Genomic DNA, 72089 nt, shown 5'->3' on the forward strand with positions numbered 1-72089 from the left:
TTGCTTCTCAGCCCACTGTATTATTATCTGAATAATTATGATGCTGTCCAAAGTATACAACTCTCTATTGAATAACAAAGTGTTTTGTGATGAAAAGATTTCAGAAGGAACATTTTAGTACGACAGCTTTCCAATTTGTCCAAGACATATTTCATATTCACTTCATTTACCACCTGATGTGTTTGATGCTGCTAAAACTTAATCAAAATGTACATAATGGACTTTCAATTGTGTGCGAAGCTGTCTTATAACAAGAAAAGGACAAAGTGTGAGCAAATAAGAGTAGATTCTTAGCATAACATCTGAAAATCCATGGTGTTAAAATGAGGATTTACTCATTTTAACACGATATGTTCACGTTATGACACACAAACTACATTAACTCAATGTATGTACACTTTACTTGGGTATTTTTCCCTTTTGCTACTTTAGACTTTTGACCTACTGGCAGATGTTTCATTTTAGCTCCACTGATAGCGTTAGTGATTTATACGATATCGTGATAAATTATCATAGGTCAAGCTACCCAGCAGTATGTAGAGTTTTTCAAATAAGCCCCACCTTTCATTTCGCAGTACTTTAAGTATATTTTGACGCTTTTAAGAGTATTTTTGTTGCACTGTAGTATTGCAACTTTTACTTAAAGTGGACCTATCATGCTATATTTGAATAATATAGTGTAGGACCATACCTATATAAGGCATATTTATATATATTTTTTTTCAAAATACCAAACAGATCATGCATTTTAGCCATGCCTCATTTCGCTCAATTTGAACAAAATGTGCTCTGTTTTTGCAAGGGCAGATTCTGTGAGAACAGCACCATCTAGAGGCCTGGCATACGTACTACAGCGTCTCCAGCGCTTTCGAACGGCAATGGCCGTGGCTGTCTCCTCCTGATTGGTGGAGTTGGCCCAATAGCCGTAGCGCCACCGTCCTGACGTCAGGACAGTGTTCAAATCTGGATCAGTTTTTATCAGATCCGTTGCAGCCCCTTTTTTAGAGATTTGGGTATGGAGGAAAATAGAGAGGGTTGTGTTTTCTGACACTTGGTGAGTTCCCTGGAACACCGGGGACACATATTCATGTAGAAAAGACGTACAAAAGTGCATTTTGCATGATAGGTCCCCGTTAAGTAGAATACCCGAGTATTTCTTCCACCAATGGTTTTATGCGTAATTCTTGTTTTGGGTTGATAATATTTGTAATAACAAGAAACCTTTCACACAGTAACCGATCCTCCTTCTGGGCTACATTTAAAAAAGTTCCCTGCACTTTATCTGTCAGGCTTTACAGTTAATCTCTATCTGCCATACACACCACTGACAGTACAGCCCTATATTACATTGAAATGAAAACAATTACAGATAGCTTTAATTTGGATTATGGAGATTACTAGTTTAAGCTCTTCATTACTGCTACAGAGAAACCTCCACTGTGGAAGCAGGAACTCAATGAAGTTCAAAAGCTGACAGAAATACTCTGCTGCCCTCTTTGTTAAATCATTACCTCATTTGTCTCTCTGACTCCTCCTCACCCCAACTTTTTTCTGCTTCACACCACTACTCCCAATTTGTATTTCTCCCTCCTTATCTTCTGCCAACTCTCCCCCTCTTTTCTCCATCTCTCTCTCTGTGTGTCCCTCCCCCTCCTTTAACACCTTCTTCTTGGCTCTGATACAGCGATGGCCGCCCTGCTTCCCGCCGGGTTCATCGCTCCTCTCCCTGATAATTCCCCCGTATTAACTGGCTGGAGTTATTACCCGTTATATGAGACGTCTATGTTGAGAGCGCTTTATGAGATCCTGGTCCCCGTGGATAAGATGATGGAGTTGGTGAGCGCTGTCATCCCCCAGCCCCATAATGGAATCAGCTGGGAAATACACAATGCCATGGATTATTGATAGAGCCATATCTGCACTTCTGCTGACAAATTCCTGGCCGGGGTTGAAGGGGCACATAATCCTGAAGAATATCTCTGCTAATATGGCCGCCTCCGTGCCGAAACACCTCTGCTCTCTTCGGGGTGCTTTGGTTTCCCTCCTCCCATGTGACAAATGACCAGGCCAGTGCTTCCAAGGAGAGGGCGGAGATTTATTCCAACAATAGGCTCTCCCACACCCGTCTCACATAGAAATAATACAAGTATCCTCCGATTTAAATGGACTGTCGTGGCGCTGAAGAGACTCTCCCAACACCAGAGATTGTGTTTTACAAGATGAAGAAAGGGAGGGGGACATGTGGAGTTTACAGATGTGTCGTGGAAACAGCTTAACAGGACTTTACACAAGGGGCGAATAAACTGAAACACTGGCCTGCAACTAATCCACATCAAAACTATTCCTACCCACAGCAATGCAAACTTCGGAAAGTTGCAGCACCTGTTCGAATGAAAGGGTGGATTGGATTTGCAGTCTTAAATAGACGGAGAAAAGCGTCCGGCAGTCTGTCTGAAGCTACGGCATGAACTACTGCTATTATCAAAATGGTTTCAGAACATTTGAGTACCCTCTGGTAAATAGTCACAATATGTCTATTTTGAAAGGTAAGAATGGTACGAGTGGATCTGGTGAGTCAGGTAAAGCATTTGCAAACGGTTCAAAGGAGTTGTCGAGCATATTTGTCAAATAAAAAGGTTTTCTTTTGAGATGACCCCTAAAGAACACTGATGCACCTTCTTACTCAAGGTATAATCAAGCAATTAAGAAGTCAATTAGACTAAATAAGACTGGATGAGTCATTGTAAGCATTACATCTGAAAGCCATTTCACACTTTATTTAATATTATCCATGCAAGATTAACGTTTTAGGTCGATTTCATTTCCCTTTAACCCTCCTATTGTCTTAGTTTCCCCCCTTACTTTGGTGTTCGCGGTTACATTTGACCGGTCCTGTTTTAACTGCTATTACATTAATTCAAAAACCATTAATCATCACCAAATGTCATTTAACACCCTTTCAAACTGTAAATATTGTATCAGACTACTGGTATACATGAAAAACTGCAGTAAATATACAAAGAATAGACACTGAACATGTATTGCGTGTGCCAGGTGTGATTCACATGGGGGGATTGGGCACATAAGGGGGGGACACATCTAGAGTATGTGTGTGTGTGTGTGTGGGTGGGTGTTTGTGTGGGGTGTGTGTGTGTGTGTGTGTGTGTGTGTGTGTGTGTGTGTGTGTGTGTGTGTGTATGTGTGTGTGTGTGTGTGTGTGTGATCTGACCCGGATGGTTACTAATTCCTTTTCTTTTCTTTCTTTTTGACCAGGAACACCATGGGTATTACAAAGTTGACTGATCATCCAAAATGCAATGAAAGTGGTGATCAGCATTTGTATATGTTCAAATGTCTACTGTGAAGGATATCATAAAGCCTTTATGCAATCGAATGTAAAACAAAAAGGTTGTAAAACAAATCGGTCAGATTTGACCCGAAGACAACAGGAGGGCTAAAGAGCAAACCTATGTGAGATTATCATGCTAAAAACATTATGAATACTCCTGGTGCGTCACCTGACATTAACACACCTACTGCCTTCACCAATAAGTGCTTGGACTGCTGCCAAGTGAACCTAGTCTCTTAGAAAATACCCAGAAAAAACAATAACCAAACCAATAGCTTCCACAGCAGTAATGCAGTTTCCAGACTACTCAGACTCCATGCTGTTGTTTTATAATCCTCCACTAAAATGAAGCTTTTATTGGCGTTGCAAAAGCTCAGCAAGCTGCAAAAGCTCGTCCTCTTTCCCCGTGTAATATATAGCATGCACTTGTGAATTATTGGCAGAAAAACCCCCGCCCCCGGTGCATAAAGGCCTATCATCTCTCACAAGGCATTTGCAACATACGGCGAGTGCCAGGAGGTGATACAACAATACAGCAATGCAAAGATAGCTCCTCTCATTAGCAGTTCGCCACCCGTCACATCAAGTAGCTAAGAAAGTAAACAATCCTGCACTCCCTATAAATAGAGAGTAGTAATTCTCCTGGCTCTCATTACATGCCTCCTCCCTCTCTATACTCCTCAATCTGTCTGATGCGCTGCGCTGGGACTCGGGCTCAACAGCGTTTAGTCGGCGTGAAGACCACAGGCTGCATTCTCAGTTATGGCCTTGATTTTTGATCCCAGATGCAAGCAGACGTGTGTGGTAAGCAAGACACAAAAACTGATCAAATGCGAGCGGATAACAAAACCACCGAGGGAGAGAGAGAGCTGTGAAGTATTTACTTTATACACTTCCAATACCTCCAGTACTTACAAGATATTAGAGCATTTGTTTGAGAAATTGCATGCAAACGAGCAGACGAGCATCTTGTCGGGAGTCGCTCATCTCGATACGCAAGCCTCAGTAGCCATGTTGCTTTTCTGAGGAATATGAAATTACTATCACATTGAGGGAAATCAAAGTCTTGTTCTGCTGCAGTCCTCTGGGCAGCATTGTGCAGTATTGCTTTGGAAACCGGCCTAATTGGTATGTGTGGGCCAAACTCACCCCACTGCCTGAAACTAGCTGGCTTCATGTTCACAACAATTGGATTTGGAATAGCTGCCCTAGATTGTTTGTGTTTCGCAGTTAGGCTGTTTGTGTGTGTGAGTGTGTGTGTGTGTGTGTGTGTGTCCACAACATCAAGAGTGCATGGCTAATCCCAGTCTCTCCTCTGTCTATCATATTAGAATGCATGACTCTTGTGATTGCTTGATGCCCATTGTAGCCAATAGCGTCAACCATGTATTTTTAAAAAAGTGGTGGGTGGCTGTGGTCTCCCAAAGAAGAAGAAAATGGAGGGGATTTGAGCTGAACAATTAGTGGCAGCTTCAATCTAACGGAGCGGTTTTTCTCCCTTTTAGCTCAGTGTAGGTTTGGCAGCGCACCAGAAAGCAGAGAAAAAACACGAAGTCACCTATAATTTGCTTTCCCACAGTCACAATGTCAACATGACAGCTTCGTGACTCATCTCCACGTCTGCCTCAACGATGATTGGCTCTGGCATCGGGTTTGCATCCATCACGCAAGCGCCTCTTTAAACCTGTGTTCTTTAAAGTATTAACCTAATATCTCATTTTGAAATATGGAGGCGGGGAGTGTCTTGCATGTGTCCGCAGTCTGTGTTATCAATTCTGTTGAGTGAAAGCTCCCCTGCCTGCCTCTCGCCTCTCATCGGAGGCTATAAATGCACAATGTGTTAATAATTCGGGGAGCATATTAACTCTCATTCTGTTGTTCAGCAAAACCCAAAGCACTGCCGGTAATGTGCACTGTGCTCACCTCCAACATGGAGCTTTGCCGAATTAGCTTGCGCCAGTAAGTTTCCTCCTCCCAAACGCACCATGGTGCAATATATGGAGAGAGAGAATGTGATTACAAACAGTAAGTTATTGCCCCGGGCACAATTAAAACTTTGCAGACGAGCATTCCTGATCGCAAACTGAATCAGGTATGGTGTTGGTGGGGCATGTTGCTTGTTAATTGGTTAATTACGGAGCAGGAAGGCTTGCTGTACAAGTATTAAGAGGGAAATCTGCTCTACATTTCCTGTCAGTCCCACATGTAAACCAGACACTGGGGCAGCCCCTCGACTAAAAATAAGCTCATCAGCAATTTGGAGCTGTGTGGGCTGTCTCATCATGATGGAAGAGCTTTCATCAAATCGCTGCTCAAACTCCACAATGCTCCCCTGCAGTCTCACTACATGTATTTGTTGCCATAGAAGCAGCGTGTTCAGAGTAAAAAGAAAATGCATAATTACGCAAAAATTGGTAATAATAGCTCCACACACAAGTCTCGTTTGGTTGTTCGAGCAGTCATTTTGAATGAGAGGTTTGGAAATGTATCTAGGAAATGATTGGAGGTTATTTTGTGTTGTGAAGCTGTTCTCTGCAAGATAAGGAATAAATCTGGTTAACCACGGACTGACCCGAGGACTGTGAAGTGCGCAGCAGCAATGACTTAACACCATGACTTGCAGGTGGATTGCTTCACGCCACATGTTTCTGACAAAGTCGGGAAAAAACAGCCCTGGGCACGGACTCGCCACAAGGACACAAATATATATATATGTATGCACCTCATACCTCTGGAGGAAATGCTGGGATGTCTTAGTCAATGCCCTGAACGCCACACATCCTACAGGTCTTACTCAGAGCTGTTCACTGTTGCTTGAGTTAATCAGAAGTGTTTTTTGACTGCAACTGCGTTTGGCTTTGATTAAAGCAAAGCCACGGGCTAAAAGCTGTCCACATCCCTTTATGAGCATGCTTTTCTGACCTTTCTGTTCAGCGAGTCTTCATAAGACTGAGGACTTGACACAACATGACATGTTGCCAGGTCAGTAAACATGGAGAGGATGAAACAGCAGCGAGCAGAACACAGACTTGTAGTACGCTTTGATTTCCTTTCATCTATTATGTACGACCAATGTTTGTGATTGAGACGCAGTAAATAATGAGGGACATTTATTATTACTAATTGAACTGAATAATGTAGTTTCTGTTGTTAGAAGTGCAATAAGTAAGAATGAAGGTAATAAAACGTACTCATGTATTTTCCCTTTTTTTAATTATTCTGTTTCTCTGGGAAAAGGCTTGAATGTATGACTCATAGCTTTTTATTCATGCATCCGTTCACAAATTAAGTGAACAAAATCAGAGTAGTTAATCTGTTTTTAACCCCATGGAAGCACGCCAGACATATCAACACCCTTCAGATTTGTGGAATATTTTAAAATGACTGATTGCAATTATGCTGTTTTAGTTTGCAGTTGTCATTATATTGTGAGTGCTTCTTGTTTTAGCTAAATTAGAGTTGTGCATTGCGTTATTCCTGCCTGAAGTGGGTTAACCCTTATGTTGTGTTCGGGTCTCCCGTGACCCGTTTCAAGTTACAATTATATAATAACTACGCTCTAGTTTTTTTTATCGGAACAAAGCTTCATGATATCCTCCACAACAGCTATAGAAACACCACACAACTGATTTTGACAATTTTAGCCAAGTCTGAAGGTCTCTAAAAAGAAAAGTGTATCATTTGGTGTTCGGGTCTGGGGAGAGCCAGCAGAATGTTGTGGGTGACTCGAGGTCAAATTTGGCCCAATCAAGATTCATCTTTGACTTTAGACACCCCTCCCCCACCCCCTTCATCCACTGTAACAAGAATTTTTCGCAACATGCACCTGGTCTCCCCTCCCTCTGGCCCCCCTCCCCCCACGGGAACTCGACCTTTCTCAAAGAATATGTGCACTAACACTTGAACCTGAACACACACATGCACGTGTGCAATATGTGGTGTAATGTGTTTCGGGCCACAACAGGATTGTACGGTTATGAATGCATTATAAGTTAGTTATGATGTAGTTAAAACAATATTGGATGATAGTCATTTTTCTTTTGTGTTTTGGACTGAGATAAATCATGGGTCGAAATTGACCCGCGAACGCCATGAACGGTAACAGCTTTCGAACACAACACAAGGGTTAAAAGTGCGAGCACATTTTCCTTTAAAAAAGCAATATATGCACCTTAGACATATTTATTTAGACCTGGATAATGAAATCATATAAAAATTGCTTTAAAGCTCTGGAAAAGCATGATTTTTTGCTGAATTAATAAAGATTATTGTACCAAATTAAATATATTCTACAGTTACAACCCCAATAGGTTTTACAAGACACCATTTTATTGCAATTTGTCATTTAATTATGATTACTGACCTAGAAGCAGCTCCTGTCATTTAATAAAACAACACCAAAAATGTACTTTGTATTTTTCCAACATTCACATCTGCATGTCTTCCACTTATCACTGCCTGACCGTCTCATTTAAGTTACATTACAAGTAAACACATCAGTAATTGCTAGTAAATGATCAAGTTATTTGGTGTAACATCTGTTAACGCAGCTTTATCTCACATTAATCTGCCTGTAATGTGAGATCAGTGATAAATGTGGGTTAATGAGGCATGGCAGCAGAGCGTCAGTAGCCAGTGAACGGAGAGGTTGGTTTTATTGTTAAATGTTGTGCGTTGCAGATTTATGTGCAGGGACAGAGATGGATGTACCGTCTGTGTTCACGTCACTTTGGCAAACGCTTGCCTCTGGATGTTGGCAGGCAAACATCAGTGAGCCACCAGATTAATACTGTAACCCTCCAACACTGTCTCACTCCTCTGACTCTGAGCAATATTTCTGCAGATAACAACACAAAAGCCTCTGTTTTGTAGAATTGCCAAACATCCTTCTATGTTTAAATGAATAATGCACTAATTGGTCGCCTTAACAGACACTTGTTCAGTTACAGTGTGCCTTAAACATGCATCCAGCAGGGGGCGACTCCACTGGTTGCAAAAAAAGTCAAATTATATAGAGGTCTATGAGAAAATGACGACGTAATTATGGGAGTTTTCCAGGTTGATTAGCACAAGAAGTTAAATTCACAAAGACTGAAATATTTCTAAATAAAATTAGGCCAACATGCAAGTCAACAAGTGACAAATGACACTATGCAACCCAATTCAAAAATAAAAGCATGGTATAAAAATCAAACCAAATAGTATGAAAACACATAAAAACATGCAATATAAATTCACCTGGTTTTATAACCCAAGTAAACATTTTCCTAATAAGTCTATGGTCTCAATATTTAGTTTGAAGTCTTATTGAATACAACATGAGCATACATTATGGGCCCATTAAGACAAAGCAGACAATAAAGCTTACCCTGCAGCGTAACCTTGAATAAAGTTAATTTGAACATGTTTGGTTGCCTAAAAATGTCCTTTTTACTTGTCACTAAAAACAAATACAAGCCTTACACTCCTTTCTATCTCACTCTTCTGTTACATATAAGCGTCATGTATGCAATTAACAAAATACAAGGTTATGTGTTGTTTTTTTTACCTAACTGCTCAAGACTCTCCCTCCACTTCGCCCCCTTCCCTCAGCTAATCCTGAGCGTGTTTTTGCCAACATGTCTGCAGTGGGCAATGTGACCCACTGTGTCCAACCCGGGGTCTCTCAGGTGAGCCAAGGTGCCGCACCACCCACACATCCCTCTCATCCAGCGCCAACTCAGCTTGGACCAAGAGTAGCTGCTGCTGATACTTCTCTGCAAGCCTGGAGGTGTTGGTGTAGACATAAAAATATGCTTTCTAGTTTTCCCGGGGAAGTATAGACACTACTTGAATTCATAGTGGAAGTCACGGTAAATAATTGCACGGTAAAGTTTTGTGTAGAAGTCTGAATAAATAGTTACTTAACCTTTACGATCAGATTAATATAAGCCCTTTTCACATAGGGCTCGTATAACCTGGGGTAATCCAGTTATATATAATAATTGCAGAGGACATCTGTTAACTTAATCCTGTGCAAATCTTCCAAAAGAGCCGTTACATCAAATCTGAATGATATTGTCAATCAATTTAAACTAAATAGAAGTGCAAACGCTCCAATACAAACCATGTTTGCTTTTGATAACCATTCTTTTACATCCTTGTCCTTTAAAGACATTCTCCAATGAACGAAAAGGCCTCTCTATGCTAATAAACAACACATTCTCCCCCTAGTAAAAAGGCTTAACACAGCCAATTGAGTTTTAAAAAGGGTGTACCAAGAATAAGCGCATTATTTGTAGAATAAAAAATGACTGCAGAGGGGGGAGTGCTGGCTGGAGTCTGAAGGTTTTTCAAACATTATCCTTTGCATAAACCCTGCACAATTACAGCCTTGTACACAGTTTTGTTTTCAGATTGCCTCTCCCCCTCACACACTCTTAATCACCGCAGCGCCACAACAACAAAATCTTAAGCTTGAAATCACACAGCCCACACAAAGTGCTATCATCAGATAAAACAGCATTGGCTGATGTGAAGTAATTTATCGTGGCACTTGCTCATACTGGCACACAGGGTTACATCATTGGCAGCATGAACGGTGCCTCGCAGCTAATATCCTGTAGATTGATAGGACATTTTCTCCATGTCTGTCCATTCTTTGCTGCTCCCCCTTAACAATGCCAAGAGGGTATAGACTGTGGAGATCTGTGCACAAATCACGCTGTTGTTCTAGTTTGACAAACATCCAAGAAGTTGGGGTGGATTGACTCAACTTTCATATCATTCTGTGGGTTTGCAGACTAAATGGAAAGTGCCAGGGGTGAATTGGGGAATTGATTTAACAAGCTCAGGACGGACAGATGGCGTAGGCAAACAGAAAAAGACAAAAAAGGTAATGGGAGCAAGGAGGCACACATCAGAGGGAAATAATGGCAGAGAATCCCCCTGGTGAAAAGTTGTTGTGCACCTCAGATCTCTCGTCCAGAAACATCTTCAAAAACAACAGGAATAGCAACACACGACTCTCTGAACGTGGGAAACATTTATCCTGTCGCAGTCGCTGCGAATCAAAGTCAACAACCCTGACTGGGGTTAAAAAAAGTTGTGATTCAATAACAGGAAAGAGACAAAATAGTCCTCTTGATACACATTTTTAAGAATCCATGATAACAGGATGTCGAGGAAAACACAGGGGACGCAAGAGGCTTCACAATTAAAAAGTGAGAGTTAGGAAATCAACTAATGAGTGGCTCTAATGAAGAATTCAGAAGACTTTCACTACTGAGGACATTTGCAACCGTGTTGAAATGTCTTGTTGAAATACCCCAACATTGCTAAAAGATTATATAGAAGTCTATGAGAAAATGACCGTACTTCTCACTTGATTTATTACCTTTGTAAAAAAAATTCCAATGAGTTAATTGTCTCAATCTCTAGTTTCAAGTATTCTCCAATACTGCATGAACATATTCTGCTATAGTTTGAGACTGACTCTTGATTGACAGGTTGCTTCCCCAGTGTTTCTGTTTTACGTTATCTCTTTCCGAGTGTGTTTTCAGTTCTTAGAAACCAATTCAAACCTTTCTCTCATCTCAAAAACATTCATTCAGCAGCTTTATATATCAATGCTGGTTGCAAAAAACAAGATGGCGACGGCCAAAATCAAGGCTTCAAAACGGCTTACAACAAACCAACAGGTGACATCACAGTGACAGCAACAACTTAAATACAGCCTATGTTCGGACCTTGAAAAGCAGACAGCGAAACATTTCTTACTTTGGAGTCAAAATCAGTCTCTAGAAATCTTTAGCAGACGGGCAGAGATCCAGTGTTTCAGCAGAATTTGAGGAAGTCTGTCCAGAGGGGTTAGGTAGCAGACTCAAAGTTGTGTTCACAGACTTACAAAGTAAATTATTTAGTACACTTGTAACTAAAAACAACAAACTAGCTTACTTGGCTGAGCAGCTTCATGGCCCTCGTGAGTGAAAAACAACTTCCTTCTTATATAGCCCCTCCAATTTGCAAACAATCACTTCAGACTGAACCATATCTCCCGTATGCCTCAAACCTAAAACAGGGAAATTATAAGTAACATTGAACATCATCATAAAACAAGGCTTTAACATTATTTAATATTATACTATTTTAGAAAATAAACCTTACAAAACAACTTTTTCAAAGATCAACTGAACATAATAATTCTAATGACACACCCCTCACACTTGGTATCATCCGCGACATCACATGACATGTTACTTGTTAGACGCTTTTATCCAAAGCGACTAACATACAGGACAATCCCCACAGGGGCAATTTGGGGTGAAGTGTCTCAGGGACACAACGACATGCTGACTGCAGTGGGGTTTGAACCTGTGCCCCCCCCTGATCCGAACACCAACGCACAACCCACTGCGCCACACGCCTCCGACATCATCCATTAACTTCAGGACGAGTTTAAAACCAGGAAGTGTTTGGTTGACGCCCCTTTTTCAGCTTCTGGAAAACATGGTGAGTAAAAACTAATAAAGCTTGTACTGAAGGAATCAGTCGTGATTTGAATCAGAACATGTTTATATATAATGCTTAAAGTGGACCTATCATGCTATATTTGAATAATATAGTGTAGGACCATACCTATATAAGGCATATTTATACTTTTTTTTTTCAAAATACCAAACAGATCATGCATTTTAGCCATGCCTCATTTCGCTCAATTTGAAAAATGTTAGCTCTGTTTTTGCAAGGGCAGATTCAGTGAGAACAGCACCATCTACTGGCCTGGCATATGTACTACAGCGTCTCCAGCGCTTTCGAACGGCAATGTCCGTGGCTGTCTCCTCCTGATTGGTGGAGTTGGCCCAATAGCCGTAGCGCCACCGTCCTGACGTCAGGACAGTGTTCAAATCTGGATCAGTTTTTATCAGATCCGTTGCAGCCCCGTTTTTAGAGATTTGGGTATGGAGGAAAATAGAGAGGGTTGTGTTTTCTGACACTTGGTGAGTTCCCTGGAACACCGGGGACACATATTCATGTAGAAAAGACGTACAAAAGTGCATTTTGCATGATAGGTCCCCTTTAAGCACAGAAGCTTTGGGGCTTTCTTTTATGTTGTGTTTCCTGTTTGTGTTTTTGTTTAGACTGTCTTGGTATGTTGCTAATGCTAGCAATGCTGCAGGTAAACATGTTAAAATAAACAACAGTCATGTTTTTAAAGGGAATACTTGTCACACCTGGCTTCTTCTTAGAGTGGGAATCTTTCAAATTATTCACCAGTCCCATATGCATGTTTTTTCTGCTTCAACTTATATGCATATATTTATTTTCTTTGATACATTTGGGCATTGTGTTTACCTTTAAAAACAGCTGGAACATGCAACACACGATTCGCACCGCTGAACTAAAGATGCTTTTTTGATTTCCTGTAGTGCAAATAATAACTCATCACATTTACTTTGTTCTTGTGTATTGAACAGTATCTCAATCTTACTTTTGTTTAAGTTCTTATTCTTGCAGTGTTTATTTTTTTGTGGCATCTGGCTAATTCTCAGTATTTGCACAAAAACAAAACAGCAGCCCGTATGCAGTGTTTAGGATGCGTTACCAATGCTTATAACTGTGGATTAAGTGGATTAATCATTTAGCACACCTGGGCAAATGCAGATTTGATTATCTAGAATTTGTGGAGCATCTGGAGTCAAATTTGTCTTTGTCTAGAAGATATATTTGCTGCATGAGGCCAAACGTTGCATCACCTCCTCCAGCCTGATTGGAGGTTTATCCCACTATGGCTCACTTATATTGGATGTGTTATTATTTCTGCATGCAAAATAGGAGAACCAAATTAATAACGGTGTGTAGTGAAGTAATAGCCAAGGTCTCTGCCATAGATCGACCTGCTAATAGTTGTGTTTGTATTCAGATCCAACACTTACCACACCAGAGGCATGTGTGTTCAGATGTAGGTCCACTGAGGACTATTAGGCTAATTTAGCTCCTGCGTGTGTGTTCAGATGCACAAGCGCGCTAATTTGGATATGAAACAATGTGCTGGTACGACACTCCAGAAGGATTACATATTTCCGTAGCCTATATGGCCTGTTTGCGGCCACACAGTATCGATATTTGCATACTTGAAATATGAAATTGCTCTCAGCATAATTGCACCCGTGGAGAAGTGGCGTCTATGGAAGCGAGTGAAGAGGAAAGTAAATGGCATCACACCAACTCAATAAGACTTTCTCCGTGTTTGGTTCATTCATTATAATATTTTGACGCATGAAATTGATTATTTTTACATATTCATCATTTGCACACATGGCTGGGTTTGGCGTTTTCAGGTCTACGGAGCGAGCAGCGACCTTAGGCCTTTTCCTATAGAAGTAAAAAGGCAGCCATGACAGATCTTGTCACAAACACACACACGGGCACACACACAGGCACACACACACACCCACACATACACACACACCTCAATGCTGACTGTGGAGATAAATAAATGAACATCCGCGGTCCCTCTCCACCCATAAAATATAACCCACAACCCTTCCCCAGGTTGTTGTGATTTGGAAGCATCTGTTGTTGTGGTGGATTCTTCCCTGTCTTCCAGATCACGTTTCCCCTCAGCTGCTCCCCGGGGAGAAGCTGGTAATATTTTTTCGGGTGGGAGGAGGGGGAGAGAAACCTCGTTCTCTGTCAGAGCTTTAAAGCCCTAGGAGATACTTTAAATAATGGAGCACCTGTACACACTGTCAGCACACACACACACACCATGCATTCATGTATGTTAGTGTGTTCTGTAATGCAACATAAACCCAGGACAAAGAACTTTATCAAATAACAATGCCAGCTCAATAAACGCTGTGTAAAATAAGATGTGTATCGAATGCTTCTCACTGTGTTTGAAATGCATATTATATTTTGGAACCAAAAACACTCATTACTTTGCTATTAAACTCTCATCTAGCACAGTTTGCAGATGTATGCACTCTGCAATCTCTGGAGATGTCACACATTTATGAATTATCCATCCGTAACAATGTGGATTTCTCTTTCCACGCAGCAGCTCCTGCATTTTGCAAAATAGTTGCTAATCACCTGCTTTATCTCCTAAGACACATATATATATTTGATATAGGAGGCCATTATTCATCTGTCTTTGCTGAACTGTTTTCAACATGACGTTCTCAGACTGATAGCTTCATATCTATGCAGCAAGTATTCTTTCAAAGTCTTGCAAATTGAATGTCAAGGATTAGTTATCATGGGAAATACTCAAATTAACTTTACATTACATTACATGTCACTTGTTAGACACTTTTATCCAAAGCGACTTACATACATTCAGTACTGTGGACAATCCCCACAGGAGCAATTTGGGGTGAAGTGTCTTGCCCAGGGACACAACGGCATGCTGACTGAAGTGGGACTTGAACTTGCTACCCCCTGATTCGAAGTCCATCACACTATCCACTGAGCCACAGCCTCCTGTGCGAGTTAGCTATGAAGACAGTCAACATTTAAGTGTGGTAAAAAGATAAGCTCTGTCTAAAGACAATCTGCCTTGTCTAAAGCAACACTCATTAGTAATACTTATTTAATTGTAGCCCCCATTTGATTGTAAATGCTTAATGCTTCAAAGGAAATGATTTTTTGGCTTTTTCTTTTATATTTAAATAGATTAATAACATGTTAACTAATTGAAAACTCTTGGATTTTTAAAGCTCTCATATCCTATGACCTTATGACCTTATTACTACACTGGACAAGTAGGAGACAGTTATTTTTTACTATTTGTTTTAATACAATAATCTCATAAATGTCCTGTATCCATCGCCAAATAATGTAACCTAAATGTGAAGCATTTGCAAGCAGCACACAGTTATTGACATGTTTTCCACCACCTAGCATCTAATTCTCCTTTTAGGTCCATACTTGTATTTTAAGTTTCAACAACAACATGTTCACGTGCTTTAATGTTAAGAAACACATTATTTTTCTCATACTGTCTGTTTGAATACACCGGTGTTCACCTTCTGTCTGAAACAAGAAGGGCCTGTCTCTTTAAGAGAAATAGTCTGCTGTGATTGGCTCGTTAGAGAATGAATTCACACACTGATGCATATTTTGGATTGATAACGTCATGTGGTTTGGAAAAAGTGGAAATACTCGAGGAAAGTATCCATAAATAAACTTCAGAACATTACTTGAGCACATGTACTTTGGTACTTTCCACCGCTGCATAATTATCACATTATGGTCTTGCTGGTTGTAAAATATTAGATGTGTAACCTCTTCATAGAAGGGTGCAAAGGCTCAGTGTGTTTGTGTAGTAAGGGTTTTAAATATGCACACAGTATCCACCATTAATCAAAGCTTTATGGTTCTGGTTGGTGCAAAAAAAAAGAAGCATTTTCTTTCCCTAAACAAGTCATTTTGAATTCAGCACCCTGAATATGTTTATTGCCATTGTCTGTGGAATACGCTGCAGCTTTTTTTAATAGCCTGCCCGGTGTTTGCTCATCAATCACGGAGCAGGAGCAGCCCTCGCTCGCTCCACTCTCACGCTAACCGAGTTACAGCGCCACAAAACTAACTCCAAGTTTTGAAATGTGATAAAAGTAATCACATTTCTCCCAGTCAGTAGCCTTACAGATGTGAATCGATGACATTAATTACTGCATCTTATTATGCACCACAAATGTGTTTTTTGTTCATTCTTATTTATGAAAGAGGGTCTGATAAGTCACCATGGGGGTGTCGGGGAAAGTCATATCCAAAAAAAAAGCCCCCTACTCGGTATGCAAAATGAAACATAGAGGGACGGAAGCCCTGAACGGCCATGCTTCAAATGTTTTAGTTCCTCTGTTTGTGTGTGATAACAATTCAATATCATGTTTTTTGGGATCACAATATATTCATGGCCTTGTCTCCAAAATAACAAATGTTGCCTCTTCGAGATAATTAGCTCGAGATGGTGAGATAAAGAACATTTCTCAAGATAATGATATTATAAATTCAAGATCACAAGAAAACAATGTGACATCAATTTCAACGTACTATAATAAGCCTTGGACTTTCTCGTGAACAAAATCTGTGTTTATGACGTAAATAACGGGTGATCTTGGAGAAAAGAAAATACTTGTTTTCAAAGGGGGGTTTTGTGTGTTCTGTGCAGTAGCAATACTCAAACTTGTGAAATACTTGCGATAATGAAATAATACGTTCAAGATCCCACCTTGGACGTTATTTCGGTATCTCAGGGGAAACATTTTTAGAAGACAGAGGTGATTAATGTAAGAACCGTGGCCATTTAGGGCGTCTGCACACGTGGAATCAACTCTAAAATGTGTGAAATACTTCAAGTAATGACATGATGAATTGAAGAGAACTATTCATCATACATTCAGTGTTGTAAATGAGGTACTTTACCTTGTTAGTCTGGGGGAAAAAGATCTGAAAATAATGGGAAAACGGGTAAAAAAAGGTTTGAACCATGGACTTTTAGGGCTTCAACTTTCAATACAAAATTAGAGCAATACTTCAAATGGGAAATAATGAGGATAATTCAACATCACAAGGAAACACTATGTCATAAATTCCACCTTATAAGGATAGGATTATACTTATACAGTATCTCGATATCTCAGTGGAAAAATATGAAAAAAACGTACTTTTTTTCATGGGAAAACGGGTTAAAAAAAGGTTTGAATCATTGACTTTTAGGGCTTCCATACAAAGGAAAATAACAGCCATACTTACATTTGTGAAGTAATCAGGACATTTCAACATCATAAGGAAACACTATGTCATAAATTCAACCTAATAAGCATAGGATTATACAGTATCTCAATGGAAAAGTCTCAACAAAACGATGAAATGTACTTGTTGTCATGGGGGGTAAAAAAGGTGAATCATGGACTTTAGGGCTTCCATACAAAGGAAAATGACAGCCATACTTAAGTGTGTGAAATACTGCTTTGTCATTATCCATGTTTATCAGTTTATAATGTGGAGAAGAGCCTTCAGGTGGTTCTCAGTCAGTTTTTCTTGACAGATGTGCTCACCAGAGACCATGTTTCCTCCTGGGAAATGGAGTCTCACGCACGCACGTACGTACGCACGCACACACACACACACATTCAAGTGACAGCATCTGCAGGAAAGAAGACGTAGAAAACCTCCAGGGTCATATGGTGAAATGCAAAGACCCGAGGTGACGGCACTAACTAAGACAGAACACTTCCTCTCACAGACGAGTGACATTACCGCGGCCAGCCAAGCGAAACTAAAGCCTCATAATTGTTTGGGTTTCCTTTATTATTCACTCTGAGCGGCTCATATGGAAAACACTTACCCTCACTCAAAGACATGTTATGAAATATGAAAGATAGAGAATTACAGCCCAGCATCGCGACAGAAGACATCCTCGTAGTGTCGCTGCTATTTATCCTGGTTAACATTTCAATAAGGCTCTTGCTCATGACACTTTTCAATACCCTCATCATCACAAATGGGATGCATTTTGAGTTTAAGATGATTTTTCCATCAGGGGATTATCACTACATCTTATAATTGTTCATTCCTTAAGAAGTTTCTGTTCGTTTAGTGTCTCTAAATAATTGATTTTCCCGCTTTGCTGTGACATAAAGGGAGGATTGGATTACCCTCATGACATAACAGGTTAATTGAGTACATTGTATTCTCAGAATAACAATACAAATGTGTTTTTTTACCAATGATTTATCTTTATAGACTCATTACAGAGATGACACTATCTCCTCCTCATCTCTTTCATTATTTTATTCTCATAAAACAATTAATACATCTTTACTTAACCCTGAAAACACATCAAATGCTTATTCTTTATTCTGAAAATAACCACAATAATGGGTTTACTTCCAGAGGTGGAAAGTAACTCAGTACATTTACTTGTACTTAAGTAACATTTTGAGGTACTTGTATACTGTACTTGAGTATTAAATAACTCTTTAAATCACAAACAAGTCAAATTATTTAAATATTTGACAAAAAGTCCATCAAAACTTTGTTTGTCCACAACAGTCAAATGTGACTTGATGCAACAATATTATCTAGAAATGTCACATATATGAATATAATTATATACACACATTGAGGCCATTTTTCTGCAAAATTAGTTACTACTTTTGCACTTAAAGGTAGGGTAGGTAAGTTTGAGAAACCGGCTCGAGATACACTTTTTGTTATATTCCATGGAATGCTCTTAACATCCCGATAGCAATGAATATCTGAAGTGCTTTGACAAAAAATCCATTAAAAAATATCATCTGTGGAAGCCGTGGTACTGTAAAAAGCACGACCAATCATCTGAGCCGGCCCGGCTAAAATAACTGGATGGCCTACCTGCCTGTCAGCCTTCCATCTGTGCACAAATTTATCTCGTGCCCTCATTGGTCATGTGCGCGTTCGTGTGTGTTGGAGGAGGGGCTCTGTAAGGAAGTGGCACATTTTTTCCGGTTGTGTATTTTCAAATTCTAGCACACTCGAGCTGGTTTCTCCAAAATGACCTACCCCACCTTTAAGTACAGTATGCAGGACTTTTACTTGTAAATTAAGTATTTGGACAATAATGTATTGGTACTTTTACTGAACCTGAATACTTCTTCCACCACTGTTTACTTCCAAAGTCGTGCATTTTATTAATCAGAAATCTCCGCCTAGAGTGAAAGTGGATTTGTTTGGCAGGCGCTGTTGGAGAGTAAATGCTGTTGATTCATTTTAAGCAGAGGCTCGGGGGGGGGGGGGGTTGAGGAGTGGACAGGTGAAGAGGTTTCACTCCGCTGAAGGGGCGTCACAGCGGGGGGTATTAATAACACGGGGCTAAGATGAGCTGTGGGACGCAGCTGACTCAACATGTGCAAATGCAATTAATGGGTAAGGGAAATCAAGTGAGTGAGCCCGAAATCAAATTACCAATCCGGCCCTCCAACAAATTAGTCGGGTGCCAAAGTTGTAATTGATAGCAAGCCACAAGCATGCTATTGGATCAGACAATATGATCCAGCATGCATCGCCTCTGATGTGATTTGCTGCTGTATTATTGTCATTAAATATTAAACACGTGTGGGTGACAGTGGGCCCCTTGGCATGAGGCCTCATAGGACAATATTAGGGCTGAATTCTGATTGGCTCGACAGCAAACACAACTCTTTCTCATCTGGTTTCTTTGAACGGCCTGAAAAGTGGAATAAAGGTTTTTGTATTTGTTGTTTACTCAATTTAAATAACAACTTTTCTACAGAAAGTCAGAACGGATGGGAATATGATATCTTACAATACAATACAGCTTTATTTATAAAGCACTTTAAAAAGTCCAGACCAAAGTGCTGTACAGTCAAATAAACAAACTAAACTTAGCGTCACTAAAGCCCAGCATGTGTCTTGTAATACACAGGATTCAAATAAAGTGCATGCATGGTGTTCGAAATAAAGGTGTCGTTCAAAATGAATAAACTCAGTGTCCCATCTTCAGCCGTTTAATCTGCCGCTGAACACAGAGTGTACTATCCAGAGAGAAAGAGCAAACTGACGGGTAATACCACCACATTAATACATTTAGTCTGACAGCAGCTCGTGACGTAGCGTTTATTTGTTTGGTTCGTAAATGTGTATACCTACAGTATTAAAGGCTCCCTCAGTGAGGCTTTTTGATACGACGCTTTCTTCTCCTCTAACGTCGCAGCGGGCTTTTTACATAATGAACGGAGATGCTTTTAATAAAAAATAATGATCAGCTAAAAATTGGTTTCGAAATCAAACACTCCACCGTGGCTCAGCAAAACGCGTGTCTCAAGGCATCCACTGCATGCATATGAAATGAGTTTTTTTTCAGATTTGCAAAGCTTCAAACCCCCTTAAACATCAAACCTCCACCAAATTCCTCTGCTTTGTCCTCACGACGGCTGTGCATATATGAGCAGATTCTTTATGATGTGGACAATATTTCACCAGCAGCTATCAGCTTCATAATTCATAACACACTGCATACAATTGGAATACCAATTGGCCCATAGCATATGGAGACAACACAGAATTAAAATTTGATTAATAATTTAACCACTGTTGCAATGCCATGTAATATTGTCTTATTTGCTCTTTTACCTACTTAGAAAGGGCGCTTCAGAGTGTAAACACTAATAAAAGAATCTGAGCACTCTGAGTTATTGTGAGGCAGCAGGAAAAGTAATAAAACTTGATCATGTCTTTCTTTTCCCTTTATGATCCTCTCCTGCTAATAATGGCTTATTTGAAAAGTTCATCCTAATTAAATAGTGCATGCGGCACAATATGCAGCCGCTACAATCCATTCGGGTGAGAAACAAATAATGTAAACGGCACAGTCTTTGCCTTTCTCACTTGAACATCACAGTTCACAAACAGCCAGAGGGGAGCACACATCAAATCCACCCTGACATGTTCATACTGTACTGCGGCCCAGCGTGACATTTACAGGGGCTTTTTGCTCAGGTTTGAGCAGCTTCTACACTGCATTCATGCTAACCAACATGCTAACTAACATGCTAACACGGGGCTTGTTGTTGGACCAACACAGTCTCACGGCATTTCGTGTTATAGTCACGAAATTAATCTATTGATTCGTGTTCACCAACACGATTTCGCCATTTTTTTCGTGTCACACAGAACGATTTTAAAAGCAATGTAAATAATAACAAATTAGAAGGAAAAAGACATTTAAAAAAATACAGATTTAAGTATTCTGACACAGAACGATTTTAGAAGCAATGTATTTATATTGGTAGTATGTTTCGTGCCTGCACCAAATAATAACAAATTAGAAGGAAAAAAAGGTGACATAAAATACAGATGTCAGTATTCTGAGGCTCTGAGCCATTTCTTTTCCTCACTGACGGCAAAAAAACTCAGACATTATACAATTTAAAATAAAAGGGATAGGGTTAGGCTTAGGGTAAGATATTGAGTAAGAACATGTTTTTATGAACCACACAGCTTCTGGTCTTCCAAGACCCGACCGGACAAAAAGACGTGTTGCAGGCACGAAACATACTACCAATAGAAATACATTGCATTTAAAATCGTTCTGTGTGACATGAAAAAAATGTGAAAATCGTGTTGGTGAACACGAATCAATAGATTAAATTAATTTCGTGACTAATAACACGAAATGCCGTGAGACTGGGTTGTGTTGGACACAATGCTCACCAAATGACTTGAGTCACTAAATTGCTTTTTAACTATTCAAAAAAGGACTTAAACTCAACTTGAAGCAAAAACACATTTGTGACTTCCCTTAGATTTGAACACTAATGACTCACACACATTTTGAAGCCTTTTGACTGACTTTTCCCAAAAGAATAGACACTATGTTATTTAATAGGTGCTTCGGTTGTTGAAAGTGGAGCAGGGTGGACACAAAAGCACTTAACAGAAAATACCTAAATACCTTTAAGTTTAAGTTTGATCCAGGTAAGGCGAGGCGAAACCGACTGAACCTTCCTACATAAGACAAAGAAAGATTCAACGAAGACAGAACAATAAAACAAGGACTTAAATACAAGCTGAGCTAATCAGACGCAGCTGGAGAAGTGATGACAGACAGGTGGATAAAAACAGGGCGGGGCAAACAATCAAGGAAAAATAAATCACAAAGAGTGTCATGTATTATTATTATTATTATTATTATTATTTAGTTTAGGATCTGGGACTCTGCTTGTCTTGTGTCTTTCAAATCAAAGACTTATTCCGGCCCAGAGCGATACAACATGTGTGTATTGTGTGTGTGTGTGTGTGTGTGTGTGTGTGTGTGTGTGTGTGTGTGTGTGTGTGTGTGTGTGTGTGTGTGTGTGTGTGTGTGTGTGTGTGTGTGTGTGTGTGTGTGTGTGTGTGTGTGTGCGTGCGTGCGTGCGTGCGTGTGTGTGTGTGTGTGTGTGTGTACCTGTCCCTGTCCCTGTCCCTGTTTCCGCTCCGAGCGTCTCCTTTGAAGTGTGTTTACTCTGCCGAAGCCTTGCTGAGAACACTGGGAAGGCAATCTGTGACACCATTGACACCTGGCATGTAAACATTGACAATAAGTTGCAGATAAAGCCTCCTGCAGCTCTGCCCTTTCTTCACAGATCTGGCTGCAGACTCACTCTGTTCACCCACACCTCCTTTGTCTCTAAGGTTTTTCGCCTGCCGTCTGTCTGCAGACTTGACAAAGCATTAATTCATGGTTTTTACTAACCGGTATCAGTATGTTGTTACTTCGGCATCATTTTGAAACGTGTATTACAATTAAATCACGGTCAAATATGTCCATCTTGTTGTAGTTCTAGCCCTCTTGCCAGCGCTCCTCTCTCTAGTTTAGCATACTCAGCCCGACTCAGCCCTGTTTGTTGGCCCCGGCATAACATGGGACAGCAAAGTGGGAGGTGCTGCTACCTGCTGTCTGAAGGACTGCCGATGTCCGCACCGCTGTGCAGGAGACGTGGAGGGAGGGAGGGAGAGCTACGGAACTTCACAGTCTAATCTCCCGACCTGATATTTTGTATTCAATCAATATATTTTTGGAAAGGGAAACTGCAGTAGATATATATTAATTTATAAAAAAATCCAAAAGGGGGGGAAAAGGGCACTTTCTCTGGAGGAAGAAAAAGGGAAGGGGCTCAAGCCCACTTTGATGTAAAAAACTTAGTGTACAAATACCTCAACATTGTAGTAATGTTTAGTTACCTCTTCCCTGCAGACTATAATACAGAAACAGTCATCCTCTCTGTGCAGATTTAACACCATTCTTCAGGTATTTATTAATGTAATTTTTATTGAAACACTTCCTTTTTGTTGGAGCATCCTCCTCCTCTTAAAAAAGGCTGAATGTATGCTTTCCCATTTCACTGCAGTGAGCCTCACTAAGCACTCGTGTGGTGTCACTTCCTGGACCATAATCTGCCGTTCTTGCTCACAGCTGAGGGCCTCCTTACGAGAAACTATGTACTTTTTGAGCATAATTTGTCAGCGGAGCATCGTGCTTCATTATCATATCATCCTGCTTGCCTTTGTTTTGACAGAGAGCTTTCATAAGTCACTGGTAAAAACCTTCAGCGGACGTTTGGGGTTTTACTGTCACATCGGCTCCATCTGCTCGCTTTGCTGCGATTTTTATGCTGCGCCATCATTCACCTCCCACAAGCAATAAACTCTTTCCCCCTCTCCCCCTCTCCTGCAGTGTCTTTTTTATCATTCTCTTTCATGGGAAGAAACAACAGAGCAAGAAAACAGTCGGCAGTGTATTGCTAACAGAGATCTATCGTCTGCGTTAAAGCTCATGCCCTTATTCTCCTCCGCTTTGCATAAAACATATACAGTGAGTGACAATCTTTAGAGGAACTTCAAAGATCTTCTGAGGGATTTATCCTGATTAGAAAGCTTTATTCTGCAAAGGAAACCTCAACTTTTGACACCTGCTTTAGAGGAAATATCAAAAAGAGGTGATGGAGGCTCGCTGATGACATAATGTGTGTTAATTCATCTATTTGGATGCGTTTACAGCAGCTATCATGCATCTCTGCGCACAGTGAGGTGATTTATGACCGCGGCCCACGACAGACATTAGGGATGAGATACAATTGTTTTCCCAAATCAAAATAAATGGGTCACACAAGGTTCTCATATCGTCAGATATTTCGCAGTAAGCCAGCCCCTGCAATATAGACTGTATAATTGAATCGTGTGAAAGCACAGTCGATTTGAAACAATACATTTGAGCGATGAGGAAACTGTCAAGTCGTGCATCATAGTCGGCGTTTCACCTCAGGTTGAAGGCGAGATTACTGGATCTCAATCTCTCTTTGGCTAAATACATCCACGACTAGAAACAATCTTATGTGGATATTTCTATATGGATTATGTGAAAGATATGAAATCATGATAAAACATTGAATAACATACTTTCGTGTCAAAGAACTCGTTCCACACTTATTAAAAGCTCTTTTTCATTCCCTCTCACCGCCATCAATCTCCCTGTTTTTCTAATTTCAGTTTTGTCATGTTCACTTTGTTCGATTGCACTCCACACACACAGCGACTACATCAATGTCCTCCACCTGAACCAATGAAATGACTTCCTGCTACAAGTTGCTCTGCAGGATTTTATTGGAGAACCGTAACAATTTGTGCCGTGAAAATAAGAGAAACACGCAGCTGTACGAACAATTCAGCTGTTATCAATCACAGGAGTTACCTGCAGTCATAAAAGAAAAAGTTCCCATCAGAAATAAATAAAATATTGGAGCTGGGTCACTGCTTTTTATTCGGGGTTTAAGGCCAAACCAGCACATTTTCAGAGACTCTAGGCCTAGGGGATACGTTTGGTTGCAAAGGTGGTCAAAGAAAACCCCAAATGTGTATTTTGGATGTTTTCTTCCACTATTCTCAAAAAAAGACATGTTATGGAAGCAAAATGGCCCAAAAATCATAGAATTGACCAATTTCTTTGCTTCTATTCACCCTCAAACATATCTTAAAAACCAAGCTTGGTCTCCTTATATTTTCCTTTCAATACAATGTTACTGCAGTGAAAATACATTCAATTAGTCATCTTGTGATAGATGGATAGATAGATGGATAGATAGATAGATAGATAGATAGATGGATAGATGGATAGATGGATAGATAGATAGATGGATGGATAGATAGATGGATAGATAGATAGATGGATGGATGGATTGATGGATGGATGGATAGATAGATAGATAGATGGATAGATGGATAGATGGATGGATAGATAGATAGATGGATAGATGGATAGATGGATGGATGGATAGATAGATAGATAGAGATAGATAGTACTTTATTGATCCCAATTTGGGAAATGTTTGGGTTGCAGCAGCATAAAAAACAAGGCAATAAGAGAAATTAAGACACAGAAATAAACAGTCCAAAATATTTAATTCAGAATATTAAGTGTCCCTATTCTCCTAACTTTCAGGTGTGTTTCCGTATGTAGTGTCTCTACTTTTAGCCTTTGCAGACCATTTACATGCACTAAAACTAATGAACTATCACACTAAAGACTCTAAAGGAAAGGGAAATCCCCCAAAAACGCAGAATAGGCCTCAATCTCAAGATTTCTTTGGCTTCACAGATACATTGAGAGAAGAGTGGTTAATATGTCATTGTTTTGTTATATAGGCACAGTTCAGTGGTCACAGGATATTCTAAACACTTCTAGATAAAGACAGAGTGGATAAACTGTGGTATAGATCGTCTGTTGTTTTGTACTCAAACCCAAATTTGACATTTCCTTTCCTTGTTGATATTACTCAAAACAAACGGCCCAGAGATATGGCCTGGCTGTTAAACACTTCTGTTAAACCGTTACTCTCTATATCCTCCGTCTCTCCTCTTTCACTCTCTCTCATAAAAAATACAAGAACATTTATTCCCACGACGTAGCAGGGATTGTATTTTGAAGCATAACATTTTAAGATGTCTAGACAAAGCATTGCGTTTCTCATGCACAGCGAGGGCGAGCTGTCTTTCAAGGGCTCGTTATATGCTAAGGAGCGGTAATATTTGTGGTCTGAGTGAAAACTTTTCATTAAATCCAAGGCTGTGTGTGCGTGCGTGTGTGCGTGTGTGCGTGCGTGCGTGCGTGCGTGCGTGCGTGCGTGCGTGCGTGCGTGCGTGCGTGCGTGCGTGCGTGCGTGCGTGCGTGTGTGTGTGCGTGTGTGTGTGTGTGTCTCTGCCGCCTGTGGCTGATCTCCAGGATAATTTCTCGGGTTCCCTCCGCGGGATTATTGATCCCTCTGTGATGAAAGGGAGTTCTGTACTGTAGTGGTCCAATTATAGTTCCTCCACCTGCACACTGCACAATCATCTGTTTCTGATCATTGTGTCAAGAGCGTTATTAGCCACCAGCCATCCATCATCAGACGTGAGTGAAAGCAAAATAAGATTTAATTGAGACGCTCCTGCACCGATTTGTTATGTGGAATAAATCTTTATATAAAAGAGATTTTGTAAACATCATCGCAAACCCACACAATAACTTCTATGTTGTAAAATCTGACTTTTTAAAAATGTTGTTATGTCAGGATTAGAAGTTATTGCCACAAAAATATCATGGATGATTTGCTTGCATAATTAATGATGACTACTTTTGATTAATTATACGTTTTTTAATTACATTAATAGCATCTGGTGTCATTACATGCTGCCATTCAAAATTCAAAATCTTTATTCAAATAGAATCATGACTAAGCGTTGACATATACCAGTCTGTGATTATCAATCCAGATATTTCCCTTGGATTCAGTCAAAATAATTCAAATTTGTTGCCTTTTTTAACTCAAAAATGAGGATACATTTCGTGTAAATGAGATCTAATCATCATTAATGCCAGAAACTAAAATAACACTTGTATTCATGAGTTGTAATTCACTTATTTAAAATGTGCAGCACAGATTTGGTGGTGCTGTAAACTACATGTTTGCACAGTTTGACTGTATAACATCAGAATAATGTGTGACAGCACGTGCAAACAGAAAGCCATCATTAGTACATAGCGCCAGATGGCAATAAATGCAAATTTGCCAATTAAAGTGGATTCATTAGCGGCTAATTGATGGTGTCCCGGGGTTAATGTGTGCAGCGCGCTGGTCGTGTGTCCGAGCCTCTGAGAGGACACGGTGTGTAAAGAGACAGCTCTGATAAATACTCGTATTCCCTTTGGCTGTGTCTGCACTCGACATGGAGAACATTAGATGTGTTGATTCAGTGACAGCAGACACACAGAGAGGAAGAGGAGGTGAGAGGTGAGACGAGCTTTAAACAAGATGTGTGTGTCTGCAGTCCATCAATCTCTGCTGCTTGGTGTCAGTGGCAGCTTTATGAAAAGACTCTCAGAATAACATGAGGGCAGGAGTCCCCGTAAAACATGTGGGGGAGGAAGATAGGAGTAAATACTGTGAATACTTATACCACCTGTTATCTGATGGTGTGCAGGGTTGAGTGCATCTCTTCTGGACATTTCAATTACTTAGCGACACTTTTTCCGAACAGTGCTCAAGTCAAGGTTTTGCAAGCATGGGACTTTTCTTAAAATTGTATTTATATGTATCACTATCTTATATTATATATTTTGTATCATTGCTGTGGTTCAACTTCTTCCAGTTTGAGGTAATTGGTAGCTTGGAGATGGAGATGGAGAAAAATGTGGTGTCACGATAAAAGCAATTGAGACAAAGTATTGCATTTTTACATGACATGTTACTTGGTAGACACTTTTATCCAAAGCGACTTACATACTCAATACTGTGGACAATCACAATCCATGCTGACTGCAGTGGGGTTTGACCCTGTGACCCTCTGAGCCGAACACCTACGCACAACCCACTGCGCCACACGCCTCCGTACTACAACGTTATTTCTTATGCCCTCTTTAGTGAAGTGTCCCTCGATGATCAACTATCAGTAATCATTTGCTTTTTCTATTGCTTATTTGCTCAAAATGTTAAAATGCACAAAACATTTAGATTGATACCATGCTTATGAGCCCAGATTTGTGTGAGCTTTTGCACCAAAAATGTCCCGTATACTTTCTAAAAGGAAGCACCTATGTCTTGCAGGTGTTTTGCTCATGTGTGAAGGAACAGTTTTGAACGCCGCATTAGTGTGCACACATCATAGCATCCCTTGAGATTTCTTACCTTAACTACACGGCACTAAATGCAAAATTCCACCTTTTTATTCGTGTGACTAAAGATACTTGTTGGCGGTGTTACGGTAGATTTCACCTGGCTGTCGCTTCACCACCTGCATTGTTGTGTTATGACACTTCAAACAGCTGGAGTGCACTTTACGTCGTGAAGCCTCGGGAAGAAATTACCAATCAACAGGCAGGGCAGCTGAGGCCTGAAGGCTGCTGAGGAGGCTGTGTGACGGCAGGGTTGCCAGTTTGACTCCAAACACCATCTGGGATTAACATGGAGGGGAGGGGGATGAATCAGAGGTTTTCTCCCCCCCTTCAATAACTGCTGGAGTGCCCTTATGAGAGGCAGTGAGCATGCATAAGATCCAGTGTGTGTGGCGACTTCCACTCAATGAGACTGTGTGAAACCCTCTGATAGATGATAGGGAACATGCTTTTTCTTAGTTTTCTTGGTATGAAGTCTAAGAAATATGGTGGTAGAAGGGACATGTCTACGTATAAAGCACAATATGGGACCCTATGATGATGGTTTATTCAACTAAGAGCCAGAACTTCACCCATGAGACCCAGTTTTTTACTGTCCTTGTTTTCCTATCAAACAATGATTCCCACAGGATCATTTCCATATTTGGGGAGTAATTGTGTTCAAGTCAAACTCATTTCTTGTTTATTTTGAGGGATACATCAAAGTTTTGGAGCTTTAATCACATTTCTCTGCATTGAAATTCATGCTTTGTACATGATAGGTAGTGAGCAATGCATAAGATCTGCACTCAATGGGACTGTGTGAACACCTCAGACAGATGATAGGGAATATGCTTTTTCTTAGTTTTGTTGGTATGAATTTAACAAATATATAAATACCTGGTGTTAGAAGGGACATGTCTTCTTACATTTGCACAAAACCAGGAGATTATGTCGATACTTTTTTGCAAACACTCTCCAAAACTTGACCCATGAGACAGGTTCAACTGGTTTATAAAAGATGCATAATGTTGACGTGTGAAAATGTCATTATCCGCTGCGTCTTTGTCTTATCATCTTAAAATTAGGTATTCTTAGGCAGGAGTGTTTGCAATCTTTTTCTATAAAGTTATTAAAACAAAATGACTGTTCTTGTTTTCCTATCAAACAAGGATTACCGTTGGATTGTTTGCTTTGCATACTTGGGTAATAATTGATAGTCAGTAAGAAATCAAACAAATTTCTTGTTTATTTTGAGAGATATATAAACGTATCTCTGCATTGATATCTATGCTTGATACACTTTTGAGCAACAATGCCTCTATTTTCCTTTTGTCAGTACCACTACAAATGGTTTAATATCTCCATTATCCCAATGTTTAGCTATTTCTGTCGTTCTACATGAGGTAATGCAAAGCTACCCGAACACCTGGTCGTTTTTACATTACATATGTTCATTCTGAGTTCAACAGAAAGTCTCTAATGAACTGATTGAAATGTTTAAAGATCAGTGGAGGTATGTTGACTGGCACCATCACAGAAAGGTAATTAACCTGATGTGCAACTAGTGTTTTAATAATGTTCATCTACCCCCATCAACCCAAATACTATTTAAATCTGTTTGAATTATTTGTAATTGTAACATATCAATTAATGCTAAGATTTGAATGGAGTTTTGTTCTAAATAACGTCCCTGTTGCCATTTAGGATGAGCTAATTCTTTCCAAATGACATGCTTTACTTCAGACGTGAGCCAACGAGTTTCATAATAACTCTAATAAAAAGAGACTAGATTTAAAAGGACTTTTCTCAAGTTTCCTAAACTCCTGGCTTCCTCCTATCTCAGACCTCCTCTCTATGGCTGCATCTCACTTCGGTTAAATGGACTCCTTGCGTCCCTCACTTGCGTTTAGTCCCTCCCAACAGGGAAGCATGGAGAGACGCAAGGAAACCACGAGAAGTAGGGAAATTAGTTTTAAGAGCAATGGGACGTCGTTTCTTCCGGAGCGTCACGTGAAGAGACGTCCGTTTGTGATGACACCGCACAGCTGATCGTCTGACAGCAGCCAGATCAGTGCATACGCTGCATCGTCCAATCAGTGAGCGATACACAGTAAGTGGGCGGGGCGAGTGGCTGAGGATTTCACCGGAGGATGGCCTGGTGGTTCCTCGGTTATCGCTCCTCCGTTATCATTCGATCCTCGATCCTCGGTCCTCCGGCAAAAATAAGGCCACTGGGACGCTACTCAAGATGGCGCAGACGGGCGGTGGTGGCGAAGTCGATAGGGACTTGGCTTGGCAACTGGAAGGTCACCAGTTCGAGTCCCGGCAAGACCAAGTGCTATCGAGGTGTCCCTGAGCAAGGCACAGTTCCCTACACTGCTCCCTGGGCGCCGGACACGGCAGCACACTGCTCCTAACACTAGGAAGGGTCAAATGCAGAGAAACAATTTCGTTCGTTCCTGTACTGTGAAATGACAAAAAGAGCAATTTCTTTTATTATTTTATTACAAATCAACTTCCGGTGATACCGAGCCCGAGGAGCGAAGAAATGAAAAATAAGAGAAGTGAGACACACCCTTTCTCAGCTTTTTTATTTACGAAGAATTGAACGTCCTGCTCGTGCTGCTGGAAGAGAGGAAACCACCATTTTGGGATGTTAAAAATGCGTTGCAAGCAGTGGAAATATACCTCTCTATGCATGGTGCAGACATTAAATGCGTCAACAGATGGTTTGAGAAACCTTTTAACACTCCTTCGTTGTTGTTGCTGTTGTTGTTGTTGTTGCTGTTGCCATACAGACCTAACAATAGCTCATTTGCTTCTAGGATAACTTAATGGACATAGTGGAAATATATGAAATGCAAAGCTCGCTGAAGCTTGGGAAGTTCATGTATTAGAGACAACAAATACACTCAAACTAATCTAATCCTTTGTACTAAATATCCTTGAAACATGTAGCATCTGTGTAATCATTGGTTCAAAAGAGATGATCAAACCAATATATGACAAATGTTTGTTTAGTCCACAGACATTGAGTGTATTCAGGATCTATGCCAAGGATGACTTACTCTGAATGTAATAGGGAATCTGTAATAGCTGAATTAATATCCTAAAATAAGTCAGGATCTGTTTCCTGACTTAGTGAGGGAACATGTTTCTATAAAACCCCACATCCTCACTGTCTTCCTGAGGTGAGATAAGATAGGATCTCAGACTTAGAACGTTCCTGTAATGAGGTTTCCAAATCCAAAAGATCCCAATAAAAACTCTCTCTGAAATGATGAAAGGATGTACAGTATATGATTAACGTTGACATATTAATAAACCTGCAGTTTGCTCGTTTTCTTTTCCTGAGTTGAACTGAAATCACCGACTGACTGAATGCACTCGGCACCTGACCTTTACCATCGCCTCGTAATAAACCTGAGTTCAAACAAGTGTTTCAACGTCTAATATCCAATATTTATACATCTAACCCAAGAGACATTCCTGATTTAATGAACTTCTCTGACTCTTAATTGGAGCGTCAAACATTTCTACGTTACCAAGAACCATGGAAATATCAATCCTTTAAAAGCACTAATTCCTCATATGAACGGATACAAATAAAGGTTTTCTGCGGAGAGGTCACACGGTGTCAGTTATAATGTTAACACGTGGCTTATTTTTCACTTTAATTGCCAATTTCCACGACTTTTCCACACTTAGAAATGAGTCTAAACACGGTGAATTCAGCCTTCTTGTTATCTCACATTTAATATCACATATCTGTTTTAATAAGGCCTCACAATGATTTCCAGATAATGATTTTTCCTTTTGTTTCAGCTCAGTTTCCAATTGACTGACTTCTCTTTCTTCAGCTTGATGTGTGAGCGATGATTTTGCCTCTAATAAATGTACAGACATGTTTTCATTTCATTTTGGAAAAAAGTTAGACTGATAATAATTTCCTCCACTAAGAAACTTCCCCAGTTAATTCCTTACACTGAGACAATATGTATATCGTTTTTAAATAGGATAGTATAGGCTTCGGTATAGTATATTAGTTGTAGGAATAAAACTGGAAATCCTCAGTTTATTACTTACAATTATTTTCTGTATTACAAGTTTTTTCGAAATGTAGGTTTATGCAATTCACTTTTGTTGAATTTAAAGGTCCCATGTCATGCTTTTCCGGTTATTACCCGTCCCCTTGTGTGTTATGTAGCTTTTTCTGCATGTAAACGGTCTGCAGAGTCACAAACCCTCAAAGTACACCCTGTAGCGAGTAAAACTCTAACACAGAGAAGACCTGTCTATGCTGCCCCAGAACGCCTCGTTGGACATTTCTCTTTTTCCATTTTTTTCTTCCTGAGTATGGTGACGTAACGATACCCAGGTCCAAATGGACCAATCCGCGATGCTCCTCACACACACACACTCACTCAGCCTAATCTTTTCTCAGCCGCGGCTCTGTGGATCTCCACTCACAGTTCGCCACACACGTCAGGCTGAGTTTCGCGGGGTCGCGCTGTCTCGCAGACCCCACGCAGCAACCAGGAAACCACACCAGTAATCCAGCTCACACTGTCCGCTCCTCGAGCCTCAAAGGGCGGAGCAGCGAGCCCCGCAACGTCCCGCCAACACGGCACCCAGACCCCACGCAGCATTCTCATCTGTTTGTCATTACTGGTGTCATTTTCTGGTTGCTAACTAACGCCATTGTAACACATAATCACTGATGTTCAGCTGTAACGGTGGTGGACTCATCAGAACAGAGTGGGCGAGCTGACCAATCAGAGCACAGTGGGCTCACAGGGAGGGGGGGGCAGGAGCTCCAACAAGCCGTGTAGGACAGAGAGTGAATACCCATACTATACAGAGATGCTGTATGAGAAACCAATGTGAGTTTGGAACATTGAACAATGTAAATCTATTCTAGTAGACCTCAACAATGGAATTATGATCAGTAGAAATGGGACCTTTAAGACAAATCTACAGACCCAAATAGATAACATCCGTGATATAAACGTGTATCGTTCATGTTTTCTACTAGTCGGAAATAAGTATTCTGATTGTCTCGCCTCTAAGCGCCTCTTCTCTACTTGAATTATCCAAAACATTATCGTTGTAATAAATGACTTTTTTTATTTATGTACAGCGGTAATGTCAACACTTTCCTTACATAAGGTTGTTTTGTGATATTTAAGCATCTGTTGTGTGAATCCTTTGTTTTCTCGCTGCCTTGAAAGGTGTCAAGAACAATTAATTATACAGCAGCTGATATACACTGTGTTGTTATATTTAATTTAACATCATATCACACTGTAATGCAGCAAGGAGTAGTGACTTATGGTGCAATGTTAATCGTTTATCTCTTGATTATTGCTCTTTTTGCAGCAATAACAGCTTTATTTTGTGAAGTATTTCTCATCTTGTTTCCATATGAGAGCATGAAATAAGCTAAAAATACAGCCACGTGTTCACGGTGCGTCACTCATGCTACACATGATGAACGAGTTGTTGTTTCTGGTGTCATCTCACACTAAACCCTTCCGTTTATATTAACCACCGATATAGATCATCTCATACGTGTTACAGTGTGAGGGTGTGAGTGATGTGCAGCCAAGTGTGTGTGTGTGTGTGTGTGATCCATATTCACTTCCACGTGTGAAAGCCACGATTTAACTTTTATTTTCATCACTGTGTGAATAAGTTGAGGTGAAACTTCATATCCGAGGATCCGGTATCAAGAAGTTGTCGAAAAGAGGGGATATTTTGAGGCTGCACCTTGTCTTATCAGAACATGTTTTGACCTCAGACCTGGAGGCGAAGAAACAATTCAAATAAACCGTTTATCGCCTCTGATTTCCTAAGTCTGGAAGTGCAGAGAGGGAGGATCCAGGGTGGTGGCCCTCAGCGTTTATCAAAGAGCTGTTCAGAGCCTTTGACAACGCTTCCTGACTTTCTGCAGCGGCATACTGATGTACAGGAGCCCACGCAGCACACACACACACACACACACACACACACACACACACACACACACACACACACACACACACACACACACACACACACACACACACACACACACACACACACACACACACACACACACACACACACACACACACCAAGGTGAGCGTGCTGTTTGAAATGCCAAACAGAGCTCTTTAGTGCTGGAAAAATAAACTCTTTAGCTGGGAAAAGATGTCAGCTGCAGCCAAAGAGGAACTGAAACTTTAATGAATGCGTTGATTGCTTTTCTGAATCTATTATCAACTGAGTAATCATTCAGCGCTACAGTACATGTAAGCACACTCAAGGACTTTCAATTGAGCTTTTGTTGGTGTTTGAGCGTCAAATCGTCGTTATTCTGAGATAAACTCAAGGACGGTTACCATTCATGAAACTCATTATGGTTTGAACTCTCCCTCAAAGCCTTTTCTTGTAACGTTAACATTAGAAAATGTAGGAAACCAGGGTTTTGCTGAAACACAATAGATCTTATCACTGATTCTAATACACTGTTGAAGAACAATGCAGTTTCTCTATATAGCGTTAGTGTTATGTGAGAGAGGGCTGGCTTTTTGCCTGGGATGTGAAAGAGAAAGATTGCAGTAAAGTGTGGAGCAGAGGAACGGTTGTTTGTTATGTTGTTTAGTCTTTATAAAAACAAATACAAATATGTATATACCTATACACAATCAAAAGACAATAAAATACACAGCAATCAATATGTACAAAATAACAGTTACTTCAATATCTTTGAGAATGTACATTAGTGCAAGATTGTCCATAGCAGCGTAAAGAAAAAGTGTCTGGTGCTGGATTTGAGTGTCTGTGTGTGTTCAGAAAAAATCAAGACGTCCACGGCTCTAAGAAGTCTGTATTTAACGACACGGGATTGACAACAAGCTGAGCTAAAGATGTGATTTGCCAAATGGTCACATCCAGCAAAAAAAGGCCACTCCTGTGTCCCACACACACCTCACACACATATTAAAGGGGACCTATCATGGAAAATGCACTTTTTGATGTCTTTTATACATCATCACGGTGTGTCAGGGAACTCACGCGGCGTCAGAAAATAAAACCCTCTCTCTTTTCCTCCGTACCCAAATCTCTAAAAACGGGGCTACAACGGAGCTGATCCAGATTTGCGTCCGATATGACGTAATATCTGAAATGTGGACCCACGGTACTATCAGAAACGTTGCTATCAGAAACAATGCGTGACGTGTTTTGGACGTAATATGGTCTTTGTTTACATTAGCATATATCGCTAACACTCAGAGCTAACCTGTACTGGAGAGAGTATGTGTGTGAAGAAGCAGAAAATAAAAAAAGGAACTCACCTTGTGGTAAACCTCCATACTGCTTCAGAAATAATCCTTGATGTGGTTTGGAACATGATATGGCATTTCATCACAGCTTCTGAATTCTGAGCAGGCATTAGCTCCCCCTACTTTTTTTTTTAAGGACCCCGAATCAGCACTTTAGTAACAGGACTGGAATAGAGGGATATGAGGGATGTCTACAATGCATGATCTGTTTGGTATTTTGAGCAAAACACATCATAGACATGTTTTTATATATTTGTATATATCTGAGACCCATAATATATGCTTTAAAATAGCATAATAGGAGACCTTTAACATGCATCATTTACAGAACAATCCCTCCTCTTCCTCAGCTTCTTGAGTCCAAACAGGACGCTCCTCACAGAGAAACTCTCCTTCACTTCCCATTTACAGCAGGCGGGGAAAACAGAAAATAATGGCCCTGCTTAGATGTGAGGAGCAGCAATCTAGGACAGGAATTAAACTTTCATCTCCTCCAAACAGCATTTCAACGACTCGACTGATTCGTCTCTGCGCAACAGGGCCATTTGTAAACTCAGGGATGAATTATTAACTCGCAGCTTAGCATATCGTTGAGACTCATCGGACGGCTTTTACATCTCAGCACTCAGTCAGCGGGCCTCACATCGAGGTACGCTGAAATAATGGAGCTTAACAGACAAACATATTTACATTCATTTAAACTCAGAGAGCGGAGCAGCATGCTAAACAAAGATTAGGAAGTATATTGTTTTTTCTGCTTTCAACCCACCTGAGAAAAGCTCCCAAACTTCATTCTGTCATTACAGCGAGGCAGCAGAAGGCTCCTGTTAAGATTTCTGCTGCCTCTGCACTTCCACCTATATATTGCCTTGTGTATAGGAATTGCCGACAAAGAGACGACTGCAACCATATGCCACTCATTTATTGTTTCTTTTCACAATCAACCCTCAGATGCCGTCTTGTCATTTGCATATTTGCATGCAGCACAAATTGTTGATTAAGTCTTTTCCCCGGGATGTGCAGTCGTACATCAAAACGCCACACCTTTCTGTGTAGAAACTGTGAGTTTGAGCACACAGGCAGCATCTGTGTGCTCAAACTCACAGTTTCTATCTAGTTTATCTCACACCGTAATGAATATATGTTTGGGATTTACACAATTAGAGTTTCTATTAAGCATTCAAGTTAGATTTTATGTCGTGGAGTATAAATTGCTCTTATTACAACAGGGACAAAGTGCAGGTCATAAAAAGTTCCCCAAATCCATTAAACACGTGTGAAAAACGATCTCAAATAGGCCTTTTAATATCACTGCAGCGTATATCAAATGTAAATGACCAAAATTAATATTTAAATATCTCACAGAAGGTGGCCATTAAATGTGTTTTGCAATGTTAGCTCTGCGACCCCGGCGTGGTTCTGGAGACCACAGATAACTACATTTAATTGCGTCAGATCTTATACAATCTTTCCATCAGTGTTTTTTATATATTCAAAAATAAGCTGCTATTATTTATTCAGCTGTGATTACAAATTAATTGGCACTTAAGTTGGGTTTCAGGGCTGGAGGCTCCCGGTGCATCGCGGACGTTTTGTAGCTCGGAGCATTAAGTGCAATAAAAACGGATGACACCAAAGAGCCGACCGGGGCACAGGTCCAGTTCAGAGAGGAAGAGGAGGAAAAATAAGCAATTTATCGGAGAGAAAGGCTCCTCAACCTCTAAGACCTCCCTCGACGGCAACTCAGACAAACACTGCAGCAATATAGACACCGCTCTGTCAATGTGTTCATTTAACATCTGACAATATTACAGAGATAGTTCACACTGAATGCAGCCTGTAAAGATATATATATATATATAGATATGATGGTGGAGTCTGAAACCTGGAAGATGTTTTTACAGCAGAGGTCGTTTAGTTAACCAAAAACACTTAATATGTTCCAATGATTGAGAGGAGATGATGTACAGTTAGTGTTACGATCAGAAAGCAAAGACTAAAATGTACCCGTAGAAAAATAAACACTTCCCCAATTCCCCTTTTGTTCTCGTTGAAAAAAAAAGGTGTGATATCATACGTTTTAGTTTTTTTCAATGGAGCAATTTGGTGTGAGAGCTGCCCATATTTGCCTGCTCTCATTCAGTGTTTGTAGCTAACCGTGTGAAAAATAAAGCACTTTAATATGTATATATCCCACAGAAACAGTACTACTTAGTTGTGAAGAAGGAAGTATGGAGAGTACAGTTGGTTTCAGATATGTGGATCCGTCAGATTTTAAACTAAGAGGCTCCTGTTCTGGTCCCGTGTGAAACCAAAATATATTTATTTATCAATTAACTTCCGTACGTAAGTAAAGCCACTTATATGAATCCGAATCGAAATACTTTCCTTAACCTAACCGTGCGTTTGTGTGTGTGAGACTTTTGTGTTTCTGCCCCTGCCATTCCTGCACAAGGTTGCATCATTGTTGATCAAGTCAAGCACGGACTCCTGTCTGCTCTCACATTCCCACATTATGTTTTGCAATGTTTTGCTAAATGTAATGTATTTTTACATAAAATAGTTTGATTGTGTTGAATTGAAGCGCAAAAAGGCAGCGGGTCCACCAGACCCACGAACACTGGCTGAGTAACAAAAATATGAACACCACACAAGGGTTAATCTCTACTTATAATTAAGTTATCTTCGACTAAAATAATTCTCAAATAACCAGATATTTGATCAAATAAAGCTTTATAAAAACTACCAATAACACTTGACATAGCACTCAGAATGAGAGGATAAACACTGTTTGACATTTTACATTCAGATAGCAAGATTCAGTGTGTGTGTGTGTGTGTGTGTGTGTGTGTGTGTGTGTGTGTGTGTGTGTGTGTGTGTGTGTGTGTCTTCCCTTCCATCTGTTTCTACAGTATGCTCATGCTCGGGGCGAGGTGTCAGACTGTGTCACGGGCACGGCGAGGTGTCAGGTTGTGACGAAACCTCGTAACCCAGCGAGGTTGTGTGTGTGTGTGTGTGTGTGTGTGTGTGTGTGTGTGTGTGTGTGTGTGTGTGTGTGTGTGTGTGTGTGTGTGTGTGTGTGTGTGTGTGTGTGTGTGCGTGTGTGTGTGGGGTCGTCGTGGTGACACAGCGTTGCTGAAGGTCACGCCGGCTAATGGTTATCCCGGATACTTTTACATTTACTATTAATACAGCGGACTCCTTCAAGAAGGTCAGCCCAGCACTTATGGCAGGATAATATATTCACTCCACTTGACTTTTTAAATATTTGTTTTTAAATCAAGCACTTTGAGATGTCAGTAACACGCCAGGATAGAGAAATATGAAAATGTTCTCAGACAGGTTCTTGGCTTATTTAATAACTCTTGAGGAATTGTTTGGTGGTTAATTTCCTGCTTTGCTTAATGATGGTTGACAGGAGAATCATTTTTGTTTCACTTCCATACTTGAGTGTTGATCACATGATGATCTTTACAATCATTTTGTTTTATCCTCTAAAAACGTTTTTATTCAAAAAAAAGAGTCACAACCTTGCAGCTCACAGTCCTTTAAACATTTAGGTTTAATACTTTACGGCACATGTGCATCAGCTGAAAAGGTCACAGGTCTTTATGGCCACCATACTTAATACAAAGTAAATACATATGTGTCATACACACACTCATGCATGCAGAAATGTTCAGAGTGAGTGTGTGTGTGTGTGTGTGTGTGTGTGTGTGTGTGTGTGTGTGTGTGTGTGTGTGTGTGTGTGTGTGTATGCATGTGTGCCTGAGTGGGGCCACAGGCTGGATGACGTACCCAGCATCATATCGCCCGGCAGCTTCTAATGAGCTGACCTGTCGTCACCACACACACACACACACACACACACACACACACACACACACACACACACACACACACACACACACACACACACACACACACACACACACACACACACACACACACACACACACACACACACACACACACACACACACACACACACACACACACACACACACACACACACACACACACACACACAACAGTATTTATAAGTGACTTTTCTGCTGATAGTTGCCCTCGTTGCTGCAGGTTCTCACCCTTCAAGGTGTTAAGTGAAACCCCTTTATTACACACAGGTGATCTCAATGTAACTAATGATGTGGATTGTAGAGTCGGTTTCTGCACCTGTGGTGATCTATAGGTGTCTGCTGTTAAAGGGTGTGAATAGTATGCACATAATCACTTTGAATGATACGTACGTTTCCTCATGGTGTTTAAATCATGTTTTCAGCAGTAAAGACTATGTTTTAAGTGAGTTTTCTGCTGATAGTATCCCTCTTTTTTAGCAGGTTCTTCCCATTTCACATGAATGCAGCCCCTTTGTTCGAGACAGGTGATCTCAATTTAACTAATTAGGGGATTTCTATGATTCTGCACCAGTGTCTCCGGTTAAAGGGTGTGAATGTTTCGCATACAAGTACTTTGAATCGTAAGTATTATTAATTACATTTGGCCTTTTTTTCAGGTTTCAGACTCAGGTTTGGCAGAGATTGTAAAAAGTATTTTTAAAGTCATTTTTCAGCTGATAGGAACCATAGTTTACTGCAGCTTCTGTCCCTCCCTTTCCCTCTCTACTACACACATGTGATCTCAAGTATGTGGGTGTTTCTCAATGTCGAGTACGCTTGCTTGGTAGCACATGTCTGCCGAGCATCTTGCTTCAGAAGCGAGTCAAGAATACTTCCTGGCATTCGGAAAACGAAGAGTGGAACAGGCTAGCAAGTGTGCAGGTGTGCGTCATATGAGAGGCCCCGCCTCTTACATCTTCCGCCACAGATTTGGGGAAATTGGTCCGTGCGCAAAGCATTGTGGGGATTTTAAGGCCGCGGAGTCTACTCATGTGCAGCCTCGATATTTCTCCAAACGGAGTACGCCGGGCTCGGTAGATTTCCAAGTATGCTGGAGATTGGAACAGTACTTCGGCGGCACTCGATGACGTAGTATGCTTGAAATAGTGGCTCTGAAACAGCTTTACTCGACATTGAGAAACACCCTGTGCTTTCTAGAAGCAAGTATCTACACAAGTGATTAGGTTGTATGTATACTTGTCACATTGGGCCTTTTTTCTTCTCAGGGGTGTGAGTTATTGTAGTTTGCTGTAGGTGTTGACCTAATACTGGCTTAACAGAAAATGGGCTTTTCACAGGTGTATTTAATGACACCCCTTAACTACAAACAGGTGATCTCTCATTAACTAATCATGTGACTTCCTAAAGCAAGCTGCCAGGGATCATTTAAGAAAAGGAAGCTTTAAGAGATTTTCTCTGCAGAAGTCTGAGGAGGATGCAGAATAGAATAGATCAAACTGTTAAATAATGTTTATATGACATGTTGGACCACTGAAAGAAGTGTCTGCAAACCAATGCATTATATGAATATATGGAAAACAATCAATCAAACACTTCTTGGTTAGGTTGAGGTTGAAAAAACATGGTTTGGGTTAAGATATGTATGTGCTGCATAAGTTAAATGTGTTGCATATGTGGTGTGAGTAAATTATGTTGTGTTAGGTGAACTTAAGTTTGTTTCACACTTAATGCGATGTTTTTTTCTCACGGGACACAATCAGCTTTCTCTTGAGTGCAAGTCCTGCTTTTTTAATACTAAGTCCCCTAATTTCCTTCTGTGCTCCTATCATTATAACTTCAGCCACTAGAGGCAGCTCTAAATGTCCAAAACTTATTTAAAAACTCTCTGCTTGGCCATGATAACCAAAGTTTTCTGCAGAAGTAACTGAAAGGTTGGTACATGAGAAATAAAAATAAGGAGCAGTTGAGGAAGGACAGTGTTGGCGATGAAGCATGAAGTGCATGTTTCCATTCACACACACACTCCTGTAACTCCACACACACACACTCCTGTAACTCCACACACACTCTGTAACTACCAGCTGCTGGAGCTGTCTGCGGGAACATGAGATGACACTCGGGTAAAGATTTAAGACACGGTGCGCTGGCTATACCCGAGGTCTCCTGGTAGGCCTCAGACACACACACACACACACACACACACACACACACACACACACACACACACACACACACACACACACGCTTTAGCAAGGCAGAGAAATCCCTCATCTTGTATCTGGTTCAAGGTCCGCTGCCGTTGATGACAGTTGATGACAATCCTGCGGGGGACGAGGGAATATCACCGGCGACTTGAAATGGAAATCAGTGAGCGAGAGAGAAACAGGAAACACAGCGAGGAGTCAAACCGAGGTGTAGCTGTCACAGATCAAAACACATGTTCTTTATTACAATTAGCATTTTCCTCCTCACAGAAAGATACAGAAAAATATCACTATTTTCTTGCACATCATCCATTGATTCTGTTTTCTGAAAGTGAAAACATTAGCCGTCTGTTTTGAGATATTTTATCGTGGCAGAAACTGAACCGCAGACAACCACAACAATCGATCTGGCTCTCACACACACACACACACACACACACACACTCACACACACACACACACACACACACACACACACACACACACACACACACACACACCACACACACACACACACACACACACACACACACATATACCATGTATACATCACTTCAGGGGACATTACATTGACTTACATGCATTTCCTGGAGACGTATCCTAACCTTAACCATAACCAACACATGCCTAACCCTTACCCTTACGCTTACCCTTACCCTTACCCTTACCCTTACCCTTACCCTAACCCTTACCCTAACCCTAACCAAGTCTTCACCCTAAAATGAATGATTCCCCTCATGGGGACCTCCATGTTGTCCCCATAAGGGAGGCGAGTCCCCACACGTGACTGTGTAAACAGATTTAGGTCCCCACAAGTATAGTAATGCTAGGCCACACACACACACACACACACACACACACACACACACACACACACACACACACACACACACACACACACACACACACACACACCATGTATACATCACTTCAGGGGACATTGACTTACATGCATTTCCTGGAGACTTATCCTAACCTTAACCATAACCAACACATGCCTAACCCTAACCCTTAGTCTTCACCCTAAAATTAATGATTCCCCTTATGGGGACCTCCATTTTGTCCCCATAAGGGAGGCGAGTCCCCACACGTGACTGTGTAAACAGATTTAGGTCCCCACAATTATAGTAATGCTAGGACACACACACACACACACACACACACACACACACACACACACACACACACACACACACACACACACACACCTCCTCCCCTGCGTGCACACACTCCTACAATATGCATGGGGAATCCAGTCTGCTGAGAGCTGTGTGCCCCGGCATTAGGCTTGAGTGATATAATTTATATCGTTTCAGGGAGAGGATAGGAAATCAATGAGTTATAGTTGGCAGCAGGGCCCGATAATTAATTCTCAAGGTTTGGATAAAATGGGTCTAATGAGGGAAAAATGTAAATGTTATGAAGTTTTACTCTGACCCCCACTCAGAAATAAAGTGTCTTTAGGATTGATTTTCTGCTTTATTTTGTGAATTCTTAGTGTTTCCTGGAAAAGTCGAAGGACAACTAATTATTTAACTGAGAGGGCAAGAGGGTAAAAAAAAGATGGCGATGGACGAATGCTTCAACCCACAAATAAATGTGATGTCTAACAACAATTCTCCAGACACAGCACATTCCCCTGATGATAAAAACGTATAATTAAAAAACCCCCCTCTAAGTGGCTTGTTGAAAAGAACCACCATTAATAAACACTGTTTAAATCAGGCAGCTTTTGTTGGCCTTTCAGCAAAGTAAACAGTTAAAATGAAAGGGGAAAAACAACTACTGATGTTTTTCGGATGTGATTTTCTTGGATAAATATTAAAAGTCGCTGGGAAACTTTGATCTGGGTTCTTCTGAGGCTTTTCCACATCAAGGAAACTCCCCTCTTTTTTTATTCCACCTGTCAACTGCCACAATCTGTTTTTATTTCCAGCTACCATCTCTGTCTGCGCTGCAAATCTGTTTCCCGCCTGAGCTACCCACTGCTAAGCTATTGTCAAGTATGTTTGGGACATGAAAAGCGCTGTGAAGTAACTTTTGGTCGTGATTTTTCTCCATGCATTATTCACTGAATGCAAATAAAAATAACATCAGAGGAGGGCAGGTATGTCTCTAGGAATAAAGTCACTGCAGAGGGCGTGAAACAAACACACACCTCACGTCTCCGCTGTGATGTTTGAGCTGTTTTACATAATTAGTGGACATGTGAACATTTTAATCTTAATACTGATCATGTAACGTCCTTCATCAAAGTCATCCTCACAGCGTCTTAATCAACCGACCAAGGACTAAATACTGCTGAGGTGAGATGGAGACGTGCACTGAAGCCTCCCAGAAGCCCACTTCATGGTGTGTGTGTGTGTGTGTGTGTGTGTGTGTGTGTGTGTGTGTGTGTGTGTGTGTGTGTGTGTGTGAGGTCGGTGTGTGAGTGTTTGAGGGTCAGGGCCAGAGAAACATAGACTCCTGAGAACTGGAGATTCACGTGGAAGAGAGGGAGGAATGGAGGATGGGTTGGGGTGGATATGTGGAAGATTGGAGGAGGAAGAGGAAGAGGAGGGAGAAGAGGAAGAGGTGGAGGAGGAGTAACAGTGATGTATGAGTGCTGAGATGCAGCTGAATGGGTTAGAGCCTCAGTGTTTTATCATTGTGAGGAAGAACCATACTTTAGTTTGTCGTCGTTGCCTACAATCTTCCCAGAATGCCTTTCATTAACAACACTTGCCTAGAGTTGCTGATCCAACTGAAATGTACTGTGAAATGTTATGTTGAGCAATAATGCTTTGAGTTTATCTCACTTGGTTTATTGTGAGTTTTTCTCTTTTGGCAAAGGAAGCCCACTGAGTATCAGAGAGGTGAAAAACCCTAATCCATTTGATGTCAAAGTTACGAGGCTTTTGTGTTTGCTTTTTCGTCCATTAACATTTTTCAATACCAGAAGTGACACAAGAGGGCGGGGGGGGGGGTTCATACAACTGAACCCTAAACAAGACATTTATAAGGTGACTAAAATGTAACTTAAAACGTAAAAAAAGACGGACAATACCCACACCGTAAAACCTTGTGGTAGCGAACTGTCAATCACGATGTAGCCCCGCCTTAAACCCTACCCTGCTTGATCATCTATTTCACTCTTAATGCGTCCATAATTTACAAAAATAACTATCATTTTGTATTTAATCTGTTAAGCCCGAGAGACCCCGGTACCGGCATGTTCATTTAATAAACTATGAATGTTTTATATCCATCTAACGGGAAGAAACTCATCTAACTAATCATTTTTATTTATTTTTCAAAAAAAACAACACAATGCTAACACTGAGCCTCTGAATTAGCAACGAGCGAAAAATGCTAACAGATTTACTGCACCGAAACTCACTCATAAAACCTTATTATTTATCCTTTCTGCACATCCAACCCATCGATCTGATCGTGAGGTGACACAGAATCGATGACACATACATTATCACTCTATGATACGAACTCGCGACTTTATAAACAAAAACATCAAAACATGTGGCGCTAGGTAGCTAAAAACATTAACATGGCTTACCTGTGTCGTAGTCTGGTCAAAAGTGGTCTTCAATGGCATTAAAACGATAAAAACGCTGCTGAAGTTAATCCATAGGTTAATCCAATGTGTCTGTGTCCCTTTGAAATGATTTCTGATAATCCATGAGCAATAAAACTGCTTTTCCGTTTCCAGATGTCATAGCTAGAGATAGGTTCGCTCTGATGCAAAACTGCATGCGCGAAGCCCCCACCTTCTTTTTTTACCATGTGTGTGTGTGGGGAAATTCCCCTTCGATTCTATTGGCTCTAACGGTCAGAAAGAGGTGTCAATCACCAAAATCGACCAATGGGTAAAAACGGTAAAACCCCCATTTCCACCCAAATCACCTCAGAGGTGGAGTTTATTTTGCTAAACCTCTCTAAAAAGGTCAAATGTCACTTGTTTTGCATCAATCTTGATACAGGGTACTTATTATATGTAGTACTTTGGATTCCTAAAGCTTTTAGTCTACTAACCCATCATCCAAGGGTAGTTTTCACTATAAGTAAAAAAGAATTTTTGGACGGACACTATAATTTACAGTTTTTTACTATGTAAAATCTGAATTTTCTTTAAAATAAAAAACATCTATATTGTTCTGACTTTTCTACATCCAACTCACAGGTTTATCATTACTTTGAGAAAAAAGATTATTAATTGAACCCTTTTAGAAGGGAAGATATGGTCATTTGTTCTGGGAATGTCATTTTCGAGCCTGAGACCTGAAAAACAGGCTCAGGGCTTAAGAGGTTAAGAAGACTTGAAAGACCATAAATAGTAAGGACAATGTTGTATGCATTTCCTCACAGTCTTCTAGTAGTTGTGCTCCAACAGAAAAAGGCATTAAGTTGGTTTAGTACCATCAAAAGCCATATCATCGATAGTAACTTTGGAATAGCTATGCACTGAAGTGACTACGTTACATTAAAAAGGCTAGTGAACGTATGATTGATGAATTTCCCTTATTCCCACGCATCGTATTTCAATTACATCTTAAAACCTTTCCATATTAAAATGCCCCAGAGTCACTTTTTGAAACATCTTTTGGGATATTTTTGGCCGGTTACCAGCAGGAACAAAACAATATATCTGAAACCATAAAACAGGCAGAGGAATAAAAGTGATATTGTACAAGCTGTTACTTTAATAGTGTTAACTGTGATCCTCCTGTCACTGAAGCACTATTTCAATCTCCATCCAAATGTGTGAACGTGTCCTCACCATCCATATCCATCGGGGGTTATAACAACAGAAATTATTCATTAAAGAATTGCTATCATGGGTGGGTTTCTGTCGCTTGATTAATTATGTAGCCTTGTTGCATACTTTTAAACACTTTTGCATTCGGTAGTCGGGAAAATCACACAGTTTCATTTTCTATTTTGGCCGATTTGAGTCCAAACAGGTGCAACTTTTTTAATGGAAACACAACTACTGTATGTATCTCTCGCCCCTTAAAAGGTTACACCCTGCACAAGGTTATAGGATCAGTCTTTGCAGTGAATTTATTTGACTTTTTTAGTCAGGAGGAGTTCTTATAGAGGTTTGTTAAATATATATGTAAGTTCAGTACGTTGCACGAGTTGTAATGGGTCAATAGCTCACACACAATACCAGTCACTTGGGTTTATACTGGAAATAAATAGCAGTTCTCATGCTCTTAAATGGCCAAAAGAATCCTTAATTGCACGTTTGGACAGTAGGGTAGTTAGCTACTGTGGTACATATTTTTCTAACTACAATGTAGGCTTTAGATTTGTGTGCATAGTTGTGTTAATATCTTGTTTTTCATTCTTTATGATATTAGTTTTTTACTCCGAGAGTTATTTGACTGATTAAGCGATGCACATTGTTTCAGCAAATACCACATTGATGCATTTAGTGCAACAATAATAGCTCGCTCCATCTCGAAACTGTCAAAAGAAACTCCACGCTGGCACGCTCGCAGCGCAGCGTTGTTGCTGCACAGGATGTGGAGAGTGTTTTCATCTCCTTGATGTTCCTCACACACCAGCAACACACGGAAAAGCAGGCAGGGAAGGAGCTGCTTTGGGCCTTACAAATGACCTAGATACTGCGGTATGAATTTCATTTACCTCTATCTCAGCATCTAAGTGTAAACCTCTCTTTCCATCCATATGGCAAAGTGTGGATTCAGAAACAGCCCTCAGATAGGCTTTTTTTTTCTGATCAGCACTTACTCCTTCACTCAAAATACATGAGAGACGTCCATGTTTCTAATCCCGGGGAACTTATCTGCTCAGTGGGTGAAATGTTTTGCACCGAGCGGGGGTTTGGCTGCAGCCCGGGATAAGTTAGGTGTTTGCTATTCTGCTCCAGGACTGGAAATCTCCCTCCATGTAATGCAGAGGTTACAGGTGTTAACCGTAGCCAGCGGAGCTATTGATTAATGGGAAAGGCAGTTTGGCAAGCCTTCTTAGAGCACAAAGTGGCTGATCAGGATTCTGCTGCCGCCGGTTTCTCGCTGGGCACGGGAGGAGAGGTGAGGAAATGGAGGAGTAGGGGGGGGGAGGAGAGGAAGGAGAATAGCTTGAGATGAGGGTGGTGGGGCTTATGACACATGGGGTAAGGAACAGATGGGGAGTGAGAAGAAAGTGAGGGGTGAGGGATGAATTGTGAGGCAGAAAGAGATGTGAATTGAAGGCCAAGTAGAGTGGGTTATCATATCTGAACCGCCAGACATGAATCTCAATCCATCAATGAGCGCTGCGTTTTGATAAATAATACCCCTGCTGCGCCCGGCCTTAATGGATAGTCTGCCATTGAATGCTTCACTCTTGCTCTTCCAGTGAAAAACCGGGGGGAGAGTGGGTCCCTCTCCACAAAGAGATCTGGATCAAGGTCAGTGATCACATCAGAGGTTTGTGCTCTGAGTGCTCTGTGAATCAGAAAGGCGTTGCTATTTCTAAATCATTTTCACAGATTTCCCACAGGTGGTGCGTGCCTTTTATAATTTAAAAACCTTAAGGCTGAACTGCAACTTATTTCACTTCCATATTAACAAGATGCTTTGCGGTAGCTACATCTTCAGCGTAGCCTTGATGTTCCGACAGTCCAGCTGTTGTGTTGATACGCCTCCGACTCACACTGCACTCAATGTGGTTTAAAATCACATGGCAGATTCAATAATAACAACAATATCAAACTCCTGTTTTAGTCAACGATCAGTGATTTGACTGGCTAGTATCATAGACTGTTTACAACATGGGAATACTCTCCGTGAAGTCACACTGAAGCTCAATGCGGGTGTCTCCAGTTGTCGTGATTTTGGCTTTGACGACGACACTCTTGGCTAATCTGGAAAATAGAAAAAGGGGTGGATCATCAGCTGGAGTTGAAAGGAGTTAAGACAACTAGCAGCTAGTGACGTGTTACTGCACAGATGTGTCACTTAATGCTAACCTTTCCCTTACTAGTCTTAATATAGTTCCCAAAGAGTGAGTTATACAAACTAAACCCCCTCAAAGTTGTCAAGACCAAGGAAATATACTATAAAGATTGGTTTGACAAGCAAATCTCTTCATGTGTCGGTCTGTTGGTTGTGTTCGTTGACGCAACAGTTCCACCTGCCCACTCTTTAAAGTGGACCTATCATGCTATATTTGAATAATATAGTGTAGGACCATACCTATATAAGGCATATTTATACTTTTTTTTTTTCAAAATACCAAACAGATCATGCATTTTAGCCATGCCTCATTTCGCTCAATTTACACTTTTTTTGCTCTGTTTTTGCAAGGGCAGATTCAGTGAGAACAGCACCACCTACTGGCCTGGCATATGTACTACAGCGTCTCCAGCGCTTTCGAACGGCAATGGCCGTGGCTGTCTCCTCCTGATTGGTGGAGTTGGCCCAATAGCCGTAGCGCCACCGTCCTGACGTCAGGACAGTGTTCAAATCTGGATCAGTTTTTATCAGATCCGTTGCAGCCCCTTTTTTAGAGATTTGGCTATAGAGGAAAATAGAGAGGGTTGTGTTTTCTGACACTTGGTGAGTTCCCTGGAACACCGGGGACACATATTCATGTAGAAAAGACGTACAAAAGTGCATTTTGCATGATAGGTCCCCTTTAAGTAGAAAATAGAAAATGTATCCCATGTACAACCCTTTTAATTGTGTTTGCTAACACCTACAGGGCCAACACTAACTATATGAGAAAATAATTTAAATCTAAGACAAAACTGACAGAAGAGGGCGGGGAAAAAGTCACATTGAAATCCGTCTTCTTTTTCAGCACCACGGACAGCGCCATGGATTTAGCAATGGAGCATTTCTCGGATATTTGTTCAAATGTGAGGCATTGTTAAAGCCATAAACCTGGGTATCAGGACAACATTGATACTATAATGTGTTGCTACTAAGGGGGGGGGGGGGGGGGTGTCATGCCCTCTCCTCCCCCTCTACTGGCCTACAGATACACACACTGTTTAAGCTGATCCAAACACCAATGCTTTTGTATGTGTGTTTATTTCTGCATTTGGAAAGGGTTTTGAAAAGAACTTCACATCCTCTGAGAAATCCAGAGCTTCTCAGGCCTGCCGTGCCTAGTTACGGTTGCTATGCTGTGAGTGGATAATCTTCTTTCTTGGGGAGGGGTTTAGTGACAATTTAACAAATGTCTAATAGGGACGCTTAAACAGACATTTGTTTAAATGAGCTTTCATGCTTTATTATTTGCCGTCACACAGTTTGCAAGCTGCATTTTAAGCTCTGATCAAAAGGTTCAGCATGCCATCTCATGCACCAGTGCTCCCTCCCCCCACTTTAAACCCACCTCTATTAGGCCCTTACTACTACAACAGATGCTCAGGACACATTCAGTTAACTCACACACACACACACACACACACACACACACACACATACACACACACGGCACGGTGGGTTTGTTGCTCTAACCCTCCTGGTACATAAAACTAACATGCAAATACAAATTGCGTCGCACACTTTGTGTCACATCACTAAAGCAGGAGGGAGGAGGGGAACCAGCCAGAGAAAAGAGGTGGTGGTGGGGGGGGGGGGTTCATGCTAGCTTTATTGTTCCTCAGAGACCGAACTTTAAGTGAATTTCTCCGCTGTTCTAAGAGCGCCGCTCGCTTGCACCATCATGCATACTGTAGTCAGACATCTGCAATCTGCCACCGCCCCAGGTGCAACTCTGTCCTTCTCTGTTCTGATCTCAAATGAGCTGCTCCATCCTGCGCCGTTACACTTTCCTGTCAGAGAAAAGAACTCAGAACTGGTCTGTCATCTCGTGTCTGGAGACGGCTGCACGGCGCTTTGTTTAAAGGCTCTATTACACAGAGAGAGAAGGCTTTGAGACGTGATTCTGTCTCCCTCATAACTCCACATCTCTGATTCTCATTTGAAAGGCGTGTGCTCCCAATTGGCCAGCAGGAGTATTACAAACAGCGTAGCCTTACACGGAAATGAATATTAAATTCAGCAGAAAAACAAACACACCAGAGGTTTGATCGCATTCAAAGCTCTGTGACCTCGTCATGTTTTCTCATGACTTGTGCCATGTTTCAAGGAGTAGTGAGCATGTTCGCTTTAGCGAGGCATGCACCGGAGCGAAAGTAATCAGCGCCGCGGGAGTCTTGGGAGAATACTCTCTAACAGGTTTGCAGGCAGACATTTTGGGAGGACATGATACAGGAGAGGCGGTGCAGGTGAGGCTCCACTTGTTGGCTCACAAGCTCCGACTCGCCTCTCCCATTTCACGCTTTGTGTTGCAGAAAGATTCAAAAGACAAGAGGATATGATTCCCTCTGCTCCCGACCCCGCTGAGGTCCGATCAAAGATCCGAGCCTTTGATGTTTGAACCCCTGGCTGTTTGCAGGGATAAAAAACAAGCCTCCTCTGAACCAGATGGTGCCTGTTGCATGCTGGGAGCATCCAGACAGTGTTACGGGGGCCCACCTGTGGTTTTAATTACAGAGCATGACGAGGGGGGTGCAGTGAGGCGGAAGCAGAGAGGAGAGCAGGGTGACCCTCGCTGTTCAGAGAGGAAAGAGAGGAGGGGGCGATATTCACCTGTATGGATCCACATCATGAGCTCTCTGTCTCAATCTGTCACGCTACTTCTTGAGGTCGTTATTTGTTGTTTGGAAAGCCACTGAGAGATACCTTCTACAGTCAGTGTTGAGAGTAACCCAGGACTGTATGTAAGTATAATTGTGAGGTACTTGTACTTTAGTATTTCCATTGTATGCAGCTTTATACTTTTTGGTACTTTAAGTATATTTTGATGGTAATACCTGTGTACTTTTCAAGCTTTTACTTGTAGAACACAGTATTGCTGCACTGTGGTATTATTATATAACTCAAGTAGAAGATGTAAGTACTCCCTCTTCTTATATCCACATCTACCTGTGCATGACTCGCGCCCTGATGTTTTCAAAGCCCACCATGATGCTTCTTCTCCTCCCTCTTCCTCCCTCCTCCTCCCTCTTCCTCCCTCTTCCCTCCCCTGACTCACATCATCTGCATTCCTCACACGCATCACTATTTCTCCCTCTTCTCCTGAGCCTGGAGAATCATGCAGATCACTGGTGCTGCTCTGCATGGTCCTCCTGCTGCTCTGCATGGTCCTCCTGCTGCTCTGCATGGTCCTCCTGCTGCTCTGCATGGTCCTCCTGCTGCTCTGCATGGTTCTCCTGCTCCTCTGCATGGTCCTCCTGCTGCTCTGCATGGTCCTCCTGCTCCTCTGCATGGTTCTCCTGCTCCTCTGCATGGTCCTCCTGCTGCTCTGCATGGTCCTCCTGCTGCTCTGCATGGTCCTCCTGCTGCTCTGCATGGTCCTCCTGCTCCTCTACATGGTCCTCCTGCTCCTCTACATGGTCCTCCTGCTGCTCTGCATGGATGAACTCCTATCAGATTAAACTGGCTCTCACTGCCTCTGACCTCCCGGCCCCTCCCCACCACCTCACACCAGGGTCCCTCTCCTCCACACCTCCCTCTCTCTCCTCCACACCTCCCTCTCTCTCTCCTCTCTCTTCTTCCATCCCTTTTTTGACATTTCGGCTCCTTCTGTCATCTGAGGGTCCCGCTGAGTGCTGAGGTGCTTCAGTGGCATGAGGGGGGGAGCCCGAAAATCCCTCAGGCCCTCGTGTATACATTCACAAAGGTCCTGAATATGGTTTGGATTTTGCAAAGAAATCCCTGTGTGAGAGGAGGAGGGCATGAATATCAAAATGCTGCATGGTGGCTCCCATACACAACAGGGGGGTTTGGGGGGGGGGGGGGGGGGGGGTGGTATTTGTATTACAGAAGATGGTCCTGCATGCTCCTGAGCAGAGGTGAGAAGTTACTACATTTACTCAAGTTAAGTACAAGTTTGAGGTACTTCACTTTATCGTATTTCATTTGAATGACTTTTGACTTCTACACGTTTATTAAACACCTGTAGCTTCTTTTAACAAAATGCATCCCTAAACATTCAACTAGTGGACTAACTCTTTAAGTCACAAACAAGTCAAATATTTTAAATATTCTACAAGAAGTCAATCAGAACTTGAAGATGCTACTTGATGCAACAATATTATCTAGAAGTGTCCAATATATAAATATAATTATATACACACTAAAAGGCTATTTTTCTGCATGATGAGTACTTTTGATACTTTAAAGGTGGGGTAGGTCATTTTGGAGAAACCAGCTCGAGCTATTAATATAAAGGGAGGTCAGGTACTCTTTAAAACAGCTGGGAGTTATGGGTACTTTTTACTTAAAGGTAGGGTAGGTAATTTTGGAGAAACCAGCTCGAGTGCGCTAGAATTTGAAAATACACAACCGGAGAAAATCTGCCACTTCCTTACAGAGCCCCTCCTCCAACACACACGAACGCGCACATGACCAATGAGGGCACGAGATAAGTGTGTGCACAGATGGAAGGCTGACAGGCAGGTAGGCCATCCAGTTATTTTAGCCGGGCCGGCTCAGATGATTGGTCGTGCTTTTTACAGTACTACGGCTTCCATAGATGACATTTTATTATGGATTATTTGTCAAAGCACTTCAGATATTCATTGCTATCGGGATGTTAAGAGCATTCCATGGAATATAACAAAAAGTGTATCTCAAGCCGGTTTCTCAAACTTACCTACCCCACCTTTAAGCACATTTAGCTGTTAATACCTTTGACTTGATTTTGATTTTGAATGCAGGTTTGACAATAACGTATTGGTACTTGTACTCCTTCCACCTCTGCTCTGGAGTATATTGCACGCTTCATATTGACCTATTTGGACCCCAGCTTTGGGAACTTGGTAAAGTTGATTTCTCAGTAATGTATTCAGGCAGGATTCTTGGGGAACTGTATGTTTCTCCTTCCCGTCCTCTGTGTTTGTATGAGCGTGCAGAGCCGTGTCAGATCTGCGGGATGCCTGCAGGCTTCTCCCCCGAGAGGACGGTGTGCTCATCCAACACAAACAGGGTCACAAAACAGCCACTTGTGCCGAGTTGTTCTTCAAATTAACTCCTGTCGAAGTACATCGCAGCCGTCAGACAACGAGCTGACAATGTGAGACAGAGAGGGAGGTGATGCCGAAGGTAGGAATACTGAAATAGCATCAAAGGGAAGCGAGGAGTTTTTTCGAGCCAGCTAAGAAACACAATGTGAAATACTCCTCTGTAAATAAGCTGGTATTGTATCGAGTGCCTTCTCCAATTAACCAGTTAGTTTCCAGAGATGAAGCTTTGATGTTCACCCTGTATTGTGTCATCATTGCAGCTCACTGGACCTTCAGTGCAGAAAGCTGCCATAAGCAGAGTCAGCAGCACGATTAATATTCCAAACATATTTTCTCGGGGAGGAAGCAGAGGGCACGGCAGCTGCTCCCACATGCAGACCTTGCTGTTATGACCGTGGGGGCGATGTCAGACACCCCCACCTCCACCCTACCTCACCTTATCCTCCTCCCAGCCCTTTCCCGATGCACCTTAACTGTATGCGATCCTTCCCCCCCCTCATTTGCATGTATCTCCCTTTGTTACACTGGAAAAATGCTGCTCCAAAAACAAGAAAGAGAATAATAAAAAGGTGTTTTCGCTTGAAATATGTAAACAAATCTGCCAGAAGAACAAGTTAAGATTAGCTTGATACGATTTATTGAAATGGGATTGGATATTTAGATAAATTAGATCTTGTAATGAGCTAGACAACTTATTTCGAACCAGGATTAGGAAATGTTGTGTTGCAAGATAAGCCAGAAATGCTCAAACAATTTCAGTTTTCTGAGTTCAGCAGCTTAAAAAAACTAGTTTCATCTGAGATACAACTCAAAATAAGAGGTTTTCAAGATATACTTAAGATGAATTGTCTAGACCCTATATCTCACTGCATTGTTACTTCTTAATTTGTCTGATATCAAGTGCATATTCTGACTTTAATTAGACAAATATACTTGACAAGATATCGTTTTTACAGTGCAATGTTGTATTACAAAATAAGCTGAAATGCTCAAAAATGTGTTTTTGTTCAGCAGCTTAAAAAAAACTAGTTTAATCTGAGATACAACTCAAAATAACATGTTTGCAAGAGACTTAAAGAGATACTTAAGATGCAAGAGCCTGTATCTCACTGCATTGTTACTTTGTCGGATATCAAATGCATATTCTGACTAGAAATTAGACGAAAATACTTGGCAAGATTACGAGTTCTTACAGTGTATTTCCCTCTTCGTAGTGAGTAAAAAGCAGCACCCTTCAATCCACCCCGCTGATCAGCCTGCTCCGAGGGGAACTCCCAGGTTCAGAGAAGAAACCGCACATCATTATATCTCTTTTTCTTTCTCTGCCATCAGATCTGCTGCCATCAAAGGGGCTGGGGGGACTCATTCTCCTGGTAGGAATCCATCTAAATGAAGCTTTATGTTTCATTAGCCGCAGATCAGATCCTCCCGGTCCTCAGTGGCTCATGTTTGGGGAGCCAACACCCAGAGTTATATTATTATTTTAAATGAAATCAAAGTGTCTGATCTGCAAGCATCTCATGTTAAAACAACGTGTTCGCTCTGCAGCACATCTCATGCAGCGTTGACCTATTGGATTGCACTGACCTGGAGGCAGAAATGCATTGTGGGTAAAACAGGAGGGACTCTATTTACTGCAGGTCAAAAAAGTTCAATATTGACAGATGGTGTGTGTGCCCATATTCCTTACTACAAGTTAACTCTAAGTGGTCTTAGTATGTATACAATAATAATAATAATTCACTTTCAGGGGACCCAAGGTCGCTTTACAGAAAGAAACGGAGTAAACAAAACAGTCAGACAGACAAAACAACAAATAGATTAGGGGCAAAGGCAAAACAATTCCTATAATTAGTAGCATTTTGGATTCAAACCAGATGATAACGTGTTCCTTAATTCTAGTTTAAGACAATTAACTCTTTCTACTTTAGCCAATTTAGTTTTTATTCCACTTAAGCACAGTTGGAGTCTCACTCTGCGTGAAGCTGCCATTCATTTTGCACAAAACAAAAGACAGACTTTTCAAATGTCCCAGGCGGGAGGATCCATCACAGTCTGTGTGAAGTTGTAATTTCATTTCATCTGTTTTATTGTGTTTCTGTGTGACTTAGATGAGTGTTTTCATGTCAGTGCACACGTTACGTTAGTGTCTGTCAAAACCTGACGCCCACCAGGAAATAATCTCACAACAAAACAAGAGGAAATAAACATTTTGCAAAGTATATCACGTCACAAGGTTTGTGTATTGAAATGATAAAGGAAACAAGGCTGTGAGTGGGTCATAATGTAACTGACAGCCGTATTAAAACCTTGTACCTGTCCTCACCTTCACAAGAGCCTTTTTGTCCCCACTATAGACGGAGCCAGACGTTCAAATTCACATCTCAACCCAAACACAGCGGTCTGGAGGCGTCAGACATAATTTGTTTTCCATTTACAGCCGCCATATGCATTATTTTTCAAGCCATTTGACATAATAGAAAAGAGAGCATCCGTGCATCATTTAGGAAAATCATGATGGTTGGTAAGATGAGAAATGAAAACAGGTTGAGTTGAGATTTTGCTCGAGTAAAAGTAGAAGAACCTCAGTATAAAACCCTAAAAGTATCTGTATCAATAGGCGCTTTCACACCGCGGGACTTTTCCCACTTTAGTTCCGATATAGTTCCGAAATGTCGCGTTCACACCAAAAAAATCCGGAACTAAAATTAGTTCATGAGAACCTTTTTACCCCCTTTTCCGTCCCTGCTAGAGAGCAGGTACTTTCGTGGGAGAAAAAGGGAGGACCAGGAGGAGAAATGTTTTTGAAAAAAAAAAGAAATCATAATTTGACATACAGGACAGTACAAGTACGTCTGGGTCTCTGTGTTTCATTCAAGCTCGGCTCTGTGTGTGTGTGTGTGTGTAACGAGCCACTTTGTGTGCGTGCGCGAGCGAGAGAGAGAGAGAGAGCGCACCGGTACCGGAGATCGTTGTTGTTAGCTTCTGGTGCTAGCGAGCTACGCTAACGGATATAAGGAGCTTTTTCAACAACAAGGTGGAGGAGAGTCCTCTCCTGTCAGACTGAGAGGCTCAGTGAAGTAAAGGACTCTCTGAGTGTTTAGATAGTTCACTTTAGTCTAAGTTATCTCAGTGGGTCTCAAACGGTTTGGTCACCATTAATGTAAACAATTATTTCCGAGGCACACGTTTATATGATCATTATAGTTATAAAAAAATAAGAGCATAAATGAAAAACAGGTATGAAATACTATATGACAGCAAAAAAAGAATAAAGTTTAAAAGGGGAGTGATTTGTAGAATATCCATAAAGAAAAAGAAAATCTGTTTAGAGTTCTGTTTCAAATGGGTGTTGAGAGAGGTATCCATAGATCTCTTCATTTTGCTCTCAAAGTGCACCAGATTGATGCTTTTAACTTCAACATTTAAAAACAAATCTTCCCGGGGACCGGTACATTAATGGGAAACCCTAAATGTTTGAGCACCCTCATGAAACGTCAAGCTACCCCACAGCACCCCCAAAAGAAATCTCTGGCGCCGCCACTGAGCCTGCAACCCCGTTTTGAAGAGATGTGCTGTGTGCTTTTTTGAGCACACAGATTTATGGAGCATTGTTTTATTATCACTGTTCTAGCAAAGTGATTTTTTCTTCTTTTTTTGAAAGGAATGCTCACGTTCATATTGATGTGTTTTTTAATAAATGTTAACTTGGCCCATTACGTGACTATTTGTGTTGGGGGGGCCCGACTTTGAGGTTGACTTGACAGAAAAAGTTTGAGAACCACTGCCGTAGCGTGTGCATTTTATTCTGAAACCATACAATACATTTGAAGGAAGACTCATTTGAGCCTAAATAGAAGCACATATTTGTCTGACTTGATCTTGTTATGGCTACATAGCATAGATTACTATATACATACATGTTGGTGTTGTACTGTGCAGAAGTAGAGTTAATAGAATTGTCGTTTAGCTAAAGAATTGAACATTTTAATACAAATCTGCAAATCAAAGATCCCAAACAATGCAACGTAATGATAGTCTTTAAAAGTGAATTCAATATAAGGCCAACACATTTTGATTTCTGTAGTAACTATCATAGCATCCCTGCAGTAAGAGAACGTTTGCAGAATTGATTTGCAGATCTAGACAGAGAGACTGAGTGGAAATGACACAAAGGTGAACGTATTTTAAAAAAGTTTCAAAGAAGACATTTGAGGCCCACATGCATGCCAGCTACACACCTGCAATCTGAACATGCCTCAGCAGGGGTTAATAAGAGGGTCTGGAGGAGAGGAGGGTGTAATTGTGGGACTTCTCTCTGACATGCAGTCACACCTGGGCGGCTGCCGAGGATCCCCACAGTCCGCTGAAAAAGAGTTTAAGAGAGAACAAGGAGGCTGTGGAGCGCAGAGAGACAGAGCATGTTCCTCTCCTCACTGAGAGAGGAAGAGAGAGGGAGAGGACATGTGTCACATCCACACAGGTCATGCATTACTGTCAGTATCAGGCTGTTAATTCTACACAAATACATGCACGACCTGCAGCGAGAAGCTCCGTGAAAACGCTGATCCTGTAACAGCAGGGGGTGAAAAGTTTAAGCTGTTCACTTTTTAGTGAGGCAGCCCTTAGTTGCTCTTGCGTAGGATTCAAGCAGATCTTTTGGGACACTATTGCCAAGACGTCTGGTAATATTCGGGATGGATAAAAGGCGTTTTTTAATAATTTACAGACGTTAAAAAGTCAGGTATACAATAAAAGGTTCTTCCAATAAGTTTGTAAAGATGTAAGGGAGCTTTGCAAAGAGATGCACACCAACACATCTGTTAATAAGATCCCATTTTCTTACTTTCTTTATTAGTTTGTTTTATTCTGACCTTAAAAGGTGAGGTTTTGTATTTTCTGTAAGATCTGACATAATACCAGGATGATTTTTGGTGTTGTTGTCCTTTAAGTTGCAACTTATTGATTACGTTATTGTATGTAAGTCACCGCTTTTTGTGTAAAAAATGTGCAAAGGTCATGAAAACTTTTTAGATTACATCTGAGGGGAGTGAGAATCCATGCTTTTCTGTGCTAGTCTAAAGAGAAAGGAAGTATTGAGTTTAAATCCGATTCAGGAAGTTCAAAGTAAGACAAAGAAACGTCCTCTTTTCCTGGAGAATATGTTGCTAATATACCGAGGGATCAGCGTGAGATCAGTGGCTATTAGCTTTGTTCGATGCAACAGTGTCTGCAGAAAGCTTTCTTTGTGCTTTTCCACTTGAGAGAAAGTGCCGTTCTGCTGACTGAGGTGTAATTACAGCTGTTGTTTCAGAGGCTAATGTGTTGGGCTTTTAAAACAATCTTTTCCTCATTTCCAAGAAAACATTTTGACACTTCAGACGGAAACAATAATGGATGTGAACATGTCCTCCTCCTCCTCCTGAACTCACACAGAGCATCAGGGAGTGTTGGCAGCTCTTGATGATTAAAAAACATATTTTAACAATCGTTGTTTTTGAACGAGTTGCAGCGCGTTGAGGTGAGATTCTGCTCCAGTGAAAGTAGGAACACCTCAGTATAAAACAACAAGTTACAAGTAAAAGTCCTGCATTAGAAATGTTTCTTGAGTGCAAAAGTATCTGTGTCAAAGTACCTTAAAGTAGAAGTACTCGTTTGGCTATTCCCTATTTTAGTTTCACATGATATTATATTATAATTGACTATAAATACTTCTGGGTAGCTGGTGATGTAAACCGAGGGATGAATAGATTTTATATAAGACTTTAATCACAGATAATACATAGTTGATATATTTAGTGAAGTGACTTTGATGTTTTGACTTGTAGTGTAGTGTAGTAGAAGTATGAATGAAGTACAAGTATTTAAAATGTGTACTTATATGCAGTATATTATTACATATACTTAGTTACTGTTCAAAACTGTATGATTTGATATTGCGCTTTACAATTAAAAAGGTTTTTGATCCTGGAAATGTATTGTGTTTCCTAAATACTGTTATTTACCATCTTAGTGTCAACAGTCAAAACATCAAGAAAGGTTTACTATATGTGTGTAGTTTCCCATAAAATGCCTACAAATAATGTTAATAATGAGTAAAATATCTCTCCGTGTTTCTCCTGTGTCGGGGCGAACCTCTCAGTTTGATTAATGTCAACCCACTGGGTCAACAGGAGCCATAAATTATGAGCTGCGTTGAAACAAAACATAAATAATATACCTACTGTATTTTGTATTTATTATTTAGCCATACGTTAATGTCGTCAGAAATGCTCGCTCTAACTTATAAGACAAGAAGCTTCCCATCAGAGATCATCGACTGTAATGTTTAAATATATGTTAACAGCACGCTGACTTTAAGACACAGCGTGGACATATTTAAGAGACATCGCCCCCCCGGGCTGTGTGGGCTTTATTTCCCCTGATAACTAAAACCTTTCTGCAGTTTGATTAAGTTAACAAACACACATTGATCAGAGGTGGGAAGTAGTGGAGTACACATACTTTGTTACTGTACTTAAGTACATGTTTCTGGTATCAGTACTTTACTCCACTACTTATTTTTCTGACAACTTTTTACTTTGACTTCTTACATTTTGAACACAAATACCTGTACTTTCTACTTCTTACATTTTGAACACAAATACCTGTACTTTCTACTTCTTACATGTTGAACACAAATACCTGTACTTTCTACTTCTTACATGTTGAACACAAACACCTGTACTTTCTACTTCTTACATGTTGAACACAAATACCTGTACTTTCTACTTCTTACATGTTGAACCCAAATACCTGTACTTTCTACTTCTTACATGTTGAACACAAATACCTGTACTTTCTACTTCTTACATGTTGAACCCAAATACCTGTACTTTCTACTTCTTACATGTTGAACCCAAATACCTGTACTTTCTACTTCTTACATGTTGAACCCAAATACCTGTACTTTCTACTTCTCACATGTTGAACCCAAATACCTGTACTTTCTACTTCTTACATGTTGAACACAAATACCTGTACTTTCTACTTCTCTCATTTTCCAAACAGGCTGGTTCCTTTAGTTTGAATGTGTGTTTGGTGGCGTGATCATTATTATTTAGAGTCATTGCGTGCCTATTGATTTGAACACGATCCGTGTATCCATCATTTCCTGGTCTTCTCTAAAGAAGAGGGACCAATGAAAACGTTGTCATGTTGCCGTTGTTCAGCATGGAAACATTCATTAGCTAACAATGACATTATTGTTCTATTAATATAAAGGGAGGTCAGGTACTCTTTAAAACAGCTGCTAGTTATGGGTACTTTTTACTTAAAGGTGGGGTATGTAATTTTGGAGAAACCAACTCGAGTGCGCTAGAATTTGAAAATACACAACCGGAAAGAATCTGCCACTTCCTTCAGACTTCCTTACAGAGCCCCTCCTCCAACACACACGAACGTGCACATGACCAATGAGGGCAAGTTTGTGCACAGATGGAAGGCTGACAGGCAGGTAGGCCATCCAGTTATTTTAGCCGGGCCGGCTCAGATGATTGGTCGTGCTTTTTACAGTACGGCTTCCACAGATGAAATTTTTTTCTGGATTCATTGCTATCGGGATGTTAAGAGCATTCCATGGAATATAACAACAAGTGTTTCTGAAGTGAATTACCTACCCACCTTTAAGTACATTTCGAAGCCCATACTTCTTTACTTTTACTTGAGTAAAGAAGTTTAGTCAGTACTTCTACTTTCACCAGAGTATTTTTAAACACGAGTATCTGTACTTCTACTTGAGTAAAGGATGTGTGTACAAAGTCAAAGTTTACAGCTGGTGGAGATGAGCAGAGACAGAAACACACTGGTATATGACAGACATATACTCTCCCTTATACAGAGGTGGAAAGTACATAAGTACCTTTACTTAAGTACTGTTCTTAAGTACTTCTTTGTCATACTTAGTATTCCCACTTTCTACTTTTTACTCCACTACACTTATTTAACACTTATAGTTGGCAGCTACTGTTTACATATAAAACACATGACTTTTTTTTAATGATACAATGCAGTACGATACTACAGTACCAATACATGAATAAAACACCTAAAATGGTGTTAAAAGTAACAAACTACAACATGTTAAATGTTCTTACATGTATTTGTAAGCAATTAAAAGAAGGAATAATTGAATATTCTATAATATATAATACTTTAAAAACAGCCATGGTGCATAATGAGTACTTTTACTTGTGATACCTTAAGAAGTACATTTAGCTGGGAATACTTCTATACATATACTTACGTTTTGTATGCTGCTGCAACGCAAACATTTCCCAAATTGGGATCAATAAAGTACTTTTTATCTTATCTTAAAGGGGACCTATCATGCAAAATGCACTTTTGTACGTCTTGTATACATGAATATGTGTCCCCGGTGTTCCAGGGAACTCACCAAGTGTCAGAAAACACAACCCTCTCTATTTTCCTCCATACCCAAATCTCTAAAAAAGGGGCTGCAACGGATCTGGTAAAAACTGATCCAGATTTGAACACTGTCCTGACGTCAGGACGGTGGCGCTACGGCTATTGGGCCAACTCCACCAATCAGGAGGAGACAGCCACGGCCGTTGCCGTTCGAAAGCGCTGGAGACGCTGTAGTACATATGCCAGGCCTGTAGGTGGTGCTGTTCTCACAGAATCAGCCCTTGCTAAAACAGATCTAAAAAATGTCAAATTGAGCGAAATGAGGCATGGCTAAAATGCATGATCTGTTTGGTATTTTGAAAAAAAAAAAGTATAAATATGCCTTATATACAGTAGGTATGGTCCTACACTATATTATTCAAATATAGCATGATAGGTCCACTTTAAGTTACATTTTCAGACCTGACTTGAGTAAAGGATCTTCTTCTGTCACTGCTCTTATAATTGTGGTTCCTCGTCCTGCATAGAAAGTAAACGCTCTTCAATTAAACCTACTTTAAAAAGTGTCGGAGCAGATCAGCTGCCATGCAACGGTTTTCATTTGAGCTTTGTGAGCTTTCATTGTAGCTTCAGTCCGGCTCTCTTTGCAGGAAGACAAATCATCTGCGAGCTGAGATGAGGGTTCCTTCACATTTCAGCTAATGGTGAAAAATGAGACCTGGGTGATGGCTACTGCACATGCACTTCTTTTGGGGGGGAAATGCCATTAGTACTTGCCCTGCTAATCAGAATTATGGACCCTTTCTTCTCTGTTATGGCAGACATTAGACATCTTGTGATTTCAGAATCGAACCCCTCCTCTTGGTGGCTAATTGCTCTCGGATGTTGGAGGAATATTTGGAGTGAAATGTTGATGCAGTCAACACGGGGGGAGCTAAATATAAAATGGCTGCTGTTATGCTAATGGCTGCCACTGAATAATTCAAGCATGGGTGATAATAAAAGTGTGGAGGGAGGGGAGCTGTCGAACCATGTGTCAGGGCAGCCACTAATTTGCTGTCAAGCCGCATACTATAACCCCCCCACTCACAGTTCAGCACTGGAGATTAGTAAATATTTTGTCCGCCTCTCGATGTAAATAGACAGGGAGGAGAGTCAGGAAGGGGGGGGGGGGGGTTGGCAGGAAGTGGAGTTTGGCTGTTCTGCTCCCTGTCATGTGTCCTCAGGAGGGAAAATGAGGGGGGGGGGGGGGAGAATAAGCTCCCCCCCCCCCCCCCCCGCATGCCATCAGCACACAAAGGTGGAGGCCATGTCAAAATTCAAAAGCAGAGACAGGTGCACGGAGCCAAATTGGGGTTCTGTCTTTTCTTGGACTCACACACACACACACACACACACACACACACACACACACACACACACACACACACACACACACACACACACACACACACACACACACACACACACACACACACACACACACACACACACACACACACACACTCTCTCTCTTGGCTCCCAGCATCACTCTCTTTCCTCTTTTAAGTGAGTGGAAACCTTCCAAATTCTCACGCTGCATCATCCCCTTCCAGGAATAGTCACATGAGATAAATGCACACACTCTTAACGTACTGTATAACCAACCATGTACGGAAAACACACACACACACACACTTTTACACACAGTATATACATGTATTTCCTCTCTCCTGCAGTGAGTGTGTGCTGATAATGAGAGCTCTACCGCTCCGTGTTAACAGCAATTCATATCAAATGTAAGGTAGTGTTGGAGGAAGTATTTAGATGAAGTAAAAGTGATAATACCACACTCTGTTGCAAGAGAAAGTACTGCATTTATTATGTTACTTGATCTGCAAAATGTACTTATAGTAATACATGTAAGTAGTCAATGCAAAAGAGAAACCTTAGCCTTTGGAGACCATTGACATGCACAAAACACCCAGAAAACACGATAAAAGGGCCTCTTAGTATGAAGTACACCTACAATCTGCACTTAATTACAATACTTGATGTACTTAGTAACTCCATCACTGATTTGCAGGATCAGTATATTGAAGGCTGAGCTTGAAGATTCATCCTGATCTGACAAAATCCACTTTTCATTTATTTTACTTTGCCGTTCTGCAGCATTAGCATAAAGCGATCCAGCGCTCTCATTAGCCACATCCAGCCCTTCCTCTCTGTCTATCTGCAGTGTCTCTGTCCTGGGACCGGTCCCTCACTGTTCAGCACTTTGTCCCCAGGTATCGCTACCATATTTCCTTTTGCTTACTCCGGATGCTCCCATAAATAAAGTCCTCTCTTCCTGGCATACTACGTCTTAATTCCCAGCTTTCCACGAGGCATGCTGGGGCCTTTTTTCGCTGCAGTAAGCTTCCTGAGCCGGACGCGGGGAAATGCAAACGTTTCAGCCTTTCACTTACTTTCAATTGAACATTAATGATGTTGTTCTGCATCGAGGCGTGAAGATGAAAGATGTGTGGAAAGCAGTCGTTAATGAGTGTGTTCATTTTCAATATTTGAGAAAAGGCAATAACAGAAGTCTCTTTTAATATCATTGATAATCCCAGTTTTATGATATGTGAAAAACAGAGTAATGGTTATAAATGCTACAACAGCTCATTTGCATATAAGGTTAGAAACCTCCGGAGACAGGAAGTAATATGTTTATTAGCTTCTGGAAACAAAACACCGTAATCCCAGAAGTCAGCTGGACCTCTTTCTGTTTTATATTTATTTCATCCACAATCAAGCCGTCCTCTTGTATAATCTTTCACGTTTGATTATTGCAGCACATACTGCCGTGATAATGAAAGATAATACATTTCTCTCACATCTCATTAGGACCATCTGCTGCACTAAAACTCCCACAAATAAGTGAAATATTTCATAAAGATGAAGCTGTTGCTCACGTCCTCCTCTGGCGACGCTTTGTCATTGTTTTGCATTATTCCAAGTCCTAGGGGCATTTTATGGAGATAAAAAAGAAATATGCAATGCAAGATGAACGTTAATTCATTATTTAGAACCATTGATTCCTGAATTTGAATTCATGTTATTGCATATTCTGCTGCGATAATGATATAAATATAAAACAACACGGCGTGATTTGCATTCGATTGCATTTCAGACACAAGAATGGAATGAAATTAATTATCAGAAGCCTCTGAAAAAAATCGCCATTTCTCTTGGTTTATTATCTGAAAATACATGACTATGAGTCACAGTGCATTTTGCATCAAATAATGTCCTGGACACCTCACTAAAATGTATTTAAATGTTTTGATTTAAGGCACTAAAGGGCAAACATATTAGTTTTCATACACCGGGACATCATGACACATTAGGTCTCTGATTTTGGTTAAAAATAAAGAGACTTTTGGGAAAGTTAGGAGCAAATATGTTACTTTAGAGATTGCTCATTTCAAGTGCTTCACAGGCATCATTAAAGCGAGACACTACAGACTAAAAAAACATGTTTTTGCACAGGTCAAATTAAAGAATGTGTGCTTTTTTACACACATAACACGTCTTGGAAAGAAAGTAAATCCACATACAGGTGTTTATTTGACTAACTTGGTGTATTTGTGTCTGCAGATTTCTCCTAATTTGAGCAGAATTGCATTGATAGTCCCTCATTTGCATATTTCAATATTCAATTTCAGAAAACATGCAATACAAAACACAATTCTCTTAACATAAGTGATTAACGTGGGAAGTGTCACTGTGATTAGTTCATTCCTTCCACCCTGCATGGTGTCCCCTTGCCGTCTTCAAGCTGAAATTAATTTCCTAACACTTCTTGCGGTGCAGAGATATATATTAAATGCGGGAAAAAAAAAGTGTCTTGTAAAGATGTGCATGCCAGTTACATCTGTACGTGGGTGTAAAATATATTATGAGGTGTAAAAAGAGTGAGAAGAGACATTGTGAAGGAGACAGTGTAGATGACGTTGATGCCAGACGAGAGGCTGCCCTTGAAAAGTATCTGTGATGCAACAGATGTGTCAAAAGCCATTTTAAATCCGCAGCTCTGCAAATATGTTTAATAACGCAGTCTTCTGCTGTCCTCCATTTAAGTTTGACTTTTCTTTTTTAGATTTCCAAGCGAAACGCATCCCTCCTTTGTTGTTTCACGTCGTTTAGGTTCCTTTAAAAATCATGCCGTTCTCAGCTTTTTTTTTTGTTAGTCAGGGGGGTTTTGTTCCTCCAAAAACAGATTTTTCTGGCACTACCCTAATGAGCCCCTCTCACCGTTTCCATGGAGACAGTCACAAAACTGTCAAGTTCGGGCTCTTTCAGAGATCTTGTGGGGGGGGTGTACTGCGACTGTCAGAGACACTTTTCAAATGGAGCGTCGCTGCCTTCAAAGGTGAACCCTTTATTTCTGGTGAGTTCAGCCGGTTTGTGAGTTCCTTTCATGAAAACACACACAGCCGCTCTGCGTCGAAGAATGCCGACATTGTTGAATAAGTGAAAAACACAGAAGAAGCTGAGCTGTTGTTATCGGGTCGCCTGGCTATGCTGCAGAAAGTGACATGATTTGAAGGTGAAAAACAAACATGTGAGTGAATAACTATTGTGACACACAGTAAATCCTCAATTACAACCAACATCATTCTCACTTATTCTTGATGCAACAGAGCATCTCCCACATGCCCAAAAGAGGATTTTTCTTTTAAAAGAGAGCTGCAGCGATATTCCCCGACATCAGAAGGGCGCGCAGAGCTTTGATTTGTGTCCTGGTTTAAGAGAGCGGTTGCCCTGCAAGAAGTGAAAGTGACCAAAGAGGACACTGAAGGATTGAAGAGCATCAAAGCTGTGTCTGTAGAGAGAAGGCGTGGATCTGTGTGAACAGTGTGACCTCCGGGGGTTAAAGGGTCCTGTGTAGAGTCCAAGACCTGCAGGTGACACCTGTCAGAGCACACCTGTGGACTTCCTGTCACTTCCTGCAGGCCTCATGTTTGGTTGATCTGGATATGGGCAGGGTAACGCTCATTTGTGGACGACGGATAATCCTAAAATGTCCCTTAACATTTGCAGGAAGCACAAACTTTTGATGGTTCGCGGAAAGAACATGTGTTTGAAAATGTCGCTGTATGTAAGTGAATATTTGCGCTATGAGTTTTACCTTATACATGTAGGTTGCAGTTGCACTTCAGTAGGGTTTGGTAAAGGGGCTTTTTTTTGGTATCATCTTCGAAAGAACTCCAATCAAGTATTTCGCACATCAATGTCCCCCAAATGGTGTGGTTCTCTGGGATTATTAAATCCCTTGGTCCACAATCTTAGAAGCCTGTAGACACCTTTAGATTATTGTTCTATATATATATATTTTTAACGAGTTTTACCAAGGGAAAGAGTGATCTATATATGTGTTGCAAATGCAGGTTAGGGTAGGGGTTGGACTCTGCTTTTTGTGGCAATCACTGATTGATTTTGCCGATATAAAAGTGAATATTTGCTCAATGTTCTGAGAGTTTTTACTTCACGGGTTGGGTTAGGGTTAAGGCTCTTCGTACATCCTAAACAGCTGAGATGGTAGAGACAATGTTGAAGAGGAGGACTATCCTAGTTGATTGCCTTTCTTAATTTCACCTAATTCAACTGTTCGAGCTTCTCCGTGAAACATCTGTAATCTCCAAAAATATGAATCTTGCTCCCCTTCTTTGTACTGATTCAAAAGCATCACTGTGTTTACCGATGCGGGGGCAAACAACAGAAACATCCCCCCTCACACACACACACACACACACACACACACACACACACACACACGCACACACACACACACGCACACACACACACACACACCACACGCACGCACGCACGCACGCTCTGTTAGACAAACACACAACACACACACACACACACACACACACGCTCTGTTAGACAAACACACAACACACACACACACACACACACACACACACGCTCTGTTAGACAAACACACAACACACACACACACACACACGCTCTGTTAGACAAACACACAACACACACACACACACACACGCTCTGTTAGACAAACACACAACACACACAGGGGACCAGCTTAAAACACATATCATATTTTTATCAGTATTTCTTCTTCCTCTTCTTCACAGTTTCTCCCTCCATGTCCTCATTTCTGTTCACACATATTTTGGCGCAGTGAACCGTGTGAGATATGCCCCCCCCCCTCCCCCCCCCCCCCCTCCTCATGTCAATCAAACGGCACATAGCGTTCCTCCCCTGAGTGACAGGTGATGCAGATGCACATTTTCAGAGAGACGCAGCACTGCTGGCAAAACAATGCGGACAGGAAGAGAAGCAGGACGCACGTCGCAGACGAGACAGGGACATGTTTAACATCCTGAAAAAACACTGAGACACAACCCGACACGTGTGATTTGATTTCAGGTCTGTGCAGAGTCAGAGGGAGCAGTCCCGCCTCATTAAAGGGAACAGAAATCTGATCATTTGATAAAGCAAGGGGTACAAAATATCGTCTCAATTCGTCAGCATGTTCGTCTTAGAGAGGGGATTTGGATGCCGCTTTGTATCACTCAGAAAACACTGTCAACAGCCATAGAAAATCTATTCTTGCCATGTTTTTGGAATAAAAGCGATTTAAATCAGACTGAAAATGATGTAGAACAAAGCCCTGATTGAACCTTTAGAGATTTCTGCTGAGAGAGGAGGAAATAAACTGCCTTTAAAGATATGTTTTGTCAAATACATACATTTTGTACTAAAAGCAAACGTAAAAATATCTTACTATGAAACTTCCCCACTTCATTACTGACATTAAAACATTATATATTTTGTATTACAAGACACTTTAAACATGCAAATGAGGCATTATGTAAAGCTGACATCCGAAAATAGACAAATATAGTGCAATACATTTTTTTTCCACTTCTCATAAAAGTAAGAGTAAGAAATAAAACCTCTTCAAATTGCACAATGCATGAAAAACAATCTATTTTCTCCTTTATTTTCCCGCCAACATGAGCAGAAATCTCTATTTTAAGCTGTTTTTAGTGTCAAGTTTTACCCTGACAGTTGTTAAATCTGATTAAATGTCTCCTATAAAAGTGAAATAAACAGGTTTTATGATGTGTAGTGATGTGTGAGGTGAGCAGTCAGGGAGGAAGAGGAGGAGGAGGAAGGAAGGAATCTGCAGGCGGGGGCCATGGGGCAGGTGAGAGGTGAGAGGCAGTGAAGCGAGAGGAAAAAGGGAGTGACTCAAAAAAGCCAAAGGCATCCCCCCCCCCCTTATCCACATCCCCTTTAGCAAACACACACATACTGTACACACTCACAACACAAAACAATACGACCCAGAATCATTCGGATAACTAACAGAAAGTACCGGATGTGCTTCTCCCAGCCATCAACAAATCCTGCTATAAATATATGTGGCACGTCAACGTGAATTCAAATGTTTGCTTCCCCTCAGAATATGTCTATTTTTGTTTCCTCTCTCTCCTCCCGTCTGTCTTCAGTTCACTGAATAATCTTCTGGCATTTGAGCAGGAGTGAAATGTCAAGGTCGCGGGACTTTGTCTTTGTAGGATTTCTGATCTCATCTCTCCCCGCCGCCTCATCTTTTTACATTTCTTCTTTAATCATAAAAAGGGAGAGATTAATGAGATAATCCAGATGAATGTGCACGTCTTGTTCCCCGACAGAAAGAGCAGCGTCATGTCTGGCTGCTGGTTGGATTTGGGCTTTGTTTGGGATTTGTAAATGCTGGTGGGATGCCAGTAATGGGACCTGGAGGAACGTGATCCAGTATCATTCCTCATAATCTGCATACATCAGAAAGGACGGGCCTCATCATCTACCCACAGGTTTAATATGTGACGGATATGTGTGAGCAGCCTCATTTCTTACACCTCAGGAAGAAGAAGAAGAAATATCAGCTCAGACTTTTTAACAGCGCTTATTTCATTTAGTCAAAAGTCAAAGTCAACTTTATTGTCAGTTTGTTTCTCTTGGAATAAAACCATTTTGTACATTTTAAATTTATATAATCTGTTCAATATTTAATATTCCATCTGTCATATATTTAATACCTTGTTAAATTACTTTCTTGTTTATTTCTTGTCTTGAATTTGTATTGTAAAATGCCTTTTTATGCTGCTGCAACGCAAACATTTCCCAAATTTTGATCAATAAAGTACTTCCTATCTTATCTTATCTTACAGACAGAGAGATCGAAATACCGTTTCCCACAATCCCGAATAAAAAAAATCACAAATATATATAAAAATATGTATATATACACAATCAACAGACACATGTATACATATGCACACATTAAGACATAAATAACAGCACAACAATCGATATTTAATTTAGCCTTGTTTTTCAGGGTTAATGTTCTTATTACGTCGTGTTTTTAAATATGCAAGTTCCATAAACATGTCATGAACAGTCCTTCCCCCCCCAGCTGCCCTCTGGGACTGTAGAGGAATATTTACCTGAACCTCAGCCCTCTAAGTGCCCCGATCATTCCCCGTGTCACAAGCAATCCACCAAGGCCACCGTGTGTTTAATTAAAAAGACAAGGTTTACCCCGGAATATATCCCCGCAGCCGTCCACATACATTTCAATGAGGTGCATCTTATTTTTGCTGCAGAAAGGAGAGTGATGGAATTTCAAATGGCAGTATAATTATGGGGCTTCTCCTGCTGACAGAAAATCAGTAGCCGGTCCTCCAGGTGGAGAAAGAGCTGATTAGAGGTAATCAGGGGAGAGTACACCACTATCACTGAGTTGTGTGTGTGTGTGTGTGTTGTGTTGTGTGTGTGTGTGTGTGTGTAGTGTGTGTGTGTGTGTGTGTGTGTGTGTGTGTGTGTGTGTGTGTGTGTGTGTGTGTGTGTGTGTGTGTGTGTGTGTGTGTGTGGTGTGTGTGTGTGTGTGTGTGTGTGTGTGGTGGTGTGTGAGTGTGTGTGTGTGAACAGTTTAACAATCAATTAAACAGCAACAGGAACATATTGTAACTCTTGTTGCTTTTATATCACAAATGTTATTAATAGCGCCTCACCTTGACACTCCTCATTATGAATTACAAACAGATATACCAGAGGAAACTTAACTCTGCACGTTAAAAAAAAATATTAAGCAGCTTTAACAGTAAAACAAATGTTATTTAATCTAGTAAACTACAGTAAAACTGAGTCACCCTTGACACAATTGAGATAATTATTTAATAAACTAAGCGTTTTTCAAGTCTTATCCCTAGTGTGTCTAATCATCAAAGCTTCTCTGTACTGCTAGTAGCTTTATTTAGACCATGATCAATATTAATCAATGTTGGATAAGGTCATCAAATACCATGAAATATTACTTGATGACAACATTTTAAATTAATAAAAGGTGCAACTAGTAAAAACAGCCACATAAAGTAAAAAGGGATAAAACACAATTGAGGCCAAATCTTACATAAAGTTGATCATATATCAGCAATCACAAGGGAACATTTAAGGGAGTATTTACAAAAGAGTAGTACAATACATAAAGAAGTTATACACAGAAACTACAGTGTTGAGTATGAGCTGCTGTGAAAGGCAAGAAGTGTGTTTACGCCCAGTGATTGTGACTCAAGTTCTGAAAATTGCTTATGATGAAACATCGAAATCCTTACTCGCGGTTGTTTAACTTTACAGTGCAGATGGAGATGTGTACTTCAGGGTGTGTTGGTACATCCTGACATCACTACTGGGTGTTTCAAATACTGCTGCACACACACTTTCAGCTCGTAGCATCATGCATTTTAAACCATATCACCCCAAACACGGCCTTGGCTTCTGGAACACACGTGCGGCTCCGCTGAGGTTTTTATCGTCCCTGTTGTTGTCGTTTTTTCTCCCGCACAAGGACAAACAGCGTCTTCTGTCTCCATCACTGACACAATGCAGGCAATCACTCCACTGCACTTGACTCTGATGGGCTGGCTGTGACTAGACAGCGCCCCACACATCAAACCCAAGTGCTTTGATTACTAGTTACTCCGCCAGACAAGTGGGGGCTGTGGAGCTATGATTTGACAAAGAAAAGCACAGTTTAGGAGCGTTGTTGATGCAATAATCAGAAGCTGTCTGCTGACGACATGAGACGACAGATAGAAAGATTCAAATGTATAATCAACCCTGTAGAACACGCCTTGTGTGTTCCACCATATGTTCTCAAATGAACTTGTGTCACTCTCAGGATCATTTAC

Source organism: Trematomus bernacchii, unplaced genomic scaffold (assembly GCF_902827165.1).
Source record: "Trematomus bernacchii unplaced genomic scaffold, fTreBer1.1, whole genome shotgun sequence".
Lineage (NCBI taxonomy): Eukaryota > Metazoa > Chordata > Actinopteri > Perciformes > Nototheniidae > Trematomus > Trematomus bernacchii.